A 72089-nucleotide genomic window follows, 5' to 3' on the forward strand; every position below is an offset into this window, starting at 1 on the left:
TAACACTGGAATTTGTATCAGAAAGTGAAAACTTTGTAGTAGACCTTTGAGAAGGCAAAAGCCAGAACCTTCCCCAGACCTTAATGTTTAGCACTAATGATCTGAAAAGCTGTACAATAAGCCCCTTGCTACTGCCTCTAATGCTACCTGAGCTCATGCTAGTGAGTAGTGAACTGATGGGTTGAAGGAATCTCATTGATTAATTTTTATTAATGTGAACAAGGCAAGGATGACAGTTTTTTTGGCCTAGAGTTCAAGATTATCATAGATGAAAAAAGTTGTAAGCTCCGTCAAGAGTAAATGGACTTGAGGCACCTGGGTAGCTCAGTCAGTTAAGCATCTGACTTTGGCACATGTCATGATCCCACAGTTCATGGATTTGAGCCCCACGTCAGACTCTGTGCTGACAGCTCGGAGCCTGAAGCCTGCTTCGGAGTCTGTGTCTCCCTCTCTGCCCTTCCCCTGCTCGCACTCTGTCTCTCTCTGTCTCTGTCTCTGTCTCTCTCTCTCAAAAATAAATAAACATTAAAAAAAAAAGAGTAAATGTACTCACAGTGCAATCTCTGAGAGACATGGAGGATTCTCCTACAATGAGTAGATCTTATTGTTATTGCCACTCAGGACCCTCCAAAAAGTGAACTAGTATGGGATCTGTGGCTACGTGATTTGAATGTCATAAAAAAGTTATTTCGTTCATTCAGCAAATTACTTGAGCACATCTATGTTATGTGTCAAGCAGTAAACTGGAGTTCTAACCGTAAGACACATGGAGCCCCTTCCCTCAAAGAGTTACATATATGAATCTTGATTTATATGACCCAAATTAGAACGCCCATGTGATGTAAGAAACTGATCATACCAAGGTCATTAACAAAATGCAAAACACACATACACATACACCTCTTCTAGCACAAGAAACAAAAACAAAAAAGCCAACTTTTAATAGTTAATCGTGAATAGCAAATGTTACTTTAACTTATTTTAATCCCATCTTTTATAGTTCTGTGAATGCGAAAGCCAACATAACAATTTGGTGGAACCCTTGTATTAGGTCAATTCTACTTACTAACCACTTAGCACCAATCAGAAATATTTTAAATGTTCCTCTCTAGATACTAGCTAAAAATTCCCTAAGTCCACTACCTATCTTCACATGGAAGATTATTTTTTCAATCCAAAAGGAAGATAAAGAGTTAAATTGCATATAATAAATGTAGTGGGGTTAAATGGTGGCCCCTGAAAAGATATGTTCATGCCCTAATACCTAGGACCTATGACTATCACCTTCTTTGAATAAGGGGCCTTTGGGGATGTAATTTAGGATCTTGAGATGAGGAAATCATCCTGGCTTAACTAGGCATGCCCTAAATCTAATCACAAGTGGAGTCTTAAAGCCAGTCCTTATCAGAGAAAGTCCTTTCCAGAGAAAGGCCAAGAGTGTTTTGAGACAGAAGAGGAAAAGACACGGAGCAGAAAAGAAGGAGGCTATGAGAACACAGAGGCAGAGACTGGAGTGAGGCAACCGTAAGTCAAGGAATGCCAGCGGCCACCAGAAGCCAGAAGAGGCAACGAATGGATTCTCCTCTGGAGGCTCTGGAGGGGTGCTGCCTGCCAACACCTTGATTTCAAACTTCTGGCTTCCTGAGCTGTGGGAAAATACGTTTCTGTTGTTTATACCCCGGATCTGTGATAATTGGTTACTGCAGCCCCAGGAGACAGTGAACAAAGGCATTTTGGTAAGAAGCCCTGGGTTCAAGTACCACACCTGACAGTTTTGTCCCTATTTGCTGCTTAGCAAGTCCATTAGCCTCCCTGAGCCTCCACTGCCTTATTAGTAAAAATGGGATAATCAGACCTGTGCTACTATCCCCCAGAGTTCTGATAAGACTAAACTGAAATCATGGATCTGAAAACACTCAGAACACTGTAAAATCCTATGTGAATATGTATTATTATTATTCTTATACTTTATCTGGAATTTCAAATGAGGTTTGGAGCACAGGCTCTTTATTCAAATCCACTTGCTGCAACCCTTTACACAAAAATCAACGTGCCTAATTTTAACAATGCCAACATTCTATCAATTCTTAATATCCAATTTTATGTATAGAATTAAGCTATCACTAATATACATAGTACCTCTTTAGTGCTAGGATTTAATGAAGGCCTAATTACCACTAACCCTATCGTCTATTTTATTTCCCTCCAGATAATCTTCTACTACTGTCATACTAATTTAGTAAAGAGACTATCTAATTGGTTTATTGCCCCCATATATATTAACAAATCAGTTCTAGCTGATTTGCCTTCAACAATATCTGTGAACTCACTTAACATAATCATAATTCTTTCTGTAGCTGACCTTAATTATTCCATACTGAATTTTTCTCGGTGAAGAATGAACCATTAATAATCTCTTCCTCCTATTTCTGGTTTTCCCCAATAGGTAGATCCTGATCTACTGCCAGACCTAGTTCTTCTTTCTAAAATCAAGTATATTTATGAAGTATAACCGTAAACTAAGGATATTAGTTCCACAAGTTACATACAAAAGTTCACTTCATAACTCTATAATCTTACTTTACCAATGTACAAGTTCATATTTCCGAGAGAATGTTTCCATTTTTATTTCACATAAAACATCTTCAGACACATTTTAAGTTATTGAGAGGTTGGTTCTACTGCAAGCTGCAAATGTCTTCCCTTCAGGGCAAGGAAGTTTGACATTAAAAATTTTAAAAAATGGCACTTTGATAATGCAGTCTGGTACCAGAATTTATTTTCTTGTGCCTTAATCATTCTATTCTGTATTAGAGTAGAATGGCACTCAAATCATCCTTAGATCTAACCCAGAGTTCCATAAAAATGTGTTGTCTGAAATGTTGCCTCTTCAGAAACCTTTAAGTAAATGTTAAAGGATTCTTCCCAAATAGCAGTTGAACAATAAAAACTTCAAGGACTTTGAGATTTGTAAATGTAATAATCACTTATAATTATTACCATCAACAACATACATCCTTAAAATGAGATGTCCTTCAATAATGCATTAGGTGTTCCCACCAAACCACTGAATTGTGGGTAATATGTTATTTTAATCTACCTAACTTCACTACCTTTCCATAGAAAGCAATTAAATCACCTCCAAGATGCATGTTAAACATTCAGTTCTCAGGATGGCCACTAAAAAATTTCAAATCAATAATTATACTTAGGAAAGCCACCCCATTATTTTGTATATATAGGTGAATACTACTGTATGGCATACCCATAACTTTAAATATAGGCTTTATCCCCCTACAAATGGATTTATAAAGGTATATACTGTATTATCTCAGATTAATAAGAAATTTAGCAACAATAGTCTCCTAATTCTCATGCTCTTAAATGACCTACAAAAAAAGTAAACTGTGAACCACTTCCAACTGTAGCATCTATATTTTTCAATCAATTCCACATGAGACTGCCAAACTACTACTTATTCTGTAAAATGTGTTAACTCCCTTGATAAGGAAGATGGGCTAAAGATCTTCCTTAAAAGTTCTGACTCTAGATCCTTGGGATTCTTCTTAAGAAACTTAAAAAACATCCTGGGGCACCTGGCTGGCTCAGTTGGTAGAACATGCATTTTAAGTTTGAACCCCACAGGGCATATAGAAATTACTTAAAAGTAAAATCTTTAAAAGAAAAACAAAAAACAAAACTTAAAAAACATGCTAAAAAGCCATTCATTCCCTAGTCACCCATCTTAGCAACCAAAGTATAGAACCTGGCCCCTCGCCACTAGAGGGGGGTGTTTCTTCTACTGGTTTCTCTTTCCCCAAATTTGGCTCACCAGAATTTCTGGTTGAACTAGAATCAAGCCTCAAGATAAACATTCTGACCTTTATTTCTCCTTCATAATTGTATAGTCCTTTCACTTTATTTCAGGCTGTAAGTTGCCACTAAAATATCAACTTCAATCCCTAATTACTTGTATTATTATGACCCATATCACACTTTCTTGCCTTTCTTACAGGCTAACAAGCGTTACACAGAGCTGATTATAGAGATTTTGACATTAATTCACTGGAAAATAATCAGAAAATCCAACCAAGCCTGAGTATTCATTTTTTAAAAACTGGACTTTTTAAAATTTGCCATGTTCACATGACTTCATTTGAATCACAATACCATGAAGGAAAAAAAAGACTATCAGTAACAAATTTCAAAGAAGAAATTCAACGTCTTCAAGTGACTTGCCCAAGATCATGGGTACGAAACAGTGAAGCCATAATGAAGACTCAAATACCCTGACCTGTACACATTCCTGGTACTACTTACTCTATGCCATGAGTAAAAGACACAAGATGAGAAAATACACCAGTTCTTTACTGCTTTCTCTGAAGAACCCTGGTCTGAGGCAATGTCCCTTAGAGAAGATCAAGACAAGAACTGGCCGAGAATCTGCACACACTCTATGAAGCCAGAAGTCAGGAGAGGGAAGAGCCCTGATAAAAGTAAATGTATCATAATAAAATCAAATCCATCGGACATGAATCTGCTTGGGACAAAGTAGGTATAACCACTCAGAATGCTTTTGGCTACAAGTGACAAAATCCCAAATCACGCTGTATTATCTCACAGAACTAGGAGTTCAGAGGTAGAGCAGACCAAAAATAAAATCAGCAGTTCAATAAGGTCATCAAGGACTCAGGTTTCTTCTCTCGTTCTGTTACCTTCTAGATGAACTTCTTCCAAAGCTACTTTTTCTCATTGTTCTAAGATGGCCTGAGCAGTTATAGCCATTACATTCTCTCATAACATCATCAGAGGAAGAAAAGGTACCATCTCTTTCTTTTATCTCTTTTTAGGAATAAGAAACTCTTTCCCAGAAGCACTCTGGCCCTCCTCCAGACTTCCTTTCAAATCTCATTGGCCAGAACAGGTTACAGGCCATGCCTAAGCCTTCACTGGCAAAGGAAATGGGATCAACCATAATTGCTTACACTAATCATCTGGGATAGAACGAATGCTGGAGAGAGTCAATCGCCATGACCATACCATGGGCAATTTATAATGATGAGTATTACTGTGACATTGTTTTCACTCCAGAACAAAACTGTAATTTAATTATGCTTCTTCCATGATCATAACAATGAGGCATGTGCTTTGCGTGAGACTCAGATAATTACTGCCTGCTCACATCTCATATTTACCATCATAAACTTATTCATCAGATATAAAACATTTTATTAAAACTTTCTATTCAATCCACTATTTAAAAAAAAATCTTTAATGCAACATTTTAGAGCAAGAATGGCAAAGAGATTGGTGTTCCACACCTATTCCAGTAGATACAGCTATCTAGAACCCCAATTTAAGAATGATCCAAAGCAGAGTTTGGATCAGTGAAAAACAGTGACATGACTCATTAGTGATGTTTTCCATGGACTTGGGTTTGGGCACAATACAGAGTATATTTGCCAACACTGATTTAGAGAAAATCTCTTTAAATAATTTCCCTCCAATGATCATGGATTTCTCTAATGCAACGCCTCGTTATTTTCATTTTAGTGGAAATTCAATCTACTCTTTCCCTCTTTATTCTCCCTATGTAATTTACATATATATAAATATAATATACATCAAGCACAAACTCCAAGAATTATTTTATATATAATCAGAGTTCCACAGGAATTCTGAAAACTGACCCCTTTTCTAAGTCCATAGAAAAGCTTGGCAGAATGGCTTCATTTACAAACTATCTCACTTACAGGAAGCAGAGCGTCTTTGGGGCCCAGTCTGGATGTGGGCCTAGGCAAGATTGATGGACAGAAGGAAAAAAAAGAATGGCCATCTATTCACAGTGAAGATGGCCCAGTCCACAGCTTCCAGACAAAAACCAAAATGGAACCAAAACCTAATCCTACACAAAGGTGACTAATCAGTAACTGAAGAATGCTTAAATAATGGCAGATTACAAACAACATGCAGAGTTTATGTGTATAAAATGCATTTGAAAAGACAGGGAAGGACAACAGTGGTTATTCTGGAATGAACTTACAGCTTTTTTTCTTTTGTCCTTCTATTTCTTATCTACATTTTTCTGAGTGTCCTGTACTGCACATACACTGCCTTTTTAATGAAGAAGGGGGAAAAAAAGGAAACATGTTTTTATCTTATCGTTTGATGTTTATGTTTTCGTTGTTCCAATTAACCTTTAACTGCCTTGTAGTTAAGATCAAGCTTGTCCAACTATTCCTAAGGTTGGGAAACAAGGTTGTTTTAACTTTTTGATATCATAAGCAACAAAGTATTCTTGTAGCTGAAAATTGATTTGAAATATAAAAGAAGTTAGAAAAATCCCTAAAAAAATGAATCAAAGTGTTTAATCACCCCATAATACTCTAAAATTACCACTACTCAAAAATTTAATTAACTTAGGATATTCTCTCTCTCTCTCTCTCTCTCTCTCTCTCTCTCTCTCGCCCTAAGTCAAATCATTTTTTTACCCAAACTGCCAGTTGGCCAGTCTGTGTTCACAAAATTGGTTTTGGCCAAAATAATTTTAAGTCAATTTGGTATTGGACAAAGAACACACCATCAGCATCAGGGGAAAGTCTGAAGGCACAGATAAGAAATAGGATTCCCAAAAAAGATTCAGTAATAAAGAACAAGCAAGATAGCCTGGACAAGTCTGAAAAAGAAAAATCACCTAGGGCAATGGTTCAAAAGTGGAAGGAAGTCTTTTATCAAGGCAAGGAGCTGTAAAATGAACCCAAGTAGCTTAGTACGTGCTTGTAAGGATACCAAGTAAACTGGTTCATCAGCCTGCTTGGATTCTCTCCCCTGGGTAGAACAGTACTAGGGTTTTCCCCAGGTTCCCTATGAAAAAACCTAATCTGCCTGGGTCTCAAGTTGAAGACAAATGTTCCCCAAATCATTCCATAATCACTTTCACAGTAAATGAGGTTTTGGAGCTGGCCACTGCACGACAGAGGATTCAAACCAGGTTTTTGGCATATTATGGTTCCCACTCCAACTATAGAAGGTAATTTCCCACATTGTCAGACAAAGCAGAGATGGCAGATGATATGACCTTGCACAGGAAGAAGCAACTCGAACTGGACTGCTTTAGGAGTGAAGAACTCAGGTAGTGGACTTCAGCTTCTACAATAGCTGGTCAATATGTCTAGCGAGAGCCAGAAGACATCCCTGGTTCGAAGTCCTCTAAGGAACCTGATTACAGTTAGGATTTCTTTTTAGCTAGTTAATGTTCAATGGAAAATCTGGAGAGCTTTCTGAGCACCTATATTCAACTCAAATATTAACTGGTTGCCAGGCTGTGGGTGTTGCTGAGGCAAGCAAGGAGGTAGCAGGGTGAAAGACATTATTGCCACTATCGTTAAGAAAGGTGTTCTAGGGGCGCCTGGGTGGCTCAGTCGGTTAAGCGTCCGATTTCAGCTCAGGTCACGTTCTCGCGGTCCGTGAGTTCGAGCCCCGCGTCAGGCTCTGTGCTGACAGTTCAGAGCCCGGAGCCTGCTTCAGATTCTGTGTCTCCCTCTCTCTCTGCCCCTCCCCCGTTCATGCTCTGTCTCTCTCTGTCTCAAAAATAAACGTTAAAAAAAAAAAAAATTAAAAAAAAAAGAAAGGTGTTCTATAGGAAGGAAAACAGAGAACAGTATTTATATTCAATCACAGCAAAGTAGGTGTGAAAAAAAATAGATAAATCAGTCTTGTTTTTGTAAGAAACAAAACAACATAGAGATGGACTATTCACAAATGCTTCTGGGGCAACTGAGTAGTCATTCGGAGAAAAATATAGTTGGACCCATCCATCACCCATACACCAAGAAAAATGGGTAAAAACTTAAGTGTAAAATAGAAACCACAAAGATAATAGAAGATAATATGAGAGAATTCTTTTACAACTTTGTAATGGGACAGGCTTTTCTAACTGTGACCCAAAATCCAGAAGTCATAAAAGTATAACAAATTCAACTACATTTAAAAAAAAAATCTACTTAGCAAAAACACCATAAGCAAAGATGAAAGACAATAACAAACGGGGATGGCAGACATGTTGCAACTCACATTACAACAGGCAAATTAAACACAACAGCCACAGGGTGATTTTAAACAACCAACCACTCCCCCTCCCGCCCCTCCACCAAGAAAGGTAGGGATAAAAGACACATTTCACAAAAAAGGAAATATAAATGGCTCCTAAACATATGAAAAGATATTCAAACTCACTCATAAGGTAAATAGAAATTAAAACTACACTAAGATAACATTTTTCACCCATCAGATTGGAAAAAATCCAAAAGTTCAAGAACACATTTTGTGGGCAAGAACATGGGTAACCAGTCACTCCCATGCGTTTCTGGTGGGGGTGTACATTGTACAACCTCTATAGAGAGCAATTTGGTAGTACCTATAAAATTATAATAACATACACTCTTTGGTCAGCAATTCCACTTTTAAAATTTTACCCTACAAATACATTTACACAAGTATGAAATAATCTATGTAACAAAAGTACTTATTGCAGTATTGTTTCTAATAGCAAAAGATTGAAAATTTCCCAAATGCCCATCAATATGGGACTGGTGATATAAATGATGCTATACCCACACAATGATGTGGAAAAGAGCTCCAAGATATATTATTAAAGTGAAATATATCTGGGATATTTTCCCACTGTTATGGAAAGAACTCCAAGAAACACTGTTAAGTAAAAAAGGGAGAATAATACATATATAATTATATGTATTATATAAAATGAAAAACAGAATTTATATTTGTATTGGCTTGAATATGCACTTAAAAATTCTGGAAGGACGGGAATTGAATAGATGGGGAACAGGGGTGGAAAGGAAACTGCTCATTTCTAAACACTTTGTTGTGTGAATCAAGTGAATGCATTACCTTTTCAAAAGGTAAATTTTTAAATGCTTAATATATTAAACGTTTAGTAGATATAATTCCAGAGATATCTACTAAATATTCCACATTTGGACCCCTCAGTCTATGGGTGATAGATGGCGGACAAGTGAGTATGCACTTGGAAGCTGCCTTAAATAGTAGCATCCAGAAATGAAAAGCAAAGTGAGGGTTACAGTTGGAAACCTGATGACTAGAAGTGAAGAACTCACTGATGGTTGTTTATTCCCAGGGCCGAGGCAGTGAAGAAAAGAGGAAAGAACACAATCTTGTGAAAGTGTTATAGTAAGAGAGGCACATCAAAATAGAGATAAGCCAGAGATTAATTCTTAGGGGGAGTTAAGTCAAAATGTGGTACAATTCCTTAGGATACCTGAATTGGTTCTTGGTTCAAACACAGATGTCACAGTGGTACAACTAAAGGCACAGCTCTTCTGTAGACCAGCTGCAATGGTGACAGCACACTGATGTGCAACCAGCCTCCTCGGCTGCTCTCTTAGGCCTAAACTCTACGTAAAACTCTCTCAGAAAAGTTATTAAGGCCACAAGGCTGGTTAGGATAAAGAAAATAGAATATCTGGTATAAAGCTTCTTGAAAACTGCTTTCATTCACCCATCAAATGTTTACAGAGCACCTACTCTGTGCCAAGAACTGCTCTAAGTGCTCAATAAATTCATCCCCCAAAATAAATATGTCCAAGGTAATTTAAACAAAAAAGAGATTTTAAAAGATTTTGAGATAACAGAAGCTTCTCTTAAAAAACATTTTGAAATATGAAAAATAAACTAAAAAGTCAATTGACAGCTGTAAAATGCTATGAAACTATGGTAAATGGATTTCAATTTTTACCCAGTTTATTCTGTTGTTTTAAAAGAGTAAAAATAGTAACTGAACATGTGAATTTAAAATAAGAAAATCATTCTCAGAAATTAGAAATAATGAGGTAGTATGTTTCAATTTCACTAAACTTAAATAGGATAAATCTTTAAAATATAAGCTTTCTATTCTCATCACCACAATCGATAAAACAGGAAAACATAACTGGAAAAGGGAACTAATTCAGAACAGATGTCAGGGAGGAATTTTTCCAGTAGTGAACTATAAACATGCGGAATAAATACTGGAAAATGTATTATGGTAAAAAAATCAGAATCAGTTACTAATTACATGATCTAAGCAGGAAACCAGATACCTAAATATGTAGAACAGGCATTTAAAAAACAGCCCTAAGTTAATGGACAAACCACGTTTTGACTCTCCAAACCTCAGATAATAAATAAACCTGCAATGTGTTAAAATAGGTATTTCTCAATGCCTATAAAGTTGGCTCTTATTTATCCATAAAGATGTATCCAACTGAAAATGTAACAAGTTTGCAAACAGAATTTATTGCATTCTTCCTGCTTGATGTGCTAATATTTTTTCAACCTAAAACCTATTTGGTACTTTCCTTTTGACCAACCTTCTTAATATTTCACCCTATCTACTTACACTCTACAAGGAGATATAAAGACTTACAACCTCACCATCACCAATCATTCTCCAGAAAAAAGCAAAAAGGACAGTTATTCCTTGGCTGCTACATCTAAGAAGAAATAAATGGTTTATGCCTAGCATGCAGTAAGGATCAGAAAGGAACTGAAACAAACAACAGTATCCATTCCAATGAAAGTTTATTAATTTGTATGAAGTCAATTTGCTACTCATCCATATTCAGATGAATGTACAAAAAAACAAATTCCATAGCTAAATATAAAATGACTTTTGGACTATCCAGGTTTCTGCTCGTTTCTACTTTATGGATAAGAGAAAGCTGTGATGCTAGCAGTACATTAACTCCTTCAGGCTACCAAGATCCCACTCAATAGCTACAACTATCACACAGGCCAAAGCAGTTTAATATATTACTAGTAAGATTACTACTATAAGCATACATGTTAGATACAAAAGAGTTATTGAGCCTGCGGACTACAGCAATCAGGTAGTGACAGAAGACTAGACCAGAGCTGACTCGTGATTCACAATATTTAACTGGCCTAAAAAAGCATTCCACTCCAGAACCCAAAAGATCCTTCAGATCAGATAGCCCAATGTTGTCATTTTATAGATGATGATATTTAGGCTCCAAAAAAAAAAAAGCTTAATAAACTTACCCAAGGTAGGGCAGTTTCATGGCATCCAAGCCAGACCCAGGCCTCTGAGAAGCAATCTAGTGCTCTCTGGGAAATACAGCATCCCACTCCTGGAGAACATTCTGAAGCAACTGAAGTTCATGTGAGGCAATTTTTTTTATTTCACAGTTGGGTGATAAGGAAAAGGGTTATGTGGTTATATCTGGAAAAAGATATTAACTTCATCTATCACTTCTAGCTCAAATAAGTTCTCATTTTATAGGTATAAATAATATCCCAAGTTGATTTATCACACAAGAGTAGTAACTTTTCTCCCCCAAATCTGTGGTCTTCTAGAGTTTACCAGCAACTGGGGAAAAACATGACTAGGAAATAAACTCTCTTGGGGCACCTGGGTGGGTCAGTCAGTTGAGCATCCAATTTCGGCTCAGGTCTGATCTCACATTCTGTGAGTTCAAGCCCCACGTTGGGCTCTGTGCTGACAGCTCAGAGCCCGGAGCCTGCTTTGCGTTCTGTCTCCCTCTCTCTCTGCCCCTCCCCTACTCACACTCTCTCTCTCTCTCTCTCAAAAATAAACATTAAAAGATTTTTTTAAATAAAAAAAAAGAAACAAACTCTCTTTTTAACCACACTCCAAGCCTGTTATTTATTAATGAATTAAAAAAATATATCATTTAGTGAGATTTTAAAATATTATTAGCAGTTATGCTATTAAGTAATCTTTCTATCTCAGTTTTTACTGTTTTCTAAAATCTGTAATATAGAAAGTCTTCCCTCATCTATTACTTTTTCCTTTTAAAGTAAATTTTAATATTCTAAGTCACAAGAGCCTCTCTCTAAAACTTCCTACAAATATAATTCCAAAATCTCTTTGCCTAGCTCACTTCTACATATACATAGTGTCATACATATCTAGTTAAATATATTTCAGAAGAGGTAGAAAATTAAGAAATTTTTATATTTAACTCATTATACACAGATGTCAGAGTTCTCAATTTTGTAAATCTTAAGAAATTTTTGCACAAGAATATGACATTACATTTCCTAGCCTACAGCATCCGGTTCATCACTAAGAAAAAGCAGCAGAAGAGAAAGTGTAAATAAAGGGAGAAAGAGGGTAAAATAAGAATCAAGTCTATCAGGAAAAAAAAAATCATTAACAAATCTTCCTATGCAGATACAACAGGTACAAGCCGAACTGCAATTTCCTTGTATCAACATGCAACTGTCTGGGCTTGTAGCCATTATCTAACAAGGTATCTTCAATCAGGACTGTCAGAAGTTGAGGTGAAGAAAGCTTAATGTATGATCTCATATACATCCATTAATGCATGCCAAGAAGCTCCCAATCCATATAGTTTGTTATTTATATTATGGCTGGTCTCTATACTCAAATTTAGAAGAGAGAAGTATCTTATGGATATTTACTATCTATGTTAAACTTAGGTGCCACAGAAATTTCAAAGATGTGTGAAGCATGTTTCTGAAGCTTATAGTTTGACAGGAGAATAAGCTATGAACACAAAAGCACCAAAAAAAAGCTGTAAAATAAGAACTCTATAAAAGACTAAAACACAATCTGAGTACATTTCTTGAGCTAGTTTGACAGGAAAGATAAGATCTCAATAAGCAGAAAAGAAGGAGAAGGGAACATAATACAAAGGAAAACTATGAACAAATGTGGGAGGGGGAAAGATGTTTGAAGAGCAGTAGAAATACCAGTTTGACTAGAATGGGGAAATTCTGTGGAAATAAAGAGGCCAGGATATGGAGACCTTTGAAGAGAATATCCAGACCTTTTGAGCAATGATAGAATTGATATGGAAGAGATGATATGCAGGTAGATCAGTCAGAAAACTACTACAGTAGTACCATATTCCTGAGCCCAGAACACTAAAGTTTGTAAGTGAATGTCAGCTACAGTTACCAAATTTTACATATACATACATATATATATATATCTTCTATTATATATATATCTTTACATATATCTATATCTATATCTATATATATCTATATATATAACTTCTACAGTGATTCTAGAAACTTGGACTTACACAATTCTTTTACTTTCCCTTCCTATTTTCATTTCAGGTAACATCTTCTGGCTTGGATTTTTTATTTCGCTTTTCCTTATCCAACCTTAGCATTAATAAGACTTATCATTCTTTGTTAATTAGCAAAATCAACAACATCATATGTCATTGCTTAATCAGAAGAGCATTTAAAGCAATTTTTTAAACCCCACTTTGTTAAAGTGATTGTTTTCTATCACACACAATAAATTTCCCCAAATTTCATATTTTATTTTCCAAGAGCAAGAGCACCTTTTTTCTTGCAGACTTCACCTACAAAACCAAAACAAAATGAAAGGTTAATATCCAATGAATCTGTAATAGTTACTTCATAGAAAGAGTTTTTTACAGATTGACTGCCATACCCTTCATGAAAGCAAAAACTAACTGCTTTCTTTGCTTTGTGTGTGTAAACTAGGCCACACATGAATGTCTCTCTTCTAGAAAAAGGACCAAACCAGTTAAGTTTTCAACATTGCACGGATTAAGGTAGTCTTATTCTATTTGATTTCCCCAAAGAAGAGATTTAATTATAAAGTATTAAGCTTCATTTAATACAAAATAGTCATCAAAAAGGTAATTCAGACTACTGAAATAGTCATATTACACATGCCTTACAGAATATTGTGATTTCTAGTAAATCAGATTTATGAAAAGGTATAGATCAATAGATATCAATTTGAAAAAGAAAAGAGAATGATTCATTCTGTTTGAGGAATTGCATAGGTTTAGAGACCAAGGATTAAGCAGAGGATGGTGTCCCAATTTGTAAGACAGCCTTCCTTGTCTCTCCTTCCATGACTTTCCATTTGAGTGCAAAGACGTTGCCAGTTATCAGTGACTATTGGAACTTCTCCAACAGTCAGCCCAACTTCCTACCCAGAGGAGTACTAAGCCAGCTGATTGGCTCAGTGCAATCAGACAACAGCCCTCAGCCCAACTGCAGTCAAGGAACAAAGATTGGTGACCTGATACTCAGGAAGGAAAGGATGCAAAAGAGGGGCTGGGGAAAGCACAGAATTAACCAACACAGACAACCAGAAAAACACATCCACTTAAAAGAGAGAAATCCTTTACCTGGAGATATTCAGCCAGGAATCGATTTTTTTTTAAAGGTAAACAAAGACACGAGTTTAAAACTGTCATTGGAGGAGCCCGATTCATATGAACAAACTTAGTAGCCTTGGAACAACCCTGAGTGGGCAAAGACCTTTTTATATATTAACACTTAGAAAATGGACTTTATTCAATAAATTCATTAAAAGATGTCCTGTTTCCTAAAAACTGTACCTAATTTTAGGGTTTCTGCTCTACATTGACTCCAGTTCTGCATGAGATTTCAAACTAAAGGGGGAATGGGTGGGGTGCAGAACACATGAAATTTTTACAGCATGGAAATAAAAGTATTTTTAAACCTTCTTGGGGGTGAAGAATTAGGCAAGAAGTAATACGTGGAAACTGTCAAGTGCTTCTCTACACACCCACCCACCAGATACCATCACAGCCGGCTAGGGGAGTCTCCCTCTTCTTGCCTGACAGCTTCACTTTCTTTGAGGTCTTGAGCTGGTGATCACACTGGCCCGTCATGGTATTTTCAGTTAACAAAGCAGTTACTCAACAGGGGAAAAAGCCACAAAGGAGCAGAGCAGCTGCTGCTGCACCCGTGATGCAAGTGCAGGATGAGCCCCGGGCCGCCACCGCCGCCTCGGCTCCTCCGTGACGTCCGGGAGGGGTATCCCCGGCTCTCAGGAAGTGGTGGCCGCGGGCGGCTCCGCCCCCACGCGACTCGGGGCTGGCCGGGCCGCCGGGTGGCAGGACTGCCAAGCAGGTTGGCAGACGGCTTACGCCGTCCGACACACACGCACGCCCCACGGGCCGCGCGCCCCGCTCCCTCGCCCGCGCCTCGCCCTCTTCTCCAGTCACAGCCCGCGCCCCCTCTCTCCCAAGACTCACACCCACTCACCCCGACCCCCTGCGCAGAGCCTTGCCCAGCGCCGCCGGTCACTAGACGGGGACGAGCCGGGTCCAAGATGGCGACTCCGCCCCCGCCCCCTCCGCACTCTTGGCAGGGTCAGGGCGCCCCCTCACGCGGCGGGCTCGCGCCCGAGGCCCGGCTAAAAATAGCCAGGCTCCACTATATTTGGTTCGGCCGGATCCCGACGCGGCCGCGCGCACTCCGCCCCGCCCCGCGCGCTCCGCCCCGCCCCGCCCCGCCCCGCCCCGCGCGCTCCGCCCCGCCCCGCGCGGCACTGAATGGAGAAGGGGCGGGGGTGACCGAGGGGAACCTACTCCGCTATCTGCGGCGCGCGCCGGCGGCAGGGCCCGGCCAACTGCCGAATTTAGTAACATCGCCTGCGTCAATCACGCGCCTCCTGTGCGTCAGCGCCGCGCTGCTCCAGGTCCTGCTCCCCCCACCCCCCAGCCTTTGAATGGATACAATGTAGCAGCGCCCTCCTTCCTTCCTAGACTGGATTGGAACCCGCGGCAGTGCAAAGGCTCCATTCCTCTCTGCTGGGTCAACTTTCGGAGCATCCTCCCACGGTCTTCTCCACACCACTCTGTGGAATCGAAGAAATAAACCAATGTCATACATATGTATATAATAGTATATATAATATACATAACACTAGTTTTGTTTTCAAGTTTCTGGTGCTAACTCGAACCTTCGATTCTGAACCTTGAGCTGTCGACAGCTCCCTCCCACTACGCCACACACACACACACACACACACACACACACACACACACACGCAAAGATTGGGGAAGGTCAAAGAAATAGAATGCCACATCTGATTCAAGCAGACCACATGGGGACCATGCCTGTCTGCATTGTTTCACTCAAATATTTTCTCCACCTCAAAAATTAATTTCTAGAGAGGTTGCTTTCACTCAGCTGCACGTTGAAACTAGGAGACTTTAACTCTGATAAATTTTTGTTTTTGTTTTCAGCAAGAAATACACACTTAAATTCAACATTTCCAGGAAGAAATTGCTCTCCCTCACACAGTCGCTGAGGCTTTCAGCACACTGTTTCATGACAAATGTGTCCCAGAAGACCAGAGCAAATCCCATGGCGAGGGACTCACTAATAAATCTTGTTGATTGATTTCGAAATGTTTAATTTGGGAGATTGTGAGAGGGGCAACCAGCAAAAAGTGAAAGTGCGAGCTGAGATTTCCACTTCTGCGGGGGGGGGGGGGGAATGATTTGCAACAGACCCGCTCAGCTGTTCAACACGTGTGTTTCTTTTACACACATTAAGTAGTTTCTTCTGCAGCGCGCACGTGGATGATGGATGTGCACTCAGTTGGGTTATAGTGGGTCCAGTTAGGAAATCCACACCTTAGTATAAAGAAATAAAACCTTATCTTCCCGGAGCCATCTGCATCCCAGTGCGAAACACGCACTCAGCAAATTATAGGAGGAGAGGGATTAGTCTACACGCTGAGGGCCAGAGAGACTTAAACAGCTTTGGAACTGTTGCTTGAGGAAAGCGCAGCTGCACCTCAGGGAGTCTTCGGGCCGGTGCCTGACTCCTGCACCGGCTGCCAGGTCACTCGGAGAAGCTGGCTGGCGGAGCCTTCCCTTTCGGAAGAGCTGTCCTCTCCCTTACCCCCCTCTCCCTGGCTCCATGCCTCGGGGCAGCCTCGGAGTCGCGCCAGCAGCACTCCTCCAACTCTACTCCACCCGAGCCTGACAGCTGGGCGGTCCCGCCTGACCCGCGGGCGGGCCGCTGCACCCTCTCGCAGACTCGCGCCCAGGAGAGCAGCGTCGCTGCGAAGGGATTGGCGGCGCGGGTCCAAAAGGCCCCCCTGCCGGGGCTGGCCGTGCCGCGCAGTTTCCATTGTGCAGCCCTGAGAATGGCCGGGGAACGCGCGCGCGCGCACATGCACACATACACACACACACACACACACACACACACACACACACACACCCTCCCTCGCACACGCGGAACCGGCTGGGCCAGGGGAGGGAGGAGGAGGGTGACGTAGCGTCCCATGGCGTCACATTGACGTCTCGCATTCCAGGCACTCTATGGAGAGGCCGCTAGGGCTCCTGTGGCATAAATGACGTGCCGAGAGAGCGAGCGAACGCGCAGCCGGGAGAGCGGAGTCTCCTGCCTCCCGCCCCCCACCCCTCCAGCTCCTGCTCCTCCTCCGCTCCCCACACACAGACGAGCTCACACCCGCTCCCTCACTCGCACACACAGACACGCGCGCACACAAGCTCCGCACACACTCTCCACTCTCTCCCGCGCGCTCACACCCCTCTCGCCCCGCGCCCTCGCCCGTGCAGAGCTGCGCGGCAGCCGGACGCCCCTCCCGGACTCACTTTGCAACGCTGACAGCGCCGGCGGTGGCCTTGGAGGTGGGAACTGCGGCGGCATCCTCCCCCCTGGTCGCGGCCGGAGCCCGGACGCCCGCGGAACCCCTCGCCGGCACTCTCCCATGAGTCGGGATCGCAGCATCCCCTGCCAGACGCGCACCACCTCTGGGAGCCGCTGGGCTTGTACACCGCAGCCCTTCCGGGACAGCAGCTGTGACTCCCCCCCCAGTGCAGATTTCGGGGCAGCTCTCTAGAAACTCGCTCTAAAGACGGAACCGCTACAGCACTCGAGTACGTATGAGATTCGCCCAGTTAATTGGGGGACTTGTTAAAAAGTTGGCGCGCTGGGAAGCGTCGCTCCCGAAATTGACAACTTTGAGTGTGGGGTTTTTCCCCCTCGCCTCCTCGCTCTGGCTTTGCTCGCCGAGTGGCCCGGTGGGTTCTGATCTGAAACTTTTCCCCTGTAGCGGGCCCGCGGGGATCTCTGAAGCTCGTGGGATTCCTGCCCCCACCCGAAGAGGCGAAAAGCCTCTAACAAAGAGGAGGACCGGGATTTGTGCAGTAGCAGCTCCAGCGATGTAATTCAGGGTATTTCGGCTCTAGTTGTCATGGTAATGATGCTCTCGGCGGCGGCGGCGGCGGCGGCGGCGGCGGCGGCGGCAGCGGCAGCGGCAGGGAGTTGCAGCTCCGGTGATGAACGGCAGTAATTTTCCTGCCTTTTAACTAGGATTGAAAATAGGGGCTTCAGTGGGTCCAAGTTAATATATCTAATGGTGACTCCCAGCTGGTTGGCTGGGAGGAAGCTTGAGAGGGAAGGGGCCTGGGCAGCAGTGGTTGGAGTTTGCAAAGGCGCTCCGGTGATCTCTGGAAACAGGGCGTAATTGTAGGAATGTGGCTTATTGTATTGAAATGAGCCTGGGGCTCTCCTAGGCACGTCTGCCTGGCGTAGCCTACTTGCCCGTATACACTTTTCCCTTCAGAGGTAATCGGGTGTAATTGCCGACTCCCGAGCCCGGACACGCGTGGGGATGGTGTTCCTTTCCTTCGGGCCTTGGCTTGGTGTGGGAATGTTTTACTCTTAACTGACTTTTGGAGAAGTTGCTCTGAGTGTTTTGCTCTTAATAGAAATAAATGAAAGTTCTCGGTGAGAGGAGAGCGGTTATGAGAGCGCAGCCTGCGGAGACTGGCTTCCAAAGGCACCTCTCGAACCCGTTGGAAGCTTGGGTCAGTAGTAAGAGAGAAAGCATTTGTCCCTTGCTTCTAAAGAACGTTCCTGGAGATTGCCTTTTATTTACGCCTCTGGATTCTTCAGAGGGAAGAGCTGCAAGGAGTTTAGTAATCAGAAATCTCGGGCTGTTATCCCAGAGCCTTAGGGTGCCAGGACAAAGGTAAAGGACAAATCTGTCCTGAATCTTCTATTCCCACGACAGAGAAGTATTTTACAGAACTGAGTTGGGGAAAGAAAAAAGCTGCCCAACGCGGCTACTTAGGGACAATGAATGAAGTTAGAGTTCATTCGAGTTATCTTACCTGTATTCGGCGCTCCTAACGTGAATATCAAAGACTCCTTTGGCTAGGCAATCTCCACACCGGCTCCCTCCCCCCGCACCCACCCACTCCCTTCCCTACGGACGCGCGCTCGCAGAAATTCTCCCCCGCGGTTTGTCTCCTCTCCCTCGGTCTTTCTGAGAATCTCTGTCTTTCCCTTTCTGTCGGTCTCTCCTCCACTCCTACTGCCCCCGCCCAACCTCCGCCCCCGCTCCCCAGGGTTGGAAACTCCGCGGAGGAGCCCCGGTCACAATGGTGCGTTTCACGGTTTCCTCCACACACTTCACCACGGGGAGGGGAACACGGGGGTGTTCCTTTCGGCTGCCCACGAGAAAGAAAGGAGCTTTGACAGAGGTAGTTATTTCTACCTAATTTACAACCCCGAGGCTCAGTGCTCCCGGCCTCGGCGGCCGCGAGCGGGAGCGACGGAACGTGTTTCCAGGCGCGGAGGCTTTGCCTAGGTAACCGGCCATGGGAGTGGGCGGGGGGGGGGGGGAGCCATGGGGCTCTTGGCTCGGCTGTAGGAAACGTGGTGTGGCTTTTTCCCGCGAACGCCCGGAGCTCGAGGGGAGCCCATTCCTTGAGGAGACGCAACCCTCGCCGAGCCGAGTCAGAAGCCGATCCTCGGAGAAAGACTCTGCTCGAAAGGACCCAGGGGAGGGCAGGAATGAGGGCACCTACTGCAGGAGGTGGTGGAAGGTTGCTGGAGATTCGCATTAAAAATTCGGGGCGGACGGGAAGCTCCTGCTACAGCCGTGGGAAGATCCGCCCGTGCTTGCGCTAGAGCGAGCGCAAGATTTCCGTACGATCAGCTGGGGCACGGCAGGGGCTGGGGCTGGGGGTGGCAAGGGAATCCCCCGTTTCCTGGCTTTCCAGGGCTTCCCGTACCTGGGGGTTCTGATACCCACTCTCTCCCTTCAGGCAAGCCCCTGGCAGGGGCGGCGGGGGACGAAACTTACACTCCCCTCTCGGCCCGCGCACCCCCGAGGTTTTTTTGGGTTGTGTTTTGGTTTTTTTCAGTTCTGTGTTCCCAACCCTCTAGAAATGAACGGGTCCAGGCAAAGGGGGCGCTGTAGGCCAGAATTTGGGGCAGGGGATCCCTCCCCTGAGGCCCGCGGAGCTGCGCTTCCAGCTACAAAGTTTCGATGAGGCTGAGCGCAGAGACGCTTGCCCGGGAGCCGCGCTTGGCGCCCTCCGGAATGTGCCCCCTCTGGGCCGCCGGATGGCCCCGAGCCACGAAGTCGCCCACCCTCAGGGATACCGCCTGCTGGGTGCAGGGGGCCTCCCTCCGCCCACCCCACCAGCCTGGAACTCCAGCCGCCTTGTCCCCTTGTTTCCAGCGCGGGCCTATTTCCACTGTGCCCTTTTGTTTGCTTGACCCCTGGCCCCCGAAACTCGCGGCTAATAGAAGCGAAGCTCCATTAGCATTTAGAATGAAAAGCGCAGACTTTCTTAATTCCTCGGGGCATTCACGCATTCGTTCCGGACCTTGTGCATTTCCTATGCAACGTGTAAATTTTGTATTTGAGGGGTGGGGAGGGGGGGGAGGACAGGAGTTGGAAAATGGCTATTTTCCGCTCGTGCACACTCACTGACCCCTTGAATTCGGGCGAAACTCTTCCTCAGGTGCTCTTTCTTTGGTTTCCTTGACTTAACGAGCTCAGAACCGGTTGTAGGGACAGAGAGATCAATTTCTGGGCGATGACAGAATACACTTTTTTTAGCCTAGGTTTAGGTGCCACAAAACGCCAGAAAGTGCAGTGTGTGCTGACAAGCTTTCTGTGGCTACCCCCGAGGTGATGTGACACTTAGTGCCCAGGGACTCCGTTCATCTTAAGCACTGCTTTCTAGCCCTTTACCATTCTTTATAATTAACATAGTATTCATAGAGACCCCCTACCAACCCGCCCCCTCCCAATACGTCCAGCCCAGACTGCGACGACCCAGATTAGTCTCACTTTGAGCTCTGTCCTCTCTCCCGGTTCCCGCAGAGCCCACTGCGGAAGAGCGCAGTCCGGCAAGCCCCGGCCCTGAGGCTGGACCCTCCGCGGAGCCAGGCAGCACTGTGACCGCTTCGCCTCGCCGGACTTCCCCGCCTCCTACCCTCTCAGCCTCTGCTGGAGAGACCCACAGCCCCACCATTCAGCGCGCAAGATATCCTCCAGGTAGGTCTGAAAGCACGACCCTTTATCCCTCCCAGGTTTGGAGAGGTGGGGGATGGGGGGAGCCACACGTCCAGCAGGCAGGCTGTTCCGACTTGCCCAGCGCCAGGACAGTGACTGCTGGCCACGCATTTCACAGCACAGGTGGCCTCTTCGCACGAAGCTCCTCTGGATACCACACCCTGTTGCTACCTAGTGGAGCAGCCAGATTAAATTAAGCCTTGCATTTCTCAAAAATATTTTTCCTAAGAAAAATGTAATGCATATAAAAGATTAGGATCTTTTTATACATTTTAATGTCTTCATTTTTGCTCTCCTTTTATATTCAGTTTATAATGCACGTAAAAGTTACAGGATCACTTTGAGCAATACAGAGCTCATGTTTGTATAAAACCCAAATCATTTGGTGCAGAAGTTTGGATTATTGAAGCTCAGAGGAAAAGGGAAAAAGCATTTAAGCAGGAAACCAAGGAGTAAATTCGAATTGGGCAAAAGAAAGGATTGCAGGTTTTGGCTCCTTACACCTCTTTTTTTGCATTTGTTAAAGAGATGCCAGGTCCCTGGGCTGTGGTCACCAAAGATATGCAGATAAATAGAACTTAGTCCCAAGCAGACTCATCTTCTGGCTGGAGACCTCAGGAAGACATGAGGAAGAGCAATGGGTAGGGACTGGCAAGGAAGGATGACAGAAGACTAATGGAGAAATCTAGAGGTGCTGAAGGAGAATAGATGGAACATCAGGCAGTGGCCTTTCTTTTAAATCATTAGTCTTTCATTTCACCCCAACAACAAGACAGTAGGAAAAGTAATCTTTTAACATCAAACTAGAGAGTGTTTTGAAGGCCCTTCTTGAAAAATGAAGGCTTGAACTGGACTCTCCTTATCACTGCTTCTTCCAACAGGCCCTCATCACCTTTTTCCAAGTCAAGATTTCATCCCATACACACATGACTCAATCAGATTTGGAAATGTGGGTAAGAGAAAGATGTCAAAGGAAGTGTGAAGTATTAACTTTTTTTTTTTATTATTAGTCACAACTTCTATACCATAGACTCCAGGTAGAGGCTAAGCACTTGGTTTTCCTCCAGTTCAGAAAAACCAACCACCAGAAGCTGCCCATTGTATCATTTCTAGTTAGCCATAAAGAAAGGGAAATAACTAGATAAACATCCACTAGGTCCAATAATTCTCAGGGCCTTCTCATCCAGCCCAACCTCTCTGAACAATAATAAGCCCCCTGGATACCCATCTCTTTGGGGGCTCAACATAGAAACTAAACCTACTAAGCGGCTGCTTTCTTTTCTAAGGGTACTAATTCTTCTGCCATAAAAAATTTGTGGACTAACTCACCTATTACAGTAGCTATAAACTGTTGTCTTAAAACAGCTACTGATATATTTTATTAGTCAGAATTGGAAAAAAAAAAATATATATATATACTGTACATGGCAGAGAGCACGTTTGGTGGGTGTTTTGTTGCAGCTGCTGATCTTTTTCTTTGCAGATGGCACACACTCCCCCGAGTCCATTTCCTGGGCCTGTGTTCCCACCTCTCCACCTAGCTGGCTGAAGTCATCAACAGGGGTCCAGTTTGTGTAGGCTGCTGGCTGTGTTTGGAGAAATGGGGAGGGGGTGGGAGAAAGCGACCACAACGTGTGTGGGTAGGCTTAGTTGGCACTCATAAAATGTTAGAATGTCAGTCTCCCTTGGCCAGTAAGTCCCACATAGGACACCCCCCCCCCTTTTTTTTAACCAACTCATAAATGTATAAATCAATGCGTGTGATTTGGGGGACTCCTGGCCTCTTTCCCCAAAAATAAACCAACAGAGCATTCACTGGCTTTCTTTTTGTCCTCCCAGCTTGTGGCTGAGACCACCCCCAATTAGTTTATAGGACTTAAAACCACTTTGTAAAAACACCCCTGGGCTTATGAAGGAAGAAATCAAATTTTCCAGATCTGGTGGTGGACAAGGGCAAGGGAAGGAAGGTGGGCACAGAGATCCCCAGGAGTCCTGGTTTTGGCATCCTGTGCCCCTTTGACAGTCTGTCAGGGATTCTGCTTTCTTCCCAGGAAAGAAAGTAAGCATGGAGCTTTAAATCTATGCTACCAGAAGGAGGAAAAGATGTCACTTCCTATCCCACTTCCCAGATTAGAGAGCAATGAATCCAGTGCTACCTGTCAGCTAGAAGAGAGTGCTGACTTGCTTCTGAAAGACCCTTTTCCCTGTCCCTTTGTCCTGCAGATATGCCCTGCGTTCAAGCCCAGTATAGCCCTTCGCCTCCAGGTTCCAGTTATGCAGTGCAGACCTACGGCTCGGAATACACCACGGAGATTATGAACCCAGACTACACCAAGCTGACCATGGACCTTGGCAGCACTGAGATCACGGCCACGGCCACTACGTCCCTGCCCAGCTTCAGTACCTTCATGGAGGGCTACTCGAGCAACTACGAACTCAAGCCCTCCTGCCTGTACCAAATGCAGCCGTCTGGGCCACGGCCCTTGATCAAGATGGAGGAGGGCCGCGCGCACGACTACCACCATCACCACCATCACCACCATCACCACCACCACCACCAGCAGCAGCAGCAGCAGCAACCTTCCATTCCGCCCCCCTCCGGCCCGGAGGACGAGGTGCTGCCCAGCACCTCCATGTACTTCAAGCCGTCCCCGCCGTCCACACCCACCACGCCGGGCTTCCCTCCGCAGGCGGGGGCGCTGTGGGACGACGCGCTGCCCTCAGCGCAGGGTTGCATCGCTCCCGGCCCGCTGCTCGACCCGCCGATGAAGGCGGTGCCCACGGTGGCCGGCGCGCGCTTCCCGCTCTTCCACTTCAAGCCCTCGCCGCCGCACCCGCCCGCGCCCAGCCCGGCCGGCGGCCACCACCTGGGCTACGACCCGACGGCCGCCGCCGCGCTCAGCCTGCCACTGGGAGCCGCCGCCGCCGCCGCCAGCAGCCAGGCCGCCGCGCTCGAGGGCCACCCGTACGGGCTGCCGCTGGCCAAGAGGGCGGCCGCGCTGGCCTTCCCGCCGCTCGGCCTCACGGCCTCCCCCACCGCGTCCAGCCTGCTGGGCGAGAGCCCCAGCCTGCCGTCGCCGCCCAACAGGAGCTCGTCGTCGGGCGAGGGCACGTGCGCCGTGTGCGGGGACAACGCCGCCTGCCAGCACTACGGGGTGCGCACCTGCGAGGGCTGCAAGGGCTTCTTCAAGGTGAGCGCACGCCTCCTCCTGGCGCCCCCTCCCCCCTGCAGCCAGCCTCCTGTGCCACCGGCTCAAGTGAGCAGCCAAGGGGTGCGTTCCTGTAGCCCTTCCTGGCACCTTCACATGCGCTGTCTCAGGGGGTTTTAACTTGAGGTCCATTACAGGAGGCCGAGCCGGATGGACTCCAGGGGGCTGTGAACCTCCTGACATGGCTTTACCTCCATGAACATTTTTCCAGAGGGAACCTTCAGCATATTGAGATTGAATTCTGGCCACCCAGTAGCTATTTTTATTAACAGTGTCTTGAAGGTGGTTATTAATTATCCTTGTTTCACAGATGAGGAAATGGAGGCTGGGAGATATTACTCAGCTACCCCAAGACACACGTTCAGAGCGAGAGGGAGGCAGGATGCCAAGTCACGTTTGCATGATCCCAAAGTATGCACCCTCCTCCAAGATCTGCAGCAACAGAATAGACAGGAGCAAGTGGCTGATGCCCTCTGGGGCAGCTCCCTCTGTGGAAGACAGAAGCTGGGTCTCACCAGTCCCCTCCAACTCTGTGCCACATGCAGTGCCAGGTGTAGATGCTGTTCATTAGCTCAGCCCCAAAGGGGAATTTTACAGTTCAAGGGGCTTCAGCCTCCCCCATAGTTTACCTGGGAGGAGGCTGAGGCCTAGGAGAAGTCTTGTGCAGGCTAGAAATGGTGACTTAGTGGCATGTTTGGCAGTTTCAGCCGGTTTCTTTCAACTCTTGAGGCCAGTGCTCTTTCTAACTGAAGAAGAGGCCTTGTTCTCTTGCTGCTCTACTTTTGCTCTTGACTCCCAGACTTCTTCAGACACTTAATGCTGTGCCACCCTCCCTACTCCCCTGGCCATTATCTCAGGCATTTGCAAACCCACAAATGTTTTCCCACAGGAACCACTCCCTAGCCTCCAGTGCTGGGCAGGGTGGAGGGAGAGGGGAAGCTAGATGCTGATTGGGTAATTGGTATGGGGGGGCCAATAGGATATATCTGGGAGTGTGCAAAAATTGGAGTCAGAACATCCAAATAGGAGTCCTTGATCTTGTCACCCACCAGTCTATGACGTTGAGCATGATATGCCTTTCTAGGCTTCAGTTTTCCAGTCAGGTGAATAAAATTCAGAGAAGGGCTATGCATACTAAATTAGATAAGACATTTATGAATGCACTTTATAATCTTTAAATGGCCGTAGAACACTAGTTCATTATCAAATGAAAACTGCAGAGTATTTGTAAAAATGCACATGTTTGTGGATTGGTATACCTACCAGCAAGCAATAATTATTTTTGATCTGGAGTTAGGATTCGTGTGCTTAATTAAATTCTGCAGATATATGAGAAAATGCTTGTGGAAAGACTTTGCAGTATGCAAAGTGCCATACAGGAGGTATGTTAAATGTAGAACCCTCAGGTTTGTCTTCTTCTTCTTCTTCTTCTTTTTTTTTTTTTTTTCTTAACTACCCAAGCTTTACCAGGGTTACTTTCAAGTTAACCACTTTCCTTTAGCAGATTTCATTTTCACAGTATTTCAGTGGAAATGCTGGTGGGCAAGGAAACAGGCAGCCAGAAAGGGTAAAAGAAAGGAAAAAACAATTAAGAGAAGTACGATTAACCCACAAATATAATCACCTCTGAATAATTGAGAGTTAACCAAAATACAGGAATGGTAATACATTCCTAGTCTAGAAATGTCAATTAAGTGTTCCCCAACAGCGTCCCTTTTCTGCCAGCAATGCCTTGAAAACAAATCTATACTTGAAAGGGTGGGGGTAGGATCAGGGAGAACCACCCCACAGATCTGTTAATTAAAGGAACAGGAGCCGGTTTGACCCAGTGGCTTTCTACCATTAAATTGAATTCTTTAAAAATGTGACACGAAGTGCAGTTAATGATGGGCATTCAGTGATTGAACCGTAACGATCTCTCCTTGTCCTTAAACTGTGCAGGCACACACAAATGTGGGGAAGCTTTCAGGTTATTGGGAAAATGTATACCTGAAGCAAAATGCCACCAGCACTCAAACTGGCAGAGAGCCTTGAGGATGATGGCAAGAAATAGAGTTTTAGAAATTACTGCACGTCCAATAAAAGAGAGCTTCATTCAGAAAACATAAGTTTCCTACCCTTAAAGACTGTTGAGAATTTAAATGCTGGAAATTCAGAAATACGTTTGTGTTTTGGAATTTTGCATTTTAAACTAAATGGATCTGGCTTTGGTAGATTTTTTAAGTTTTATATAAGCAATTTAGAAACCATTTCCTGAAATGAAATTAAAAGGCGATAGGATGAAAACTAATACGTGGGGGTTGAGGATGGCTAAAAGTAAAAGATTGAAAGTAAATCTAGAATTTGGGACCCAAAATAGATCACCAATCCCAAATTATCTCGATTTCTTTCTTTTTTTCTTTTTTTTTTTAAATGCAGCCCAGGCTTACCAAATAAAATTCAACTTTCTGCTCTATCTAGAGTTGTATAGATTCAGGTGATTTCTGAATGATTTCCCCCAAGTGGTAAATACACATCCGTTTGCACAAGTGTCTTTAACTTTTAAAAAATAAATCATTATTTTGAAAATCTGGAGCATAAAATACGTTTTAATTATTTCTCCATGTGTCATTTAAAAATATATGTGATTCTGAAGAATACAACATCATCTTATATCCAAGTCCAAGTTTTATGATGTGTCATTTACAATATGGCTATTTTGATGTCTATGTCAATAGTCATTTTTGAAATGACCTATTAATGGAAATTTTCCTTGAAAATTTATGGCTCTCATATTTCTTTCTTTTACTCTTTTCTGGGTTTTTTTCCTTCTATGTGGTAGTGGTTTTTAGTAACCAATTTTAAGATTTTGCTTTGAAAAATCAGAAATGACCAGTTTACTATACATATTCTCTTAAGAGAATATTCTTTTAATATGTATTATCTTAATATTTTAAAGGTTAAATAAATGATATAGGCCAATTGAGTGATTTTTTTGTTTTTGCATTAAAACATTTCCTATATGTTATAACTAGTCAAGTCCTCATTTTGCTTTTTAAGATTTCATCTCTATTGGGGAACAAAGCCAGTTACTGTGATATTTGGCTTACAATAGTGATAGCCAACAAAGTACATCCCAGATAATTTTGATTTTATTTTAATAAGGTCAGCAATAATCAGGGGAGTGGAACAAGTAGAAAATTGTTCCCAAAGGGATATTAAAAGTGGAGATAATCTAATCCTCCAAGGTATGATATGTTGACCTGGTAATTTCAGATATGATTTTATCATTCAGACTTGGGTGTCTCCTGAGACTTGCTTCAGAACAATCCGAGATGATTTTCATTGTCAGCAGCTAACACTAATAAAATTGTTTTTCCTGCAGGCTAGCGTGTTAGGAAATTAAATTTATCTAATTATACGAATTGCACTGTCGCTTTTCACATTGTAATTAAAATACATCTTGTCAGGTCCTACCTCTTTCCAGAAACTATTAGTTGACTATCTCTGTATTGTGTTTTCTCAGAGAACAGTTCAGAAAAATGCAAAATATGTTTGCCTGGCAAATAAAAACTGCCCTGTAGACAAGAGACGTCGAAACCGATGTCAGTACTGTCGATTTCAGAAGTGTCTCAGTGTTGGAATGGTTAAAGAAGGTATGGACATAATGCTTTTTGTTCAGCTTGTTTACACATATTCTTAGATATCACTGAAAAAATGTTAATATTGACCTTGGGATGGGTGAATTTTCCTAGTTTCCCCTTCTTTCCCACATTTTATTTTTATGGTGTATATTAGCATTTAAAAATAGCTGAGGACTACTTATTCTAATTTCTCAAAATCAATAGAGAGCTTGTGTACATACATCTCTGTTCTATTTAAGAAGGAGACTTTCAGGGCTAATTCATTACCAAATGTAAGTATGGGTGGCTTTTATCCTGCTTGTTTCAACTCTCATTAAATCATTGTGCGCATATCATTCCAAACTTACTGCCACCTTTAAATGGTTGGTCCCATTAATGATTGCTCCACTGTAATGTGTTTTGATTCCTTTTTGTGATTTATGGCTCTTCGTGGATATCTCTGAAGACATTTTTTCTTTCTTTCTCTTGGTATCAGTTGTCCGTACAGATAGTCTGAAAGGGAGGAGAGGTCGGCTGCCTTCCAAACCAAAGAGCCCATTACAGCAGGAACCTTCTCAGCCCTCTCCACCTTCTCCTCCGATCTGTATGATGAATGCCCTTGTCCGAGCTTTAACAGACTCAACACCCAGAGATCTCGATTACTCCAGAGTAAGTTTTGTGATGTCCTGCTTTTCGAATGAATGATCAGAGTCTCTATTCATGATACTACTAACGAGAGTAGATTGAATGACTTTGTGCCTGGCACTGTACTAAACAGTTTTCATACCTCTCCTATATTTCTCACTTCATTTAGCAATTCCGGTGCGTCCATTGCACCAAATCATTTTTGCCTTATTGGATCTCTAAATGCCTTAACAAATGACCCTGACGGTGCTGCACCTGTCATACCATTGTTGTAGGATTCCTGGTGGTTGTGCCAACGAAAATCTGCACAGGTGAATTACAGTGTGTAGATTTCTTTCACAGTTTAGAGGAAATGACTACCAATTTTTTTCATATTGTGATCACACCATCTGGGTGGGCCTCAAGTTATCCTTAAGCAGTTTACCCAACTGCATGGGCATTGATTGACCTGCCCTCTGAATAGAGGGACTAGACCACTGATGGAGAGGAGCAAGCTCTGGCTTTGACATTGGGAGGTGTCAGGGACACTGGGATGGAATGCTGCCTCTGCTGCTTCCTGCCTGTGTCACCTGGCTCCTGCTCTTGGCTTTCTCATCCCCACAGTGGAGATGATTACAATATTTAACCCCAGCGGGATGTTTTGAACATCAGTCACACACGAATGATGGTTTTGAAAAACGTAAAATAAGCACCAATATTGTTATTGAAGTCAACCAAGGCATATCAATATTTTTATTTCATATGAGATATAGTAAAATATCATCAGCTTGAACTGTGAAAATTCCTGGAAATTTGGATAACACAGAGGCGGACCATGAGAAGGGATTTTCTGAGCAAATGTATAAACTTTACTGAAAGGCAGTTTTGAAAAAGACTTAGAAGAGAAACTTCTAATAAGATGGGGTCTCACCAGAGTTGGAAAGAAAGGGGGAAAAAACACAGTTATTGAGCTATTTCTACATGCTAGACATTGTGGTGTGTTGTCTCATTTCATCATTTAAAAAACCATGAACGGTGAGGATGGTTACCCCCTCTCTGATACAAGAAAACTTATAAACACAGTTTGCACACAGATGAGAGAGAGGCAAGTCCAGGGATCTCCAGTTGGTTGATCTGGCTTAGCAGCTACTTCCAGATTGCCCTCCCCAGGTCTCATCAGTATTTCAGGTTTTTGACAGAAGAGCTGGCAAAGATGTGTGTGTATCTGCTTCGTGCCCTCCTTTTGGGTTGCAGTGTTGACAGAAATGAAGCGGTGATTGGTAAACCCGCTGTGATCCTCCTTCCCTCCTCCTCAGCCTCATTATAGGCGGTGAAGCCTCCTCTCCACACCTGATCACAAGACTTCACATGAGAATCATGGTAGATCCTTAGCACCAAAGGTTGAGGACTCTTATTCTGATTACAAGTAGCATCTCTTAACTAAAGTCAAGTCTCAAATAATAGTATAACAGAATAATGCAATGGTTAAGGGCTTAGGCTTTGGAAACATGCAGGCCTAGGAGAAAATCCAAACAACCATCATTTAGTAGATGGGTGACCTTGAGCAACTGACTAAACCCTTTAATGCCTCAGTTTCCTCATCTGTGTGATAGAATAATAACAATGATATCTACTTCCTGGGGTCGTTTGTGAAGAAGATTCAATAGGATGGTACTTGTCAAAGCTTTAGCACAGTACGCTGTACATTATCTCCTTGACCAACCTTTCCTACTTTACCATTTGTTTGAATGTATTCATAAGTGTGAACACAACAAATGTCAGGCACCATCCAGCAATACCATTAAGGTAGATGTTATCTTATCTGTTTCACAGATGAGGAGATTAAAACTGGAGAGGTGAAAGGAGTGACTTACCCAAGGTCACCTAGCCATGCATCAGAGAGACAATTAGAAGCCAAGTGTGTTGGACCCCAAAATCTGAGCCCCTACATACCATGCTTCCTTCCCTGTGTCTCTGGTTTCAATGAGAGTGGGTGCTAGAAAGGCATTTGGGAATAAAGATGTCTCCTCCCTGAAGCAACTTTGGCCTCCCCTTGTGCAATTAGTCTGAATTAATGAAGCTGTTCCACACTGCCAACACTGAGGCTGTCGCACACAGTCTGACGTTGTTCCAGGGTATTGGAAATCACTAATGATGATCAGTGCAGAGATTTTAGGCCCCAAAAGTGATTTTTTGGCCCAAAATTATCCATTTATTGGTCTACATGGCCTAATTAGTCATTCAGTGGCAAACCCTCTCCAGCACTTTGAATTGCCCCAGCTGGGAACTGTCTCCACACAGAAAAATCAATCCAGTGTGTTTGCTTGCCTCTGCACTATTCAGTGTGTTAGACTAGAGTCATCATCCTCATCAACAAACATTTATCCAATTTAATTGTTAGCTTTGTCCAAAATAGCAGATTGACCATGCCTGAGTCTGGGTCACATTGATACTACCTTGGGAGCCTTGCTCAATTTTGTAAAGCATATTTATTTTAATTGCATTGTTTTGGAATCAGATTGAACCTCATAACTTGGATTCTCCTGCTTTGAGATAGCTTTACAAAATTATCAAAACTTGGACCAAAATCAATTAAATTAAAAGACTTTTTAAAAATACAGTGAGTTTTCATCAAAAACTTGGATGAAGGCATAGAAGGCATGCTGATCACATTTGCAGATGACAGAAAGCTGGGAGGGATCGCTAATATGATGGATGTCAGTATCAACATTCAGAGTGATTTCGACAGGTTGGAACAGGATGGGCTGAAGCCATCATGAAAAAGTTAACAAAAATAAATATGAAGCTCGGTATTTAGAATTTTAAAGCATGGGAGAGCCTTGGCCCATTGGTAGTTCGTGTTAAGAAGATCTTGGGGCTTTATTCCATACACACTCACTATGAACAACAAAGTACATGTGTGGTGGAAGGAAGGGATGCTAGGTTACCTTGGGCTGCAGTGGTAAAAGTATAGGACCAGAACCAAGTTGGTGGTGGTCCCATAGACTGTCCTGTGAGACCACACTTCAAGGATTAAGTCCAGTCCCAAATTGGAGTTTAAGAGGGATGTGGACACACCTTTTCTGGAAACTTGCAAGGGCTGGTTGGAGAAAATGAAGATAACTGGATGAGAAGGGAAAAAGTTTGGCAGGACTAGGTCACCCTTTTACCCTGTGGAAAGAAGACTGGTGCTCCCAAGGGCAAATCTAGAGGGAGAAGAAGGGGGCCCCTTCCAGCTCATTCTGAAGATAAGGATGAGCTCTCCGAGCCACAAGAGCTCCTGTGGAAGTAACTAAGAAGTAACAACCCAAGAAGTAACTAAGGAGAACACATAACAGGATTTCTCACAAGCAGAGAAGTTATTTTGGAAGTTCAATTCCTTCCAATTCTAAAATTTGGTGATTCTGGGGTTTACTTTGTTGTCCCAAATGCAAACGGTTTTTTCATTTATATGAATTTATATTTATATATACATATATATTAATAATATGTGTTAGGTAACTTGTTATTTAACAAGATTGAACTCGCTTTGATCTCTAAAAAGCATTAACATAAAATGAATGAAGTAAAATGAATTTATTGAGTGCCTACTTTGAGCTAGGTGCTATCTCATATGTTCTTACACAATTTCACTTATGCCACAGCTTTATGTGTTATAATTTATGGTTTCAGTAATTTTTTTAGGAATGCCATTCATTGAAATTCAGTTTCTTAATACCTTTTCTTTATGCTTATATACGCATGTGTGTATATGTATATTAATATGTATATATATTCAACACAAATTTACAAAACTGGAGGTGACCTTGAGATCATCTAATCCAACCCCCATATTTTCAGAGGAGTAAATAGAGGCTTAAAGGAGTTAAGTGCCTTGCCTAAGGTCAGTGGCAGAGCCAGGGCTAGATCCAAATCTCATCACTGCAAGTATTAAGTTTCTGTTTCACCATACTGCCATTTCTATTTAGTGACAATTTACTAGGGTTTTTTTAATTTATTTATTTTTTTTAATTTATTTATTTCGGGAGAGACAGAGACAGCGTCAGTGGGGGAGGAGCAGGCAGTGAGAGAGAGGCACAGAATCCCAACCAAGCAGGATTGGGATGAAAACTGTGAGATCATGACCTGAGCTGAAACCAAGAGTCAAGTCGGACACTTAACCGACTGAGCCATCCAGGCACTCCTCACTCCTCACTAGTTCTTTTTTAAATAGAACCCTTATTAAGCTTTTAGAAATTACAATAATAGTAATATATGCTCATTGGTTTTTTAAGGTAACCCTTTTAGAAGAGGATAAAGTGAAAAATGAAAGTCTCTTCTTCATTTATTCCTGACTAATCCCACTCCTCAGCGGTTAACCAATGTTAACAGTTTCGTGTGTATCCATAACTTACTACATTTAAATAAGAATTTGCCCTGTCAGACTTGCATCAGACAGTTGACTTGACCAAGACAACTTATTGACATGACTATGCCAGTTTCCCCTGTGAATCAGGTAAATAGAGAAAGGAGAAAATGTTTGCCCGCAGGTGTGTTCTAACCTTCTTGTTCAGGCATGTGTGCCTTTAAGGTAGTAAGTGAGCAGGTTTTTCTCATTTGTGGGAAAGGGAGGTTGAGGGGTTGCGTTCCAGGTCACAGAGGGAATGCATGTTTTAGAGGCCAGGGAGAGAGAGAGCTCCTCGCTCTGTGAAAGTGTTCCTGGCTCTAAGACCTTCACTTCTCCTTTGGGCCAAACTTCTCTCCTTCAAAAGTGAGCTCAGATCATTGTATATCAGGGCAGTCAAAACATGTCATGTTTGATTTGTTTCTTCTAGAAATGTAGCTATTCTCTGTCCCACAGTTGCTTTTCATTTAGCAATACAAGTATATATAGATACTGGGCTTGGCTTCAGAGCCTGCATAATTACTGATGAGGAAATATACTTAAGGTCCTCATTAGTTGGTCATTTCAAGTATTTTTCAGGAAACTAGGATGTTGCTTGGTAATTGGTATCACTCAGTGTAGTAAGAGATTCCAAATACAAGAGATGCTGCTGGGATAAAACCAGGCACCAGCAAATGGCATTTAAATATGTTAACAAGAAACAACGGGGCGAACGCGTGTTAGACTACAAAGTAAACAGTATAAAAACTCTGCAAAAAAACTGTTTTCATGAAGCTACTCAGAAAACCCTCTCAAATTGCCACCAATTCCCTAGATGATTTCAGGCCAGCTCCTGCGCTACGGTGGGCTTTCGTTTCCTCAACTGAATGGTGAGGAGATTGGACTAAATGCACTGCCACGATCCCTTCCAGCCTTCTTCCCTGACCCTCTGACCATTACACTTGCTGTAATTCCACTGTGGGTAGGGCTCAGCATTTCCCAAAGTGTGGTGTGCCAAAGGACCTAGGGTGTTTGCTTAAAAATTCAGATTCCTGGGCCACACCCAGACCTATGGAATCAGAACGGGGAGCAGAGGAGGAGGCAGACAGAAATCTGTTTTTTAACAAGTGCCTCAGATGACCTGTTGACACACTAGGGGTTGAGAATCACCAATATAGTTTAATAAGAACAATCCAGTTTTACCTCAAATCTATTTCCCAGCCTTTTTTGAGACTGAGAAGGGATGGGCAATAGACATAAAAATTTTCCGGAAAGTAACTAAGTCGTTTAAAAAATATTTATTGAATGGCTACTGGGTGTCAGGCACTGTTCTAGAGCAGCAGACACATTTTTGAGCAAAAGAGTCCCACCCTCATGCAGCTGACATGAAGGATAGAGAAAGTAAGCAAATGTATAACTGTGGTGATGCCATTAGTGGGAGGAGAGGAGGCTTTTTTGTTTATTATTTTTTTTTTTTTAGCAGGGGAGGCGGTTAGATCAGAAAAGAAGAAATTTGGGGGAAAACATATTTATTGCCAGTTTTTAAAGTGTCACTTTTTATAGTGTAAGAACCTAAGAATATGTGTACGTAGTTTGGCTCATATGTAGTGATCACATCTAAAATGTATAAAGAAATATAAAGACTCAGGGAAAAATAATCTTCTACAGGGAGATAAAACGTTCTTAGGACATTTTACATATTTAGCCTGGACTGGCAGTGAGAGAGTAAATAATATCAGATTCCATTCTGCTATGAAAATGTCACATTGCTAATATAGGGCTGGCATTCACCAAGGGTCTCACTGGATTCCCATTCGAATAATTTATTTTAGGCCAGCGTTGTTTCTGAAGTCTGATCTACACAGCCATATTATTGCCATATGGAAACTAACCTCTGTGGTTGTTTTCAGCTTTAGATTCTCATTCTAGGTAATTTGGAGAAACTTCCATCAGACATTAGCTGTATCCTCTTCTAAATGGCTAGTAAATGTAATACTGTGTCTTTGATTAGAAGTAAAGACAGATTTTTTTGATGCATAAAATTATGCATACAGGCTGGAATAAAAAGCATAAACAGGAAAAAAAAAGATTCATTTTTTAAAGTCATTCTCTGTTTCACCAAAATTCAATTTGGAATGATCAATAAACAAATGTTTCCAGATTTTCTCTGGTGAACCCCAAACCTGCCTAGTCCAGAGACAGAGTAATGTAGAGGAGAACAGAAGCAGAGAATGGGGATCTGGTTCATCCAACTCCAGGGCCAGTATGCCTTGGTGAGGTTTGATAAAAACTGCTAGGCCAGGTGAGAAAGTATCTAAAATGTTTTGTTCTGTTTCTTTAAATCTTATGTTCAGTAGAGGCAACACTGGGTTTGTCTTTTCCTCTAGCATTGGATGCTGACCCACCAGTCACCCCCAAGTTACTGGTGGCTCAGGCTGAATCCAGTTTGGCCCCAGAATTCTGGAATGTGGACCAGAATCACTGCAGGTGAAGCCCAGAGGGTCTGGCTGGAGTCTGGCACGCCAGGCCTGCTGGCTTTTCTCCTTGCTGGACTCCATCACAGACAACTACCCACGCAGGGTACACAGGGTCTACATCTCCCTGTGTGCAGGATGCATGAAATGTGAGCCCAGCAGGGACAGAGCCCTGCAGAGGATGCTGGGTGGAAGCTAAACACTCCAGAGGATTCTGAGCAAATATTGAAAGCAGAGTGATTATTGAGTTGTGAGCCATGGTTTCAGAGAAGTCAGCACAGGAGGGAGCTGCTAGGTGCCATTCCTAGGGAAAAGTTTACAACCTTTGGTCTTTTTAACCAAACATACAATTGTTTAACATACTATTTTAAAACAAAATAATGCTGAATCAGTGTCAAATTCCAGGCAGTAACATCATACCTGGTATGATTAGCAACACTTAGAATCATCGAATGCAAGAACCAACATTTGGAACATTTGCCAGGATAGATGATAGTCTGTGCCAGAAAATACACCTCAACAAATTTCAAAGAATAGAAAATAGACAATGTCTGTTGTCAAACCACAATGGAATTAAACTAGAAATCAATAAGAGAAAGACAGCTGAATGCAAAGAGCCAGATGGAATCTTCAAAATCAGGTAGCCCAGTCCCTTCCTTCTCCAGAGAAGTTAAGCGACTTGTCGAGGGCAGCACAGCAAGTCAATACTAGAGCCTAGGGGAGGACCCCATGACCTGCTGCCTGGTCCAACATTCTTTTCTCTACTCCAGTTATCACTCAGGAGTTTCACATGTAGAGCTGTCGGCTTCCTAAAGGGCGTTTTCCTCCTGTCCTTGGAGGTCATATGGAATTACATTCATATAAGAAGAGAAAGCAAAAAAATAAAATAAAATCCCTTTTTCTACTCTCCTCCAGTTAGTAGTGTATGTGCTGAAAGAAAGTGTTGGGAAGTGTCATGACACCAGGATCATGCTGACATCCTTGACTATCTGTGGGAAGAAGGACTACTTCCTTCTCCTGGACTTTGCTCCTGTGGAGTCCCACCACATCACAGAAACATCCAGGGCTTCAGAGAACCCAAGCCCTGCGTGGGATTATTGAGAGCGGAGGAGCCAGGACTCCAAACTGGACCTGATGGATCCTAGAAAGTCAGGGCTGAGAATTGGAAATCTTCCAGTTTTTTCTAACTTTCCCCTTTCCCCATTTTATAAATAAGGAAGTGGAGGGACAGTGTTAGTTCCAAGTATCATAATCGTTATCAGTATCGTCACTGTCATCATCAATCATCTTCCTTGTCCTGGGCCCTTCACGAATATTATCACATATAATCCTTACAACAGAATCTCGAGGAGGCTATTATCCCCATTTTACAGAGGAGAAAACTGAGGCTCAGAAAAGTGAAGTCTTTTACCCCAGGTAACTAAAGTAAGCTGCAGAGCTACATTATCTTACAAATTAGGGACCTGGACAAATCTAGGATTAAAGCAGCTGGGCCCTCCGACTGATGGTGTCTTTTGTTATTTCGTATGCCTCCTGGGAATGCAGAAAGGGGAACAAAAGAGACCCAATTGAGAGAAATGTCTCATTTCCTCATGTCTACATTCTCAGTCGGTACCTGGTGCTTATTGGTGGTTCTTCCTCCAGTCAGGTTAGGGCGTTGTGGCAAACCTAGGCAGTCCCATGACTATTCTTTCATTGCACAATATGCAACAACAATTTATTGGGGGTCCATTATGTGCCAGTCACTGTGCTGCTGACAAACATGGGACCAAATGAATACACACCCGGAGACCTCCAATTAGAGCAAAGCAAAATGCTTTTTAAAACTATCCCACAGCTACCAGTTGGGAACATCAGACACATTAACAGCCAGGAAGTGTAGGAGCGGAACACACAGGGCCATGTTTAAGTCTTAACTGGACCACCGTTGGTCGTGTACCTTGGGAAAGTCTCTTAACCTCTCTGAATTCCCTCTGAGCCGGAGTTTTCTCATCTGCAAAATAAGGATTAAAATCCATATCCCAGGAGGAGCTGAGAGAAAGGATGCAAATGCACACTTAAGGAAATGATGCACATATTTACATGAATGTTTCTGCAGATCTCTTAAGTCTCTGTGTTGTTGGTTGTCCCTTGATTATTATCTTGCTATATCAATCTTCCTGCCTAAAGCAGGAAAGATTTTTTTCCTCCAGTGACTCAGGCAAAACCTTGACTCTACCAGAATATCCAAAAGCTGGGCAGGAACTTCATTCCTACTTGTACCTTTCTTCTCCTGGGATCCTTTAGATCAATGCCATCCAATAGAATATTCTGCAGTGATGGAAATATTCTATATACCACACATGGCTTTTGAGTACTTAAAATATGGCTAGTGTGACTGAGGAACTGAATTTTCTTTCTTTTTTTTTTTTTTTAACTTCCATTCATTTTAGTACCCACAAGTCCTGAGTCTGATAGCACATAACTGTCTGGGCCCTACTAAGAAGACACCCTCCCATCCCCTTCCTGATTTGGTTTATGTCACAGCAAGCAAAAATCATTCTCTTCTCCTGTTGGTTAATTCTGTGATTCCTAGACTCCAGTGTCCATGAGAATCAGCTAGAGATCTTAATAAAACAGTTTCTTGGTCCTACCCTCAGAGTTTCTGCTTCTGCAGTTCTGGGATGGGGCCCAAGATGTTCATTTCTGGCACATTCTCAGGGACTACACTTTGAGAACTGTGGCTTAATGAGCATCTTGCTTGGAGACAGCCATGCTCTCCTGGAATCAGTAGACCCTGGAGGCCTACTTGGACACAAACCTCTAGGGGTAATGGTTCTTAACAATGGTTGCTCTTTGGAATCACCTGGGGAGCCTTTGAAATTCCTGCTGACCAGTCTCCACCCCAGACCAGCTAAAGTAGAATCTCTGTGCCTAGGAGCTAGACACAGTGTTTTTTAAAGCTCCCCAGATGATTGCATCAAGATTGAAAACCACTGCACTAATGGGACTTAACCAGATTTCTTTTGTCTGTGAAGAGGTAACAAAATTTGCTCTGTTTACATTGTGAGAATCAGATGAGACTAAGTGCAAAAAAAAAAAAACAAAAAAAACAAAAAACAAAAAAAAACAAGTGTTTATGTGAGACCTAAAAGTGAGGATTTAGGCACTGATGGCCTGGGAAGAGCCAGCTTGTTAAGACTGCTGCTGCTTCTGCTGCACTGAGATAATGCTGTTGTGTGTGGTTTGCATTCCAGTACTGTCCCACCGAACAGGCCGCTGCAGGCACAGATGCCGAACATGTGCAACAGTTCTACAATCTCCTGACAGCCTCCATCGATGTATCCAGAAGCTGGGCGGAAAAGATTCCCGGGTTTACTGATCTCCCCAAAGAAGATCAGACATTACTTATAGAATCAGCCTTTTTGGAGCTGTTTGTTCTCAGACTTTCCATCAGGTAATCACTATTTATCTTTTTTTCGTTCTCTCCTTGCTTTGAAGCAGTTGGAAACCTGCTGGGTTTGTTAACTGAGTCATCGGTGAAAAGTTTGCTCAGGAAAGAAATAGGAAATTTGGTCAGGCATTAAAAAACCGGGCAGTGGGTAGAGCACTGGACTGGTAGCCAGGACGCCTGGGTCCTAGTCTCAGTTCTAACATGCACTTGCTATAAGACCCTGGGCAGGTCAGTGGCCTCACCTGAAGTTTACTTTCCTTTGTAAAATGAGGTTAGATTTGTTGATCTCTGAAGCCCATTGCAGTTCCAGCATTCTGTGATTCTGTGAAGATTCTCTCATGGTGCATAAGGTATTTCCTGGCAGCAAGTTTTTGTTTTGAACATTGCATTTACCTCATGGGTTTCTATTTGACAAGTTACTGTCCTAGTACCCAAGCTGGGGCTCTAAAGAGTTCCCACGGCTTCTCAACCCCCCAGTGTTTACTGCAGGAGAATCTGGATCAAAAGATTTGGTTCAACCTATCCTACTCAGTGACACCAAAGACAGAATGGCAGTGAATTTTCAAAAAGCTGGAACCTGGGATCTAAGCTTTTCATACTGTGTTACCAGAAACTCTTGTTTAAACTGCAGATTCCCGTGCCTCATTCCCAGCTATTTTGGTTTGGAGCTACCTTGGAGAACGTTCAGAAATCTGCATTTTTAACTCATGTTTCAGCAATTCTGAAGCCAGTGGCCTGAGGTCCATGTTTTAAATACTGAGACTGAACGATTGTGTCCTTTGTATGCCTCTGTGGCGGGATCTGTGAGAGAGAGGAGGAGTTACATCTAAGGAGTCAGTAATTAGCATAATTACAGCCAAGCCGGTGTGCACAGGAGCCAAGCCAGCAATGTGACTGTCACTTGTTAGGCAGACAGCAAAGGATTAAGTAAGGGATAAGCTCCCCACAGGCAGGTGCCACATATGCCCCATTCACTAAGTTTTCTCCAGTGCCTGGCTCCAGGAATGGCATATACTTGGTCCTAAGGAAATACTTGCTAAGTGAATGAATGAATGAAACTACTCATCCAAGAAGCACAAATTAAGAGATATTAACTTATCGCAATAGGCTAAAAGAGACAAATATGTAGCAAGAGACTGGAAAATGAAAAGAAAGGTAAGATTCAAGTAAGGACCACAGAGAATTCAGAATTAGTTACACCTGTTGCTCTTTGAGCTCCCCTTGTGTACCAGGCCCGGTGCATAATCTTTCAGATCCTTTATTTCATTCCCACAACAATATTAAGAGGTAGCAATCGGGATTCCTGTTTTACAGGTAAGGAAAAGGAGCGATTAAGAGTGGCGTAGGCCCCATAGCTAAGTGGTGACATCTAGGTGTTCCAAGGCACCTGTCGTGAGAGACAAACGAGGTGATGATGGACATAATATAAACTATCAGGCAGATGTAGAAATAGCCCTGCACCGGGGCACCTGGGTGGTTCAGTCGGTTAAGCATCTGACTTCAGCTCAGGTCATGATCTTGCAGTTGGTGAGTTTGAGCTCTGCGAGCCCTGCATTAGGCTCTGTGCTGACAGCTCAGAGCCTGGAGCCTGCTTCAGATTCTGTGTCTCCTCTCTCTCTGCCCCTCCCCCACTCACACTCCGTCTCTCTCTCTCGGTCTCTCAAAAATGAATAAACGTCAAAAAAAATTTTTTTTAAGTAGAGAAGGATATGCAAAATGACTGTTTTACTTTCAGTGACTTTTTATTTTTGTGATTGACTTCTGGCGGTTGCAAGGACTTGGTGTTCTTAGAGTCTGCAGAGTGGAATTGTAGTGTCTAGTCTCGGGTCTTTTCAGTTTTTGACATTTGAGAATAAGAAGGGAAGGAGCCATGAAGGGAAAAGGCTTGTGTTCACTACAGAAAGAGGCGGTGCACAGTGCTTCACTGCCGTGCTCCTGGAGTGCCTGCTCCTCTGTGTCCCATCCCGGGTGGGACGGCAACTGATTCTCATAATAAGAGTACAAGTGCTCCACCCCAGCTTCCCAGGGCTGATGCTCACCAAGAAAGTTCGCACAGACAAGTGGCGGTGGTTGTTTATCCCAGGAGCACAGTCTCGGTCATCAAGAGTATCTGGGCAAGTTTCACAGCATAGGCTGCCGGGTTCTGAACACTGCCGCGTGGTTACTCAGGTGCCTTTGTGTTATGGTGTTGGACAGACTGAACACACCCATTTAATGTATCTCTCTCTCCCACCCGCCATGACCTTGTCTTATAGGTCGAACACTGCTGAAGATAAGTTTGTGTTCTGCAACGGACTTGTCCTGCATCGACTTCAGTGCCTTCGTGGATTTGGGGAGTGGCTCGACTCCATTAAAGACTTTTCCTTAAGTTTGCAGAGCCTGAACCTTGATATCCAAGCCTTAGCATGCCTATCAGCACTGAGCATGATCACAGGTAAGCACCAGCTGGTCACCAAAGTGACTGTGTCCCTAGCCCCCCTTCCTCTCCTTTCCTGTGTTAAGGGGTTCTGGCTTTGGCTGTCACACACACACACACACACACACACACACACACACATACAAATTAGGATAATGACTGCCACTTTTCTAAAATCTGCTAAGTTTAACCTTGTTTAAACAAAGAAACATATATCTGCAACTTACTGCCATGAACCTTCAGGAAAAATCTGAATTTCCACAGAAGCTCTGTTGACGTTGGACCAACTGCTTCTGGGTTATTTTTACGTGGGGTTTTTGAAGGAAGTTTACCTTAACTAGCCTGTTCCTATGGAGCAGAAGGGGCAAGTCTCCCTTTCTCCCAGTCCTTGGTGGGTGACCCAAAGTAAAACCAAAAAATATGAAACATACCTTATTTATTTATTTATTTATTTATTTACAACTTTATTTAGCAACTTTGGCGGAGAGCTGAGAAAAATAGATATTTATGAAAAGCAAAAAATGGCTCAACTCAATAATTTTTAAAGGTTGAGAACCAGAAGCATAACACATATTCAATTTCTGTGTTATGCCTTCTTCCCCCTAGATGCCTCTCCCTTTCTTTCTTTTTTTTTTTTTAAGTTTTATTTATTTATTTGAGAGAGACAGAGAGAGAGAGAGAGAGAGAGAGAGAGGGAGCTGGGGAGGGGCAGAGAGAGATGGAGAGAGAATCCCAAGCAGGCTCTGAGCCGTGAGTGTGGACCCTGATCTGGGGCTCAAACCCACAAACCGTGAGATCGTGACCTGAGCCAAAACCAAGAGTTGGACACTCAGTCGACTAAACCACGCAGGTGTCCCTCTCCCTTTTGGTCTTTTGGGAGAGAAAGGTTCCCAAGACAGAGTGAGAGAGAAAAAGAAAGGCACATCAGTGAGAAGAGAAATACCACCTCCTTGTGGCTGCTCTCGGAGCCCCAGGCCCCAGCTCCCTTTGCCCCCCTCCCTCCACTTCCAAAGTGTCCTGTTCAGTCTCATCCTTCTCATCAGACTGGGGCCTGGTGAACCAGTGACAGAGGTTGGAGGCTTCAGAAGAGGCTAGCCAGACCTGGGGCTCACCTGCCATCCTTGTCATCAGAGCCAAGCATGGGCTAGGCTGTCAGACTAGGAATTAAGGTTCAGATTTGCTACACTCTTAGCTGTAGAAAACATGTGTTTTAGGAACATAATGAGCTTCACAGAGGACCAAATCCATCCTTTGGTGCAAATGGGCCCATTTTTCTCATGCATCAGGTGGGTTGTTCACATGCACCTTCTTGTGACATCTCCTGTCAATGACAGTGAGATGCGTCGGAGTGCCTTAAGAGGCTAGGCTGGTTCAGCAATTAATGCTTCATCTGAAGGCAAATAGAAGTAATTAGCACATGCTACGGTAAGACTCAGACACTACTTTGTTCCCTCAGTGTTCCAAGTGGAACCCCACTTCCTCCAGGTTTTTGGTCCTTCTTTTGATGGCGCCTACCAGAGATTTCTGAGGGAGCCATTAACAAAAACAGAAGCAAGGCCATCTTGAAGAGGATGAATTCCATTTAGAGGGCTTTCAAATGGCTTGTGGGAGCACCTGAGGAAAATAAGCATGTTCAAGGCACAAGTTTATTGCTCCCAGCAGGACTGGAGTGAAATTGGTTCAAAGGCTACCTTTGAACTAAGCTCTTCAGCTCAATTTCAAAACCATTCAGCTCTTCCTAGGACTGTTCAACATTCAAAACTAGAAAGTACAGAGTTTAGTTAATTAAAAAAAAAAAATACTAGAGCCAGCCTTGGCTTTCAGTAAACAAAACCAGTACATTGCCACATCTCTATGGAAATGACTGTTGAGTCTAGTTAATCAACAGGTGTTCACTGATCTCCGTGCTCTGCAGCGTGTCAGTGCGTTTTCAGAGATAGCACACATCCCTGGAGGAGACAGAATGCACAAACTAATGCATGTGGTACAGGGTGTTGTGGCATAGTAGGGATGGGGGAGTGGGCACAGAGTGCTGAGAGATAGAAGGTAGGAAGTGGTCTTCTCAAAACAGGTAATCTATTAAAAGCATGAATGGTCCTAAGGTGCCTGGGTAGCTCTGTCAGTTAAGCGTCCGACTTCAGCTCAGGTCATGATCTTGCAGTTGGTGAGTTCCAGCCCTGTGTCGGGTTCTGCGCTGACAGTTCAGAGCTTGGAGCCTGCTTCAGATTCTGTGTCTCCTTCTCTGTCTGCCCCTCTCCCACTCACGCTCTGTCTCTCTCTCTCAAAAATAAATAAACATTAAAAGCAGTGATGGTCCTTGATAAAGGCACAGGATATCTCCAGGGTAAAATGGAAGGACTGAGAATTCTAGAGATAAATAAAAATTCACTAAAGCCGTTGGAAATATGGCTATCATAAGTTTCAGGAAGGAAGTGACCAAAAAAAAAAAAAAAAATAGCGTGCTGGGCAGTGAGGCTGGCATGAGAGCTAAGGGTGGAGCAAGGCAAGAAGAGCCCCTGACATCAGTGAGGAGGTCAGAGTTTATTTGGAGGACAATGGGGACCCATGGAAGATTTTGACCAAGGGAGAATCATAGCCAGGCTTGCGATTTAGAAAGAGCTACCTGGGTAGCTGAGTCGGCTAAGCATCCCACTCTTGGTGTCGGCTCAGGTCATGGTCTCATGGTTTGTGGGATCAAGCCCTACGTCGGGCTCTGCACTGACAGTGTGGAGCCTGCTTGGGATTCTCTCTCTCTTTCCCTCTCTCTCTGCTCCTACCTCACTGGTGCTCGCTCTCTCTCTTTCTCTCAAAATAATAATAATAATAATAATATTAATAAGCAAACATTTACAAAGAACTACCCTGACAGTTGGCTTTGAGCACAAATGAGAGGGAAGAGGCCAGTTCAGGTACAGGAGCTGTGGTTTAAGAGGAGAGCCACTGAGGCTTACACCTTTTGTTGTTGTTGGTTTACTCTTTAAGTAGAAATTAATAGATGACTCTGAGGCCAGGACATGTGGGTGCCAGACAGTCCCCGCCTGGAGATACTGGGCAGCTCAGTGTAGCGAATGCAGAGAAGGAATTGGGAGAAGGTGCTGCTAGTGCTCTCTGCGTCCAGTCCACTGTGTGTCCTGCGGCTATAGCCGCTCAGCCCGCTGCCCTTTCTGTGGGGATGTGCTCGGGGAGGAGGCAGTTTGGCACAGCAGACACAGCATGACGATGGGATCTGGCACCCCCAGGTTTGCATGTGGGGTCTTGCATTTAACAAGCGTGTGTTATTCAGTAACACGTTTCCTTTCTCTGAACTTCAGTCTTCCCGTCTGTGAAGTGGGGATGACAACAACTCTTCCATGAGGCAGCAGTATGGATTACAGGAAAGTAGCTTTGTGATGGAACCAGACCGGATTCAGAATAGGCACTGCATCCACCCACATTCCATCCTGGAGTGATGGTGACAGGGAGCCCCCAATATTAGGCACACGCCTGCCCCTTCCCCTTGGAAGCCCTAGGTAGTCGAAAATCAAACTCTGTGGCATGAGGAAGTGGGTGGTGGCTTTAGGAGGTATGAAGTTTGGTGACTATCTCAAGCATCCTTGGATGCTTGAGAGGCCCAAAGGATAACACTGGTATTGAAGAAATGAGATTGCACTTACCAAGCACTTGGGCACAGCAGGGCCACGTCCTTTATGGGATACTGCCCTCAGTCCCGCCCACCTGTGCAGAGTTGTTACAGGTGCTGCGGGTATAACCAAAAAGAAAAGTTAGCCCCTCTTGCCTCATTTCTGGACCTTGCAATACTTTGTGACTTGCTGGTTGGGAGAGTGTTTGAAATGTGTGAAAGCGTCAGGAAATGGCAGAAAAGGCAGTGCCTGGAAAACAGCAGTGTGCGTTGTTGCGGATATTAATTTCCATTTGAATATGGGCTCCCGTGAAATCCTCACTTCTGAATAAGACCCACTGATCATACAGGGTGTTTGTGGAATACCAGTTGGACTATTGGCGTCAGGAAATTCATCCCAAAATAATTGTCTACCCCTAAACCACAGGGAAGAACTCTTGAAAAGGAAGCAGAATGTTAGAAGTTTTAACCAATCTCTTTTCCAGGAAAATTATTAAGAATCCGCGCAGTATTAGAAGTTTGCGCAAAAGTGGCTTTTCTTTTCTAATTCTTTTTTCTGCTTCTTCCACCTCTCTCTAGGCCCCCTTGTGATAAACTAGGTGGGGAGGTGGGGCAGGAAATGGTTTCTTTCAGATCGCTCTCATTCCCCACAGTTGTGGTTGTCAAACGTTTTTAAGTCCCCAGTTTTTCTGCCCTAACCGCCCTGTTTAACCGGTGCCCCATCCCTGACATGGGAACAACCTACAGGCTTTGCTTCTGATGGGGTATCTGTGAGGAGATGTCTAGTTATAGTTAATTATATTTAATAAATAAGAAGCTCCCCAAACATAAAGTTAGTGTGGAATCACCATTTTTATAAGTATCCATTCATTAAATAAATATTGAGGTCCTACTATGTGCCAGGCCTGGTGTCAGTTTCTTGGGATGCAAAGATAAGCCATGGATAGCCTACTAGGAAGTCCTATGTGATTTTCATGTCACGAACTTGATGTGCAGTGGTTAGTGCCCAGGTCCTTAAAATGGACAGATTCAGTGCAGGGTAAGGCCAGACTACTGCTCACACTTTTAGGGCAGAGAAAGGTTGAAGTGCTGGTCATGAATGACTTCCCAAGGAGGTAGCATGTAGCCATGGGAAGATAGAGAAGAAGGACATTCCAGACCAAGGGAACAGCATCGCAAGGGCTTGGCATGGAGCACTTGAGCACCTCTGGGGTAGAGCAAACACAGTGGCATTGCATCACATGTGTTAAATTGCACCTGTAATCTCAGTAGAAAGAAGAACCAAAGGAGTGCAGTCTATTATACTCGATGACTATGTATCCTGGAGTGAGCAGGAGGGAGAAGACATGAACACAGTGTGGGCCCTGGGCTCTCTACTTCTAGTGGTGAGAGCTGCACTGTAGGGAAATTTAGAAGATTTTCAGGGAAAAGATTGATTCCATGTGATATTTATCTTATGGCTGGGATTATGATCTAGCCTCAGAGTACAATGCATTTCCCACATAATGAAAAGGGGGAAAAGATCGGAAAGGCCATTTTGGACCAGATGGTGGAGAGAATCTTGAGTGCCCAAATGCCGTCTTGCTAATCACTTCAACAAAAGGATGTTCTCCATAGCTTTCTTTTCCCTCTCAGGTCTTCTGTCAAGTGAGAAAATGACTTTTTTCTCTTATGCTTTATAATCTTTCTCCTGGTCTTGTTGGAACATGAACTCTAAGATTGAGGAGCAGAAAGGAAGGCTGAAGCAGGGGCAGAAAGCAACGAAACAGTGTCATAGGAGGACCGGGCAGGTGGCTGATCCTGCCACACCCTCCACCACCTGTCTTCCCAGAGCTCATTCTAAGTGGTTACCTGGTTACCCTGTGTTTATATCGTATATGGCCATCAGCTGCATTGCAAAGAAAACTAAGTGTACAACTTGGCAAGGCAATATCCTTTTTTTTAAAAAGGGGTGGGGGCAGTCTCAAGATTTGGAGATGGGAGATCTGAGTTCAAGTCTTCACTCTGCTACTTCCTAGCTGGGCAGTCTTGGGCTAAGTTGCTTACCCTCTCTGAATCTCAGTTTTCTCATTTTTCACAGAGATAATGTCTACTTGCAGGTTTCCTATAAAGATTAAGTGAGCTAATGTGTACTTTGCAGAGAAAAAAATATTAGCCAAACCTTCATTATTATTATCCTAAGTGTTATTTTCTTACCTCCAGGAAGAGCTAGCTATTCTCCTGAGAATCCAGAACAATTTCCTGCATCCCTATAATTGCATATACACATTATATTAAGTAACTTATTTGTGTCTCTTCTTTTCTAAATAGACTGTGGGTTTCTTTAAGGGCAGGGAGAGTCTTACTCATCTTTATAGTTACTTTGGCATTTAAAGGCGTCTGGCACATGACAAATATTGGTTAAATGAATGGGTTAATTGTGAATTTCAGAAAGTCTCCCAAATTAGGAAAATTAATTATTTTTAGCCTACTACTTTGTTATTAGAAAATAGTCTGAATTCCTGAGGACTACCTTATTTCAATTCAGATTAATTCAGTATTATTTATTGAGCATCTGCTCTGCGCCAGCCACACAAATCCCTCCTCCTCAAAGAGTTTGTGGTGTCGTTAGGGAGACAGACACATACTCTAATAAACCAAAGACAGGCAGAGTGGAAAGCACTATTACAGCCTCAGCACAGACTGCTGACCAAACTGTGGCTTCCTGATCAGTGTGGGCTCGGTGTCTCTGGGGACCGCCCAGCAGTGAAGGATGTTACGTATGCAATAAGAGGTAGCAGTGAGATGACTTCCCCAAGAAAGAAGGGGAGCTCAGAGCAGGAAGGTCCTGTTTATTTGTTGGGGTTCGTTTTCCCCTTCAGCTGGAACTATCTCACTGTGGTCTCCATGCTGGCCTGTGCCCTGAGACCTGCTCAAAAGAAGAAGGATTTGCTTTTCCTTATTGGGTGTCCTCATCCCCTGTCCTCATACCCTGCTGCTTGACATGAGGAAGAGAATTTCTTTTTTGTATGGGTCCAAGAGGCAGAACTGGGCCCTGTAAAATTCAGCTCAGTATAAGAAAAGCTTGATCCAGGAGCAAGCAGCACTGGGGAGTTAGGTTTACAAACAGAGGCTAGACAACCACTGGTTGCAGACTAGCCCGGGCATCTCATGGGGACCAGAATTGACTAGAGCAGAGTTTCCCTAACTTTCACGTGCATGAAATCACTAAGCATCTTGTTAAACTGCACGTTCTGATTACGGAGGTCCAGGGTAAGGCCCAAGATTCTGCATTTTGATGTTGATGCTGCTGGAGGAGGGACCACACTGTGTAGCAAGGGACAATGAAATCTATTGGTAATTAGGATTCCGTGAAATTAAGAATAGCCATCGTTTTAAAATACCCAGTGCCAGGCACCGTGCCAAGGGTTTTACATGTGCTCTTTTGTTTGTTTAGTAAGGAGATTTGGAAGGACCTGGGATGGATTACAGCAGAGATGGGAAGCAGAGGGACCAGCAAGGAGCTATTGAAATGATGAAGGTGACAGATAGGGAAGACCTAGCCCAGAGGCTGAAAGCTGGAGAGGAGGAGCTAGATGAGAGGAACATCACCGAGATAATAACCTAAGTTCTTTGATGGATTAACTAGGACGGCTGGGGGGAAGCAATCATTAGAGATGGTTATGGGAGTGATGGGGAGGACTGTGAAATCATTAAAAGGCAAACTCAGAGCAGTGCCTGATTTGAAGGGACATTAATGAGTTGAGTCTTAGACATAGGGGATACTTGCTAATATTTGTTACTTACTGTATGCTGGCATTGGCCCAAATACTTCACATGTATCAATTCATTTACTTCTCACCACAACCCACGAGGCAGGTACCATTATTAGCCATATTTTACTGATGGGTCAACAGTCATCAGGCTCATGAGTGGTAGATGGTACATCCAGGAAATCTGGCTCTTAAGCTTCTAATACAAGAGGTTTTAGAGTTGTGAAGTTCTTTACCATTGGGTGCTGCTTATGCCCTACTTGTATATTTATTCTGAGCAACCTACATGTTTAGTATTCAGTGAATCGTATTTTACAGATCATGGTTCCTCCATGCACATATTCATTCAACAGACATTTATTGGGTGTCTCCTAAGTAGTAAGCTTGGTGCTGTAGGTATAATGGTGAGCAAACACAGTCCATGCCTCCATGGAGATTATATTTAATGGAGGAGGCAGGCAAGAGTCAGACCAATGTCTGATTTCAACCTGTCATATCCTTCAAAGGGGAAAAGTAGAATGCCATAGGAGAACATGGTCTAAACTGGGAGTAAAAAGGAATGTTCCCTTGAAGAAATATTTGATCTGCAATCTAAAAGATGGGTGGCTCAGTCAGGTAAGCATCCACCTCTGGAGTCTCACATTGGACTCCACGCTGAGCATGGAGGCTGCTTAAGAAATAAAGGATGAATAGGTCTTAACTAGGCAAAAAGGGGAAAACATGAGCACAGACCTAAATACCTCTATCATTTCAGTCAATCTCTCCCTTTCTCTCTCCCCCTTCCCTCTCTCCCATTCCTTCACTTTCCCCTCTCCCTTCCTCCTCTCTCTCCTCTTCCAGTTGCCTCTGTTTCCTCTCTCTGCAGAGATGTCTATGGCATGGGCAGCTAAAATTGCATGGGAATCCAACAGTTTCTTTAGATACTAATACCACACAGGTCAGGAGTATATGATCTGTTGTCTGTCTGTTTTAGTCACTGCTCTACCCCAATGGCTATAACATTGCTAGGCACGGAATAAGCACCTAATACGTATTTGTTGAAAGACGTAATTCATTAATTAGTTCATTAGGTACACAGAAAGTAGGAAGGAGTTTCAGGGGGGCTGAGCTCACCTCAGGATGAGGAAGAACATTCTAATATGATGTTCAAAGCATCCTGGTATAGTAGAAACATCTGGACTTGGAACAAAAGAAATTAGCCATTTGCTAGTTTTGACTGTAAGTAAGTCATGAAACTCTCTGAGCCTCAGCCTTCTTAACTATGAAATAAAGATCATCTTTGTCCTGCCTGATTCACAAGGATGCTGAGAGGTGTGATAAAATAATCTAAGTAAAAGAGGATAATATAAAGTGCTACTAAGTTTAGTTTTATTACCCAGCTGGTTCTGGGCACTCTCTTTGTGATCTCTTGTGGTGGGGATTCTTGTCTTAGGTGGGAGTGTGATCTAAATGATTCAAATCCTTTCCAACTCATATGTACTATGACTGTAACATGTAAATCTATTAGTTAACCATTTCTGTAAGATGCAGTTTAAAGCTTTGAATGCATAAAGGTGAGTTAAAATACTGGAGTATTGGATAAAAATGATGTAGATCAAAAAGCAAGAAGTGCTGAAGACCCCGTTTTGTTTAATGGGGACAAAGATCTTACACTAAGATGCATGTGATTCTCTAGGAAGGGGGAAGTCCAAATGTCCAGTCTCCCCCCGGATTGAAGTCTCTGTTTATTAGCGCTGCAGCCATGTTTACCAAGCTGCAAAAAGAAAGAAGGTCCCTTAAACTAAAATGTCAGTTATTGGGGTTTTAAGGAATTTCAGATTACCAGGAAGGTCCCAGACACCTAGTGACTCCCTAGTGATTTGAAAATTTGCTTGCTGCTGGCAGTAGTTTGCATGGAGACCGAATTTTATCTCAGCCCTTTTGAAAAAGTAAAGAAGCCACAAATCCAGTAGCTGTTCAAAACAACAAAGAAGGTGCCTTTGGCTTCTAACAGGAGTGTCTCTGAATTCCTCAAGGAATTCCAGGCCTAGGGTTGATCCAGCTGGCAGGGAGGTATCGATCTCCACTTGAGTTCACTGAATAAATAATGGTTGCCATAGTTATTGAGCAGCCACAACTGGTTGGAGAGCAGGGAAAACTCTGAGGCTCCTTCTGTGAGTTTGGCCATAAGAAAGTCTGGTTATAAGTTTCCATAATCAACCCCCTCCCAAAATCCAGCCAACACCTTGCTCCATTCCTTTATCCTAAAAATGAATATGGGATCTTGAATATAATTCAAGACATGGGGCACTGAAAGGAAGGGGAAGTTCACATCAACGGATTGGTATTTTATTCTGGGAATAGTGTCCCTCCCTGGGTTATGAACCTAATTTGATATAGCTCAGTATTGATAGAATTTACTATCAGCACGATGACTGTTTGATCATGTTACAGCCACTAGAGCCACCAAATCGCAGATTGTTCTGTGTTAACACTGTTTCAAACGTAAATGCCACTAACTTGGAAATTTTAAAAGAAAGGAAAGGAGTTATCTGATAATCTCATAAATATTCTCACTATTTTGTTTCCTTTCACCCTTCTCTATATGCAGAAATAACTTCCACTTAGATGTCATTGCAGCTTAGATACCATTTTATATTCTATTTTTTCTTTAGTGTGATATTCTGTATTTGTCCACGTTGCTTCATAATCTTCATATTTGTCCTTTCTGGTGTCTACAGAATCTCCCATTACGTGCATATACCATTTTTTTTACTTAACAATTTCCCTATTCTTCTACCCCTTACCTTTTTCCAGTTTTTTTTTTTTTTAATAGATACTGCTACCCCAAACGTCTTCATGCATACAGTTTCATTCTTCTGAATTTTTCCTTCAGATAAATTCCCAGGAGTGGGATTACTTGGTCAGAGGCTATGCACATCTTATACCTTTTGAAGTTTATTGCCAATCTTGCAGCTTGCCTTTTCACTTTTGGAGGGAAAATAAAACTTTAGGCAGAACACCATTGCAGGAAGAGTTTCTCTTCAAGTTCACTCCCGGGTGCATCTTTTGAGACTAAGCAAAGGGACTATGTGTATGTAGTAAAGATAAAAGTAGAGGACAGGTTTGCACCAGGGCTGATTAGCTAACAGTTTGCAATCATGCACTGCAAACCTTGAGAAGTAGGGAACTTTACTGCCTTTTGTCTGACCCTGTGGTTGCCAACCACTTGCCACATGTCACGCAGCATCGTAGGTGCTGACGGTACCACGCATGGAGCACCCTGCAGTTGGCAGAGCACTTTCGGGTTTCATCATCTCAGTTAAGCCTCACAATGACCCACGGAAGTAGGTTTTATTATAATGGCACTTCTTCTTTTAATTTATTGTGTAATATTTAAGACACACGGAAAAGGGGGAGCCTGGCTGGCTCAGTAGGTAGAATGTGCAACTCTTGATCTCCGGGTTGAGTTCCAGCCCTGCGTTAGGTGTAGAGATTCTTTAAAAGTGAAATCATAGAGGCACCTGGGTGGCTTAGTCAAGAGCGTCCAACTCTTGATTTTGGCTCAGGTCATGATCTCAGGGTTGTGGGATCCCAGTGCTGAGTGTGGAGCACTGAGCATCAAGTGTGATTGATTCTCTCTCTCCCTCTGCCCCTCTCCCCCATTTGCATGCACACACACACACTCTCCGTCTCCAAAATAATAATTTTAAAAATTTTTTCAGTAAAAATAAAAATCTTAAAAAAAAAGACACACAGAAAGGAATGAAGGATAGAATCAAGACTTGTGTGTCTACCGCCCTGTAATCCCCATTCTCCTAGAAGGACATTGAGCTTCAAAGAGATTAGGTCACATGGCTAGTAAGTAACAAAACCAAAACCAGAATCCAGATCTGTCTGACTGCACGCCCAGTGCCCTTTTCTCTATATTATGATGCACTGAGATGAGATGCCTACAAGTCACAATCCAACTGAGATGCCAACCAGCAATTTTCATGGTTGTACTTTAATATAATTACAACCATCAGGCTGGAAGGGACCTGAGAGGTCATTAAATTCAACCTCCTCCTTTTAAGATAAGCCTTGGAGAGAGAGGAGCTCACCCAAGTTGTACACAACTAGCCAACCTAAGGCCAACCTAAGGAAGAATGCAGATCTTCTGGCCCCTGGGCCTCCTTTGATTTAGAGCAAGAGAAGAAAACATTGCTGGACATTGCTTCTTTTTGCTGATTGGCTTTTGTTTTAAGGAAATAATTTCCCCAACAAAAATATCCCCAACTGAGGATTAAGAGTAACTTCTTATCTTCTGAGCATTGAGTAATGTGTAGAAATGTTGAATCACTGAACATTTCTGTACACCTGAAACTAATATAATGCTATACCTTAATTATACTGGAACTATATCCCCAACTGAAAAAATAAACCTAGGAAAAATTAGACAGTGTTGCCTGATTTCCCATTGGAAGGATGCCTTCCATCTCACAAGAATTATTGTTTTACATGTAAATATACTTAGAGATACAAGCCCTGACTGAGATAACTGGGGCCAAGCCCTTCTCTCAGGAAAGAGGCTCTGGTATCTAAATGCTGAGGGAGAGCAAAGTGATTTGTACTGGATGGCAGGCTCCTTTCTGATTAGAGATGCAACATTGTTCTGGGGCAAGAGGACAAAATCTGCCTCAGAAAACTGAGTTCAGATCAGTTTAGCAGTTAAGGTTTATCACTTAACCTTAAAATAAATTAGGGGATCATAATATTCAACATGGGGATCATTTTATGTATTGTTTTATAAAATATGAGATACTGGTGTTCATGTATTGCTACATTGTAGAATGCCACAGTGCCTGTTTCTGGGCCTTTTCCCTTCTCTTTGACTTTTCCATCTCCACAGCAGGAAGACATGTGTATTTTGTACAGAGTGCCTGGTGTAGGTCAATAGGTGTTTCAAAGGGGGGGGGGGGGGGTGCAAAAAAAACAAAGAAAAGAAAAGCTGGATTCTTCTCAGTGCTGGTTAGCATGAAAGCATGTGAATGAAAACATGAAGAATGTGCTTTATGCTGGGTCTTGGGGGGTAGCCCTTGCATTAGCAAATGGAACTGACCGAGCCCCTTTCCCCATCTGTCAAGATGAGAACATTAATTCATTTGTCTGGACGTGTTTCTTTGTCACTCTAAAGAGTTGCTTCCTGACAAGGCTTTCGTATGTATGCAAAATAATAACCACTCTGTCGTTCACTCAGTGTGACTATGTGCCAGGAACTGTGTGCTTCACCTAAGTGGGTCCTCCCAGAAACCCGAAATTAGGGACGATTATTATCTTCATCTCATAAGGACACTGGGGCTTAAAAATCAAGAGGCTAACTCAGGGGCACACAGTGAAGAAGTGGCAGGACTAGGATGCAAACCCTGGTGCCATTGGAGTCCAAAGGCCACGAGTTCCCTCCAAGAGGGAGGCGCTTGCATTGTAACATGCCATCCCAACTGCAGGAACAAGACGTGGGCTTCCATTAGGGATTCAAAGCCTTTTAAGATGTGACTGCCTCCTGGGGCGCCTGGGCGGCTCAGTCAGTTAAGTGTCCGGCCCTCGACTTCGGCTTAGGCTGTGATCTCACAGTTCGGTTCGTGAGTTTGAGCCCCACACTGGGCTATGGAGCCTGCTTGGGATTCTTTCTGATCCTCCGCTGCTCGTGCGTGTTCTCTGTAGACAAACAAACTTTAAAAAGATTTTTTTTTTTTTTAAATAAAAGATGTAACTGCCTTCCAAACTTGCCCCTTTTCCATTGCTCTGCAGAACGACATGGGTTAAAAGAACCAAAGAGAGTAGAGGAGCTATGCAACAAGATCACAAGCAGCTTGAAAGACCACCAGAGTAAGGGACAGGCTGTGGAGCCCAGCGAGCCCAAGGTCCTGGGCGCTCTGGTAGAACTGAGAAAGATCTGTACCCTGGGCCTCCAGCGCATCTTCTACCTGAAGCTGGAAGACTTGGTGTCTCCACCTTCCATCATCGACAAGCTCTTCCTGGACACCCTGCCTTTCTGAACAGGAGCAGCCTGAGGGGGGAGCCTCCTCATTGGCTAGTGCCTCCGACTTGCTAAGCAGCAGAGGATTTGGGTCTGGACACCTACCATTTTCTGTCCTTGCTTAAGAGAAAAAAAAAAAAAAGCAGCTCCTGTAGAAAAGACTTTTTTTTTTTTTTTTTTTCTGGCACTTTTCCTTACAACCTAAAGCCAGAAAACTTGCAGAGTATTGTGTTGGGGTTGTGTTTTATATTTAGGCTTTGGGGTTGGTGCGGGAGGGGAGGGTATAGTTCATGAGGGTTTTCTAAGAAATTGCTAACAAAGCACTTTTGGACGATGCTATCCCAGCAGGAAAAAAAAAAAAAAAAAGGATAATATAACTGTTTTAAAACTCTTTCTGGGGAATACAATTATAGTTGCTTTGTATTTAAAAACAAGAACAGCCGATGGTTGTTCGCCAGAGTAGGATGTGTCTTGAGGTTGATCTTTAGAATACACTTCCTGTGTCAAGGGTATGTATGTGGTGCAAACAAGGCAGAAATTCTCTCTTCTTACTTTCTTTCTTCCTTTATTTTATTTTAACAAATGGTGAAAGATGAGGATTACCTATAAATCAGACATAGCAAAACAATAATGGCAGTTCGCTTCCATATACAAGTGCAATTTTTAAAGTGCTGTCTTACTAAGTCTTGTTTATTAACTCTCCTTTATTTTATATGGAAATAAAAAGGAAGCAGTCATGCTGGCAAGTGACACATGTTAATTTTCCTAGCAGAGGCTTTGTCCACCTGCCCTATAGAACCCTTCTGAGGTATGGTCCGTCCAAGATTTTAGGCGATTCTTAATGGATCCAGATCTCTGCCCTAACTGTCCAGCTGTCCCAAAGGGGGCTCAGATTATAAAATGGATTGCATACGACTGAGTTGGTTGTGCTCTATCAACCCACACAGAGTTCCCTAAACTTGTTCCAGTTGATAGCAACTAGCTGACACATTCGTTCAGAAGCCCCAGGAGCATTCAGTGAGTCTCACATGTCTGATCCGTAAATAAGAACATACAAATAAGTAGGAACTGATCATACAGGGTAAACATCAGAGGTAATAAGATTTTTTAAACATATATAATTTAATTTTTGTTACTGGTTACAGAGACAATTTTGGAGAGCAAGCGAGTCTTATTTTAAAAAAAATTATAGTATGAATGTGACTACTAGACAGGATTAGTGGGCTGCGTTTCAACATTCCGTGTTCGTACTCCCTTTTGTATGTTTATACTGTCAATGCCATATTACTACGAGATAATTTGTTGCATAGTGTCCTTATTTGTATAAACATTTGTATGCACGTTATATTGTAATAGCTTTGCCTGTATTTATTGCAAGACCACCAGCTCCTGGAAACTGAGTTAGAGTACTTAAATGGGGTGTTCACAGCGACTTGGATACACCTATTAGAAATTAAATAAACAAATATATATATAAATATAGCAGGTTACATATATATATTTATAATGTGTCTTTTTATTAACCATTTGTACAATAAATGTTACTTCCCATGCAGTTATTTTATGGTTCATTTGCAGTGACTTTTAAGGCAGTACTGTTTAGCACTTTGATATTAAAATTTTGCTTATGTTTTGCTAAATTCGAATAATGTTTGAAGATTTTTAGGTCGAAAAGTCTTTATATTATATACTCTGTATCAAGTCAAAATATCTTTGGCCATTTTGCTAAGAAACAAACTTTGAATGTCAAACTGATGTCACAGTAGTTTTTGTTAGCTTTAAATCATTTTGCTTTAGTCTTTTTAAAGAAGAAAGAACAGAACTATGCTGTTTATATTGTCATTAAATTATACAATCAAACAAATGCCAAATGAATTGCCTAATTGCTGCAAAGGATAACCCAGATAGCAAAGCATATATGTTTTTTTTTTCCAACAGTCATTCTGATATTTGATCATGTATTATGTTTGTGTGAGCTTTTATAAAAGATTATTATTTTTATACCCAGGTGGTGGGGTCTGCAATGTTAGGATCTTGGAATATTAGACTTGGCAGGGGCCTGACTTGTTGACTGGTCCCCCACCCCTCCGAAACTCAAACAGGAGAAAACGGGGGCCCAGCGAAGAGTAAAGATTACCCAAGATCCAACAGGCTGGTTGGACCAGAACCAAGACTAGGACCTGGTTCTCTTTTCCATAGTGTTTTTACTCAACTTACTACATCTATAGGAAAATAGGCTTTTAAAAATAACCACGACCATTTACATTTTACCTGATGACCATGAGGAAAGTAGTACTTTTGCATTAATTTTTTGAGCTTATATGCAAACATAATAAACATTATTAAATATCAGGAAAGCTAACATTTCATACAAGGTAGCTTCAGATCAAATTCAAATTGAATTTGAATAAATTAGAAATGCTGTGCATACATAACCCTTTTGTGCACCATTGGTATTGGAAAGTTAATCCTTGTTTTTTGTCATATCCATAAGAGAAAAACAAAACAAACAGAAAAACCAGAGCCCTGGAGAAATGCTGTTACTTTTTATTTTTACACCCATCAGATTTAAGGAAAAGACTTTTTAGCCGTAATATTGATTGGTTGAAATGAATGAAGGTTTTTAGTTATAGGTCTAGACGCTAGTGCTGAAAATAATGGTTATAGCCAGTGTTCTTCCGTCTTCCATAGTTGTAATAACTATGAGAGCTTCCCACATAATCCATCAATTCAACTCCCTTTTTTTGTCTTGATGTTGACACACAAGTTCATACAGAGTGGATGACCAAACTAGCTCAGAAGAGGACAGCAAGAATTAAAGCAGGTGATTCTTCCTTGTGGGAGAGCTCTCTCAGTGTGAACACGCCTTCTGTGGGCAGAAATCAGGAATCCACCAGCTGTTAATGGAGAGTGCCTTGCCTTTCATTTCAGACAGCAGAGTTTTCCAAAGTTTCTCTGCTCTTCTAACAGCATTGCTCTTTAGTGTGTGTTAACCTGTGGTTTGAAAGAAATGCTCTTGTACATTAACAATGTAAATTTAAATGATTAAACTACATTTTATCAATGGCTACCGGTGTGTTGAATAAGCATGCTTCATTGAACAGTATTCTCTTAATCATTTTTAGAATAGTATTTGCTGTGAACTCTTAAACACATCCCAAAATAGATTTTTTTTAAAAGGCTTACTAATGCTGAAAAATTAATAGGCATTCTGAATTGGAAATATATTAAACCTCACTGATTGGGAAGGACATTCTGAATTCAATAACCATTTATTGACTGCTTCCTGTGGGCAAAGCACTGCTGTGTGCTTTGAGGAGATACAAACATGCACAATTTTTGTATTGTGCTATTTTCTTTCAACTATATATAACTGTGTGTATATTAAATGGAGCTAATAATTTATTGCCTAAAAGTATTCTTTAGGGGTATAAAGGATTTATTTCTCTATCAAGATGATGGATACTAATTGTTTGTGAACCAGAATTTATAACAATCAGGATTAGAGTTCTCCAGGGTTGATCAGAACTCTCTGCCTTTTTGCTGACGTCATTACTGCTATATTGCCTAGAAACCCCTCACTGTGGGCAATTCCAATGCAACTTTCATTCATCTCTGCCCCAAACATCATATATTCTGAGTTAGTGCAAATATATATTTTTTGTGGGCATTGATGGCTCAAAAAAAGAAATATAGAGCTCTCCCAGTCTACTAAATCAGTTCATGCACAGAGTATTTTCCGTGCCATCTAAGTGCCATGTTTAGCCCAGGGCCAAACCCTTCTTCCTGCTTCTAAGAAGTACCTTCAGTACCTTCATTTCTTCAACTATACAGTATGATTACTAAGAAAAGAATGAGAGAGTTGGTAGTGCTCCATCTTGCATATGACTTTAAATATAGGTGCTCAGCCACAGGGGAAAAAGAGTTCATCTTCTTCTCTGGGGACTCCAGAGGCAAAAGTCTGGTTTGAATGGGAAGGGAGGTGGGAAATCCAGGGCTAAATAAGGGGGATGTGCTTGTAGTTGAAATTTCCACAAGTTAAATCCACAAAGACAACACAAGAAGCTAATTGCTGACTTTTCTTAACTGGGGTGAACTACACATAAAACTTACATTCTTAACCATTTTAAAGTGCACAGTTCAGGGATGTTAAGGACATTCACACTGTTATTTAACCAATCTCCAGAGCTCTTTTCATCTTACAAAACTGAAACTCTATACCCCTTAAACAATAGCTCCCCATTCACTCCTTCTGCAGCCCTGGTAACCACCATTCTTTCTGTCTCTATGAATTTGACTACTATAGGAACCGCATGTGAGTGAAATCATACAGTATTTGTCCTTTTGTGTCTGGTTTATTTCACTTAGTCTAATGTCCTCAAGGTTCATCCATATTATAGTATATGTCAGAATTTTCTTCCTTTTTAAGGCTGAGTAATATAGCAATGTATGTACATACCACATTTTGTTTATCCATCCATGTGTCCATGGACTTTTGGGTTGCTTCTTCCTTTTGGCTATTGTGAATAACACTGCTACGAACATGGTGTAAAAATAACTTTTCGGGACCTGCTTTCAATTCTCTTGGCTAACTGTTGATGGTTGAGCTTAGTATAATATAAGTGCTTTGCAAGGATAATCTTGATTATAAGTGATTTTTTTTTTGCCTCAGGCACTGATTTCAGGCCTTCCCCATTTCTCTCTCAGAAGGCACCTGAGGTCATTTCATGAGCAAGCTGTTTGTAAACCTTTGCTCTAAGACCAGGCTTGAAATGGAAAGGACTAAAATCTAAGAACATTAAATGGTCCATCATCTTGTCCAAATACTTTTTCTTTGAAAAATTCCATACTTTGCCCAAGGGGTTGAAAATCCCATCAAATTTCAAAGAGGGTTTTTGCACCTTCTATTATCTGACACCCTTCACCATGAACAAAATTCTTCAAAAAATCTTTCAGAAAATTCTTCCTTGGGGCTGTCTCTGAGTTGCACTGTGACGCTAACACAGATAATATCTTTTGTTTGTGTGTTCTGTTTTGATAGTGTTGCAAGTGCAGTGTCATTCTTGTGTTATTTTTTCTTTGTCTCTGCCCATCTCATTGTTCCATCAGTGACCCCAAGGATCAATGGATCCTTCTCTGATTACCTGCTGTGATTCTGGCCGTCTCTCATGCTGGGCCTCTAAGGGCATTTGATTTGAGGGGAAGAGAAGAGAGATCTAATATTTATTAGGCATCTATTGTGTGTGCCAGACACTCTGGTAAATGCTTTCATATGTGATCTCATTATCAGACTGTTACGCCAGTCTGAAAATGGGGAAAGAGCTGGGAAGGGTTAAGTCCCTTACCAAGGTCCTATTAGATTGAAACACATTTCAGTATGGCTCTGTGACTCCTGGCTGCCTTCCTGCAGCTTAGTCTTCAGACTCCTGCTCCTCTTGGGAGATCATTTACCCTCCGTTCCCTGCTCACCAGCAAGTGATGAGGAATTCTACACAGGCACCAGAGCTACTATCCTATACACAGACTCAACCTCATTTCCCTTCTGGTCAACCTTACCACCTGTCCTACTAATCCCTCAGGACTCAAGGCCCCCACCGTTTTGTCTCCAGGTCTCTAACCTTGTCCCTCATGAGCCTTGTACCCGAAGAGTCTTCTAATAATGAAGCTCTGCTTCGCTTCTAGGATCATTTCTGGTGCTTCCCTCTCTCGACACAAATGCTGTCTACCCTGAGAGCAGACTTCAATTACTGAACCCTCACAACTCTTTCCTGCCTCCTGCCAAACTCCCAATTTCTGGGTAATTTAAAACTTCCACTCAGGGGCTCAGCTGGTTAAGCACCCTACTTCAGGTCAGGTCATGATCTTGTGCTTCATGAGCTCGAGCCCCACATCAGGCTCTCTGCTGTCAGCGTGGAGCCCACTTCAGATCCTCTGTCTCCCTCTCTCTGCTCCTTCCCTGTGCATTCTCTCTCTCTCTCTCTCTCTCTCTCAAAAATAAACACTAAAAAAACCCTTTTTTAATTAAAAATAAATAAATAAAACTTCCACTAAGGCTCTATAGTCAACAGCTTCAAAGTTGTCCTCCTTTGGAGTCTACAACCACCCCTCTGTTCCTTTCTGGCCACATTCACTAAACCCACAAAGACCAGCCTCATCACATGCAGAATCTACTTTCTTTGTCCCTGCAGAGAGAGAGATGTTGGAGCATTGCAGAGAACCAGACTTTCCTTAAGCATCTCAGACTTGTTCTCTTCCTTGAAGCCTGGAGTACATTTGCCCATTGAATTTATGTGTCTTCTAACACACGTCCCACCTTCTCTCTCTCTCTCCCCCTCTGTCTCTGTCATCTCTCTCTCTCAACAATAAATAAACATTTAAAAATAAAATTAAAAAAATTAAAAAAAATTTTTTTAAGAAAAAGGGGGCGCTTGGGTGGCTCAGTTGGTTAGGCATCTGACTCTTGATTTCTGCTCAGGTTATGGTCTCACTGTTCATGAGTTTGAGCCCCGCATTGGGCTCTGCACTGATAGTGAGGAGTCTGCTTGGGATTTTCTCTCTCCTTCTCTCTCTGCCCCTCCCTCTCTCTCTCTCAAAAATAAATAAATATTTAAAAATAAAAATATATAAAATTATAACACACTTTCCACCTTTTATACCTAAAGTCCTAATTTCTTCCCCCTCACCATCTCATCCTTGCTCATTTTTTCCTGCCAGTTTCTAATCAATTGTTCAGAAGTTTACAAAAATGTTTTTAAGTATATAGAAAAAACATACATGTAAGTACACTACCTAACAAAGCTACTTGCATGTGTTTCACTGTACATTTATATATCTTTAGGGGATTTTTTTTAATTTTAAAAACTAAAGAATACATCCTTTACATTTGTATTTTTGCTTTTTACATTACCAAGATTCTATGGGAAATTAAAATAATATAAAATTAGAAAAATATGATTAAAAACCTGGGTGGTTCAGTCGGTTAAGTGTCGGACTTCAGCTCTCACAGTTTGTGGGTTCGAGCCCCACGTCGGGCTCTGTGCTGACAGCTCAGAGCCTGGAGCCTGCTTTGGATTCTGTGTCTCCCTCTCTCTCTGCCCCTCCCCGCTTGTGCTCTGTCTCACTCTGTCTCTCAAAAATAAATAAATGTGAGGGGCGCCTGGGTGGCTCAGATCATGATCTCGCGGTCCGTGAGTTTGAGCCCCGCTTCGGGCTCTGTGCTGACAGCTCTGAGCCTGGAGCCTGTTTCAGATTCTGTGTCTCCCTCTCTCTCCGACCCTCCCCCATTCACGCTCTGTCATTCTCTGTCTCAAAAATAAATAAACGTTAAAAAAAAAAATAAATAAATAAATAAATGTGATTTAAACTTTTTTTAATTCAGAAAAAAATTTAAAAATAACAAAGTAAAATATTTATATGTACAAAAAAAATCGAAGTGATCTAAAAGCAAAAAATTATGATGAAATGCTTTTTTTAAGTTTATTTATTTTGAGAGAGAGCATGTGTGTGTGTGTGCATTCATGAGCGAGGTAGGGGCAGAGAGAGAAGGAGAGAGAGAGAATTCCAAGCAGGCTCCGCACTGTGAGCACAGAGCCCAACACAGTGCTCAAACTCACTAACCATGAGATCATTACCTGAGCTGAAACCAAGAACCAGTCGCTTAACCCACTGATGCATCCACACATCCCAATAAAATGATTTTTAAAGCCTTTATTTTATTTTATTGTCTGTTTTATTTTTTATCATTTTGTTTCTTTTTTGTTTTCAACATGTTAAGTGTTTTCTTTTCTTTTTTTTTTTAATTTTTTTTTTTAACGTTTATTTATTTTTGAGACAGAGAGAGACAGAGCATGAACGGGGGAGGGGCAGAGAGAGAGGGAGACACAGACTCGGAAGCAGGCTCCAGGCTCTGAGCCATCAGCCCAGAGCCCAACGCGGGGCTCGAACTCACGGACTGTGAGATCGTGACCTGAGCTGAAGTCGGACGTTTAACCGACTGAGCCACCCAGGCGCCCCTAAGTGTTTTCTTTAATCTCCATTCTCTATTTCTCCCACCCCCACCCCAACCTCCCCTCTGGTAACCAGCAGCTTTTTGTTCTCCATTGTCAAGAGTCTATTGCTTGACTTGTCTCTCTCTCTCTCTTTCCTTTTTCCCCCCACTATGTTCGTTTGTTTTGTTTCTTAAATTCCACATGTGAATGAGATCATATGGTATTTGTCTCCCTCTGACTGACTTATCTCACTTAGTATTATAAAGCATAAAATGATTTAAACATATAAAACAATACTAAACCAAACATCTATGAACGTACCATCCAACACAAGAACTGTTGGAGTCCCTGTGCTTCCCAGCTGTATTCTCTCTTCTCCCCACTAGCCTGAATTTTGGTTTAGCATTGATATGTGTACATTCCTAAACAACTTATTGTTTAGAGTTACATTTTTAAATTTTTATATCAGCGGTATCATAAGGTATATGTTCTTCTGCAACTTGTTTCTTTGCTCAAAATTATATCTGATATTTATCTACGATGTTATAGAGCTCTAATGTATTACTTTTCACTGCTCAATAGTACTTCTTTTAATACATTATAAGTTCTTTTTTTCAATGTTTATTTTATTGGGGGGGGGGGCGGTGGTGCAGAGAGAGGGAGACACAGAATCCGAAGCAGGCTCCAGGCTCTGGGCTGTCAGCACAGAGCCTGATGCAGGGCTCGAATTCACAAACTGTGAGATCATGACCTGAGCTGAAGTTGGCCACCCAACCGACTGAGCCACCCTGGCACCCCTACATTATAATTTCTTAATTAATTTTCCTGTCAATGGATATTTAAGTTGTTTCCATGTTCTTGCTATTACAAGCTATAATATTATGAACACTTTTGTATACATCTCCTGATAAACATAGGCAAACATCTCTCTAGATTAGTGGTTTTCAAAGTGTAGTCCCGGGACCAAAAGCATCAGCATCACCTGGGAACTTGCTAAAAATGCAAATTTTCAGCCCCCACCCCAAACCTACTTAACCAGAAACTCTAGGGGTGGGGTTTAGCAATCTGTGTTTTAACAAGACCTCCAGGTGGTCATGATGTATACTAAAGTTTGAGTCACTGCCTTAGGCTTACCAAAAAATAGAACTGCTATGGGGTATACAAATCTTCTCCTTTGCTAGATATACCAATTTTCTTCCAAAGTATTTGCACCGGTTTATACTCTGAACAACAAGGTAGGAGAATTCCTATTGTTTTAGATCTTCCCCAACACTTGGATTCATCAGAATGTTTCATTTTAGCTAATCCAGTGGCTATAAAATGGCATCTTGTTGTACTTTATACAATTATGAATAGAGTTGCCATACGCATTTATCTATAGGTCTTTGTGTGAACATGTTTTATTTCTCTAGAGTAAAAACCTAGGAGTGGAATTGCTGGGTAGGTTTAAGTTTAAAAGAAGCTGCCAAACCTTTCTACATAGAAATAGAATATTTAACCAGGCACATGGTTGCTCAGGATAAACACATTTCTCAGACTTCCTTGCAGTTAGGCATGGTCTTGGCCCACTTAAGTGGACGTAAGTCAATGGACGTAAGTGAAAATGTCCCTCTGGTTACTATCTCCTGTATGTCACTCTCTGCTTCCAGATGGCATTTGACAGCGGCCTTCTAGAGACTACATTATTATTGTCTGGCCCCAGAAAGTGGCCCTATGGATGGAAATTGCAAGGTGGATAAGAATCAAGAATAATATCATGATAGGTGATATTTTAGGATGGCTTATACATACTACTGGTCTTGGAATATATCTGATGTGTATTGTAACCCACATGTTAGCTGGGGCCTCCTCCACTCAGGATCTAGAAAAGATTGTTTTGATCTCCTTCTTCCACAAATAGAAAAATCCAAAGACTTCCTCAAGATACATGTAAATTCTGCCAGTTTTTACATTAGCACTAGCTTTGGGGTCCCACTTCTGTTTGTTTAGCTCTGTTAATGTACTATCTTGCTGTACTTCTGATGTCATCCCTAGTTCTGGTGTTGCTCTAGAAGTGGAACTTAGATGTTTTCCTTACGTCACATGTATAGGATATTCCCAGGTTCTAGAAACCTACCTTAAGCAATAGCTGGTGTCTTTTGCCCCTTGTTTATTCCTCTCTCCACCTTCCATCTGGAATGTGGATGTTATCTTAGACTATGGAGATAAGGGTACTTCCTAGGGATTGTAGAAAAGTTGGAAGAAATCAGAGTCTCGGGGCGGCGGGGGGGGGGGGGGGAGGGTTGGAGAAGAGCTACCCTATCAGCCCTGGATTGCTTCTATCCAAACTTTCCATAAAAGAGAAATAAATGCCTTGTTTAAACCACTCTTTTTTTTTTTTTTTTTTTTAGTTTTTCCATTACTCAAAGTTGAACTATATCCCAACTAAGATGCATAAGATACAAGAAACATAGTCCATCTGCAGCGTAAGTTTAAAAAAAAAGTCAGGAGTATTAAGGATAGTGATTCAATGTGAATCATTCATGTTTTGAGGCTACCAAATAAGCCAAAGACATCTTAGGCCACAATTATTTATTTATTATTTCATTGATTCATTCAGCTTTGAACTAGGTCCTGTGTTTGTAGTTCCTCATAACCTTATAGACCTAATGCTGCTGCCCCCTTCATGGTCTTCTTTCTTTCTTGTGCTTTCTCTCCTACCATCTTCTAATTTCACTTTTACCACTAACTGCCTTATTCAGCATTCTCCAATTCCTATTCCTGAAAGAGAAAATCTAATAGGTTTAGCTCAACTTTTCTTTCTAGGCCAAATGTAGGTCCCTGAACAATCTGTGGATTAGGTGCCCTTGTGTCATCTCTGGTCTAATCAGCTATCATTGAAGAACAGACATTGACCCTTCAGAAAACACTGTGACTTGAATATCTCACTCTGAAGGGTCTGTGAATATCATAACACTGTGATTGTCATGTCTGGTATAGTAGGAAGTTTGACTTGGTTCATGGAGCCAATTGTGTAGGGCAGTTTTGGTAGAATCATTCCTTCTTGACCTCCTTAGTGCCTAGCACAATGTCTGGTTCCCTAGAAACCCTTAGAAAATGCTTCTTGAGTGAATTCAAGTTGGATATTCATTGATGGGGGTGAGAGATGGAAAACAGATAAAATTCCCAAAGTCCATATGTCATTCCAAAGTTAGTTTGGAACTAGAGCCAAAGGTCTAGTTTCATATTTTTCTGAACTTCAATGTAATAAGAGAGAGAGAGAGAGAAAATCAACACAATCCCTAGGAAGGTTTGTTTTTTCCTTTCCTTTAGAAAGCAGCTGTCAGTTTAACTTATCCCAAAATACTGTCAGTGATGAGCATGACTGAAAATGCGTTTTATCTGTAATTAGAGAGATTACATTAAACACTATTATTTGCAGACACACATTGAATTAACCCTAATCGAGGCTAGCAAATAGTAGAGCCTGCCTATTTTTTGCCCCAAAATTTTTAGAAAATTGTGACAGTTGACACACGAGGGACAATGCTGACTAGATTTCTTTCCATCAAATACCAGACAGTAATTGTAATTGCCTTTAAAAATGTTTTAAGCAGTTTTGTTACTAAATCAGAAGTTGCCACAAATCATGCTGAAGAGTTTCTAAACATGGGGGTTGTTGACTGTGCATTCCAATATGAGTTTAATGAATTGATTTTCTAAGGAATTTAACTTTGCATCTGTTTTCAGGTGTAATTAATTCACTCTGATTAATGTGATTAGCATGGATATCAGTGGATTACACAAGATGCCATTTATTTATTCACTTATTTTTAATCTGCCACACTGTCCATTGGGGAATTATATAAGTGTTTTGGGGGGAAACATCTTGCCAGTGACTCTGATCACATTGGATTACTGCAAAGCAGAATCCTGGTAGGAATTTACTGATTATTCACAGCCTGTGCAGCAATGTACTTTTGTTTGAGGGACCTATTCAAGTTTACACAGTCCCTGCTTTTAAAGAGCTTATAATTCAGAAGGGAAGATGAGACACACATTCCAATGCAAGTCACTTACAAAAAAGAATGGCTGTCCCCAGATTCTTCTTTCTCTGAGCATCTCTCCCCTACTCTTCTTAAATAATTCTATTCCTTAAGGTATGTCAATGCTCACCCTTCTTTAATGCTTCCCACTATCTTGAGCAGTCCTATTCATACCTCAATTACCACTCCCAAATCTACATGTCTAACTCAGTCCTTTCCCCTGAGCTCCAGACCTAGAGGCTCCAGATGCCTCCCAATACCCTCACTTGGATATCCCATAGGTACTTCAAATTTAATAAACCCAAATTCATGATTTCCAACCAAATTTGCCCCTCCTGTCTTCCCAATCTCTGTAAATGGCTCTTCATGCCATGCAATCATCCAGGCTAAACTATTATTGTGAGTCTCAAAACAGGAAGGCATTCATTTACTCCCCGAGGTTCTCAAAATTTAATGTTCATCTTTAGCGCTCGCTAGAATCATCTGGAAATCTTATTAAACACAGTTTCCTGAGACTCATGCCCAGAAATTCTGTTTCAGCGGTCTGGAGTGAGGGTCTGAGTTTGCATTTCTAACAAGCTCATGAGTGACACCAATGCTCTTGGTCTAGGGACCACATTTTGGGGACAACTGCCCTAGAGAATGACAAGAATGCAAGTACATTTCCATGATTCACCAAATCACTACTATGTGAGGAATCATTCCTAGAGAATGAAAGCCCAGGAAAAGAATCCCCTGTTTACTCAAAGGATACAATACAGATTCAAAGAGATACATACACCCAATGTTTATAGCAGCATTATCAACAATAGCCAAAGTATGGAAAGAACCCAAATTGATGAATGGATATATATGGATATATATATATCCATATATATATATATATATATATATATATATATATATATATATGTGTGTGTGTGTGTGTGTGTGTGTATGTGTGTGTATAATGGAATATTACTCAGCCATCAAAATAATGAAATCTTGCCATTTGCAATGACACAGGTGGAGCTAGAGAGTATTATGCTAAATGAAATAAGTCAGAGAAAAACAAATACCATGTGATTTCACTCATATATGGAATTTAAGGAACAAAACAGATGAACGTGGGGGGTGGCGGAAGAGAGGCAAACCATAAGAGACTCTTAACTATAGAGAACCAACTGAGGGTTACTGGAGGGGAGGTAGGCAGGGGGATGGGTTAAATGGGTGATGGGTATTAAGGAGGGCACTCGTGATGAGCACTGGGTGTTGTATGTAGGAGACGAATCACTAAATTCTATACCTGAAACTAATATTACAATGTATTTTAACCTTAACTGGAATTTAAATAACAACTTGGAAGAAAAAAAAAAGAAAATCTCCTCTACAGAGAGCATTTCTGCATCAGCCAGAGGCAGTATGAGTTAGTGAAATAGCATGCGATTTAATATTCCTTTATCTGTCAACTATGTACTGAGTGCCTGCTCTCTGCTAGGCATAGTGCAAGCACTGAGCTAGGCTCTGAGCTACAATGCTGGGTAAAATCATGATATGATTATTTTTTTTCATATATATACATATATATATATATATATATATATATATATATATAATATGTCAATGAACACGGGCTATTTCCATATTTTGGCTATTGTTGATAATGCTGCTATAAACATCGGGGTGCATGTATCCCTTTGAATTAATATTTTGGTATCCTTTGGGTAAATATCTATTTGCAATTGCTGCATCATAGGGTAGTTCTGTTTTTAACTTTTTGAGGAACCTCCATACTGTTCTCCAGAGTAGCTGCACCAGTTTGCATTCTCACCAACAGTGTAAGACGGTTTTCCTTTCTCCACATCCTTGCCAACATCTGTTGTTTCCTGTGTTGTTAATTTAGCCATTCTGATTGGCATGAGGTGATATCTCAGATACAATGAAGTTTTAAAAACCGGGTGGCTCAGTTGGTTAAGCAACTGACTTCGGCTCAGGTCATGATCTCGTGGTTCATGGGTTCGAGCCCTGCATCACGCTCTGCGCTGACAGCTCAGAGCCTGGAGCCTGTTTTATGGATTCTGTCTCCCTCTCTCTCTGCCCCTCCCCTGCTCGTACTCTGTCTCTGTCTCTCTCACTCTCAAAAATAAATAAAACATTAAAAACATAAATAAATAAATAAATAAATAAATAAATAAAATGTAAACTCAGGCAATCTATTGAGACTTAGGTGTCTCATCTGTAAAATGGAGATGATGCTGATGCCACTGTATAGACTTTATAAGAAATATAAAATAGCAATATATAATAAGTGCCTAGTTCAGTGCCTGGCACATTGATTATCAATAAGGATTTTTAACAAATGGTAATTAGTTCTTATTTTTATGTTAGAATTAGCCACTCTAAAATGCTATGCAAATGCTAGTTGTAATTACTTTTAGCATTATTTCATAGATTCCTCATTGAGCTTACCCAGGTAGTTGGCTAGGCTTTAACAATATGAGAAAAGACCCCAAACTGAAGACATGGTAGAACTTTGGGGTTGTAGAGCTCAGAGTTTCTTTCACTCTTTAATATTATTGGGGCTTAAGTGTTAATAATCATTGCCCAACTTCCCTCCAAAAAAAACTTTTCCACATTGGCTTACTATTTGATTAATTGTAATTCTTCCAGATAAATTGCAGTTGACTCAGAAGCCAAAAGAAACAACAAAATTTGATCATTCTTAATGATATTCTAGGATTTCAAGTGTCACATTGTCTGAAAGGAAGGGGATATGGAAATAAAAAGAAAATTTCTTCTTGTTATTAAAGACTAAATGAGGTACTTCCAAACAATAGAATGCTATCAAACCTATGGAAATGGCATAGATTTGAACTTATTGATATGGGAAAAGTTGCAAAAACAGCAGTATGTATGTATGTCATTTTGATTTTAAAAGAGAGTGAGGCTTATTTATGTGTCTCTACATAGACAAAAGTCTGGAAAGATACACATCAAATTGTTAACAGTATTTATGCTCTTTGGAATAACTATGATGTTAATCTAAAGATTAGTCCATAGTTTCTCGATTTTATCCAACGACTATATACGATTGGTATAACAAACATTTAGAAAGGAGAGAGGAGAGAATGCATCCACAAATCCTACCAGGAACAGGTAAATCTGTGGAAGCTCTCAGGCAATAGTTCTCAATCTTGGCTGCAAATTTGTTTCACCGGGGAGTTTTTAAAACCTCTCAGTTACCACGCTGCTCCCAAGACCAATTAAATAAAAGTCTCTGGGGCTAAAACCCAGGTTTCAGTATTTTTTAAAGCTCCCCAGGTGTTTACTATGTGTAGCCAAGGTTGAAAACTATTGCCTCAGGAGACTTTGTCCTGCATTTCCTTGCTCTGAGTAGGCCCCTACTGAGACCTGGCTTGAGGGTCGAGGGGGTTTGGACTCATCCCCATAACAAAGTTCATCCCCCAAGAGAGACATCAGTGTTTCTTGGCCCCCAATATCAATGTATTTTTATTAAAGCTTAAGAATCATTTTGAAATGGAGCATAGGTGGAAACTACTTCAGCCACTGGATGGATGTAGAGGGTGGAAAGAAGATGTGAGTTAGAATATCTGGATTCCTTGTGAGGGCTGTCATCTAACAGATGTGTGATCTTTAAAAAGTGACTTTTAGCCTCAGGTTCCTCACAGCTCTGCCTCTCTGGGTTGCTACTAGGATTAAAGGAACGAAAACCCATCAAAAGTTTTGTAAAAGGTAAAATACTGTAAAAGTATTATTGTTATTATTATTATTATTATTTTGTAGCTAATAATATGAAGAACAGACTCAGGGAAAGATGATATCCGATGAAGACACTGAGAAAGCTTGACTTACTCTTCCACAGGAGATCCAGGCCTCAGAATGGACAGGCAGACCTAAGTTCAAAGAGAGTTAAGTAAGGGGGCAAATCCATGGACTGAAATTAAAAGCACTTGACAAGCCAAACATGAAACATTTCTTTCTGAGAAATCCAGAGAAGAGACTCTGAGAAAGAGCTTCCCCTTGCTTTTCTGATGACTTCCAGGAATTTATCCCAAAGTGGTGATGTCCTACAATAAATAGGTTTTCTTCTCATAATTAAGCCAGAGGTTCTGGGAATGGGCTGAGCACAAGGCTGAATTCATTACTGAGATTACTCACAATTTAATTCAGGTCCCAAGGAGGTGTTCCCTGTGTGTCACCAGAAAAGAGTCCTTGCATCTAGACAACAGTCTATGTATGTCTCTAGATTGACTTTTTATTTTCCTCTGGACTTAATTTATTCTCTGAACAGTAACAGGCCCTGGAAGGAACATTATTGCAACACTCTCCTCCTCTGTGGGAGGAGCTCAGCAGTGGATGGGGCCATTTGAGATATCATTTGACATCAGTAGTAACTGAAGGAAGTTGAGAGTCCCTTAAGAATAGGGACCATGACTGGAACACCTGGGTGACTCAGTCGGTTAAGTACCCAACTTGAGCTCGGGTCAGGATCTCATAGTTCGTGGGTTCGAGCCCCACATCAGGCTCTGTGCCAACAGAGCCTGCTTTGGATTCTGTATCTCTGTCTCTCTCTGCCCCTTGCCCACTTGCACTCTCTCTCTCTCTCTCTCTCTCTCTCTCTCTCAAAAATAATAAACATTAAAAATATTAAAAAGAAAAAGAATAGGGACCGTGACTTTTTCATCTTTGCATCCCCTGTAAGTCACATAGTACAGGACCTAGGAAAAGTACACAATGAATCAACACCTTGGAAACTTCTCCTGAAGATACAGTTCCTAACTATGGTAGCAAGTTAATAAATATTTGTGGAATGAACAGCATTTTCACCACATCTAACACACTGAAAATGTCCACTGTTGTGTAAGGGTGTTTTCCTTTTGTTCACCTTAGCCCACTACTGACTGAAACCAATAATAAATGGATTTATTGCCCACAGTTTCAGGGTTAATACAGATCTATACTGAAGATAAACCCTAGCATGTGTACGGTACATTCTAGTTGTGTAATTAGATCTTCACGACTTCAATAAGAATAACTACTGTGGTAATCCAGGCAAAAGATAAAGGAAACCCAAACAAGGAGAGTGGCAGTAGGAGGGAGAGAAGTAGGAAGCTTTGAAACCAGGTTTCTGGCTTGGACACCTGAGTGGACGATGGTACTTTTCACTGAGATATGAAGGAGGTATAGTTTTGAGGGGAAGTGTGATGAGTTTAGTTATGAACATGCTGACTTGTAGGTACCTATCTATCATCCAGGTGTGGTATTGGGTAGACCACTGGACACGCAGATATGAAATTTGGAGGAAACATCTGGATAGGTATACTCTTGAGCATCATCAGCATATAAAAATAGAAATTCCATAAGAATGGGTATAAGGAGAAGAGTGAAAGCAG

General features: G+C 42.2%; 1 protein-coding gene and 1 long non-coding RNA gene across 5 annotated transcripts in view; one reads left to right on the plus strand and one right to left on the minus strand.

Annotated features, from left to right (window-relative positions):
- The window catches only part of LOC122204791, a 25485-nt gene extending 10304 nt beyond the window's left edge, over nucleotides 1-15181 (minus strand). Inside the window, exon 1 of the long non-coding RNA XR_006195784.1 lies at nucleotides 15097-15181. This is a non-coding gene — a long non-coding RNA (uncharacterized LOC122204791). The remainder of the gene's footprint in view (nucleotides 1-15096) is intronic.
- A 4206-nt stretch (nucleotides 15182-19387) lies between these two features.
- Nucleotides 19388-54810, plus strand: NR4A3 (nuclear receptor subfamily 4 group A member 3). 4 transcript variants are annotated; one of them, XM_042912475.1, is made up of 9 exons: nucleotides 19388-19471; nucleotides 21002-21175; nucleotides 22075-22146; nucleotides 23417-24384; nucleotides 27908-28037; nucleotides 28501-28673; nucleotides 38702-38901; nucleotides 41154-41332; nucleotides 54455-54810. In XM_042912475.1, exons 4-9 carry the CDS (start codon nucleotides 23419-23421, stop codon nucleotides 54700-54702), a joined length of 1896 nt encoding a protein of 631 aa, XP_042768409.1. In that variant the 5' UTR covers nucleotides 19388-19471; nucleotides 21002-21175; nucleotides 22075-22146; nucleotides 23417-23418; the 3' UTR covers nucleotides 54703-54810. The 4 variants fall into 4 exon arrangements, with proteins under 4 accessions (XP_042768409.1, XP_042768411.1, XP_042768407.1 ...); XM_042912477.1 differs by lacking the exon at nucleotides 19388-19471 and adding an exon at nucleotides 19741-19812; XM_042912473.1 differs by lacking the exons at nucleotides 19388-19471; nucleotides 22075-22146 and having other exon boundaries at nucleotides 21094-21175.
- Nucleotides 54811-72089: the final 17279 nt, after the last annotated feature.

Source organism: Panthera leo, chromosome D4 (assembly GCF_018350215.1).
Source record: "Panthera leo isolate Ple1 chromosome D4, P.leo_Ple1_pat1.1, whole genome shotgun sequence".
Classification (NCBI taxonomy): domain Eukaryota; kingdom Metazoa; phylum Chordata; class Mammalia; order Carnivora; family Felidae; genus Panthera; species Panthera leo.

Bases quoted from the DNA above. Each gene is read 5' to 3' on its own strand.
- NR4A3 (XM_042912475.1), top strand. From the start codon at position 23,419: ATGCCCTGCGTTCAAGCCCAGTATAGCCCTTCGCCTCCAGGTTCCAGT. The intron at 24,385-27,907 runs GTGAGCGCACGC...GTGTTTTCTCAG, and splicing joins GCTGCAAGGGCTTCTTCAAG to AGAACAGTTCAGAAAAATGC. The intron at 41,333-54,454 runs GTAAGCACCAGC...ATTGCTCTGCAG, and splicing joins AGCACTGAGCATGATCACAG to AACGACATGGGTTAAAAGAA.